This window comes from Echiichthys vipera, assembly GCF_963691815.1.
Source record: "Echiichthys vipera genome assembly, chromosome: 4".
Lineage (NCBI taxonomy): Eukaryota > Metazoa > Chordata > Actinopteri > Perciformes > Trachinidae > Echiichthys > Echiichthys vipera.
The window spans coordinates 19,834,775-19,895,722 of NC_139829.1; the positions used below are offsets into that span (position 1 = coordinate 19,834,775).

At 42.1% G+C, this 60,948-nt stretch overlaps 2 protein-coding genes across 5 annotated transcripts; both read left to right on the plus strand.

Annotated features, from left to right (window-relative positions):
• Positions 1-4,028: 4,028 nt before the first annotated feature.
• Positions 4,029-18,532, plus strand: LOC310946327 (uncharacterized protein; the record flags this gene model as incomplete). The annotated part of the gene is made up of 26 exons (XM_083912769.1): positions 4,029-4,095; positions 4,385-4,472; positions 4,625-4,800; positions 4,885-5,017; positions 5,344-5,473; positions 5,621-5,827; positions 5,923-6,283; positions 6,697-6,857; positions 6,947-7,205; positions 8,131-8,301; positions 8,402-8,639; positions 8,714-8,917; positions 9,721-9,724; positions 13,693-13,759; positions 14,063-14,150; positions 14,274-14,449; positions 14,546-14,678; positions 14,932-15,061; positions 15,175-15,381; positions 15,477-15,834; positions 15,939-16,099; positions 16,189-16,447; positions 16,539-16,709; positions 16,821-17,058; positions 17,167-17,366; positions 17,473-18,532. The coding sequence occupies 26 exons, from the start codon at positions 4,029-4,031 to the stop codon at positions 17,892-17,894; spliced, it is 4,809 nt and encodes a 1,602-aa protein (XP_083768895.1). The 3' UTR covers positions 17,895-18,532.
• Positions 18,533-23,266: 4,734 nt separating this feature from the next.
• On the plus strand, positions 23,267-53,903 carry ebf2 (EBF transcription factor 2). 4 transcript variants are annotated; one of them, XM_083911660.1, is made up of 16 exons: positions 23,267-23,633; positions 25,357-25,513; positions 27,287-27,350; positions 30,126-30,181; positions 30,274-30,347; positions 31,827-31,895; positions 47,442-47,523; positions 49,274-49,415; positions 51,249-51,379; positions 51,604-51,730; positions 51,865-51,953; positions 52,057-52,122; positions 52,675-52,849; positions 52,939-53,121; positions 53,209-53,379; positions 53,558-53,903. In XM_083911660.1, the coding sequence occupies exons 1-16, from the start codon at positions 23,500-23,502 to the stop codon at positions 53,587-53,589; spliced, it is 1,752 nt and encodes a 583-aa protein (XP_083767786.1). In that variant the 5' UTR covers positions 23,267-23,499; the 3' UTR covers positions 53,590-53,903. The 4 variants fall into 4 exon arrangements, with proteins under 4 accessions (XP_083767786.1, XP_083767787.1, XP_083767784.1 ...); XM_083911661.1 differs by having other exon boundaries at positions 27,293-27,350; XM_083911658.1 differs by lacking the exon at positions 53,558-53,903 and having other exon boundaries at positions 53,209-53,506.
• The last annotated feature ends 7,045 nt before the right edge of the window (positions 53,904-60,948 follow it).

A 60,948-nucleotide genomic window follows, 5' to 3' on the forward strand; every position in this document is an offset into this window, starting at 1 on the left:
TAGTGAGTCTACTTTGTCCTCGTTGACTGACTTGAATAATCAGAGGAGAATCCACTGATGAACTCAGCCAACACAATCACTCTGAGAGATGTTTTGTGTTTAAATCAGCTCAGGCAGCTTTTTCTACTCGCCTGTGCGTGTGTGTCATCTCGGCAAAATGTTTTTGTAGGATCTGCTACGAAACTGTTCATGAGAACATGTTAAACATGCCAAGTAGCAGCAGCTACCTCAGAGGCTGTTTAGAGTATGTTGCCAGATTATGCCGGCTTTGCTTTCTTACGCTGAAGTAAGCACCTGCCCAAGTGTGTGATTTACAACACATGCTGGTGTCTTGTTCTTTTTTTTAATGAAAGCCAAACTACTTCTTAAGGTATAAAGAAGTTTATTATAAAGACAGCAAAGAGCCCTTTTCTTCTTGGCCAAGGACTCCCCCTGGCTTCAGATAACAGCCTGGTCATCAGCCAAGCTATTTGCAAGCACTGATAACTAGGAAGAGCCCAGTGACCCTCCCACAGAAAGAATTTATACAGCAATAAAGTTCACTGGCTAGTTGTGATTGGTTAAGAAGATTGCTGAGGCGGTCTCTGGTCCAGACTTTGAACCGTCCATCACTCTCTCATTCATTCACTGCTGCTGCACGAGTTGAGTCCTCCGCCCCCTGGTCACACGGTTCCTCCTGATCAGCCAGTTCCTCATCTTAAGAGCCTGCTCACACTGTCCTTTTGTACCTGCCTTTAACCTGGGGATTATCTTCAACATGCTTTTAATTATGTGTGATCTGTGTTAAATTGATAATAATGTAGAAGCATGCTAAATCATTTTATTTCAATTCTGAATGTGCACAGTGAGTAATAATACAACTTTAATTATATTGTGACAAAAATAAACACTTCTTGTTTAAAAGTCTCCACACTTGCAATCTGGAAGCTAAAGAAGCATTATGTTTAAACACATCTAATAAGTGTGTGTGTGTGTGTATGTGTGTGTGTGCATGCATCTAGTCCCACCATGCCGGCTGACTCTTTTCCACAGCCACTTCCGCTGCCGGCTATAAGCTTTTATACAGAACGACAAGGCGGAATAACGTCTCAACCATCCCGCCGTGAAAAGGCTGTGTGAAAGTGGCTCGAGTTGGAAAGAGCCAGACTAGCGGCTTCTTCCGGTTTCCAGTCTTTGTGCTAAGCTGAGCTAACCAGCCGCTGGCAGAAGCCTCATAGAGGAAAACCGGGGAGTGGTATCGATTTAATCTCATCTAACACAGGAAAGAGAGCAAACAAGGTTAATTTCCAAAAATTGCTTCAATCAACATGATTCACATTTTATATGAGAAACAATCAACTTTCAGAAGTCAGTTTGTAGATTATTAAATGACTTGCAAACAGATGGTATAAGAGGAAATTCATTCTTGCTATAAACTCCCGTCCACCAGTGTCCGGAGGGACGAGTATTGAGAAAGCGCCCAGAGGGATCACTGCTTTAAGGACTTCCCATACATTGTCTTGATGGGATGCATTGAAAAAAGAAAACTCCAGGCAGCTGAAGTGTTCAAACATGCTGTAGTTCCTGTTACAGAAAAAGGTGTTTTTCCATGACAGCAGTGAACTGTGATACAGCTGAGAGACATGCACCTCCATATAACACACGGTGTATCACAGACCTATGACTTGAATTTGTGAAGTTTCCTAATTGTGATTGTTTACGTAAGACAGCAGGCACAGGCTATGATAGATAAAGCTAGATAGATAGATGTATAGATGGATAGATAGATAGAAAGACTTTATTCATTTTTAATTAATTAATGCATCAGCAATACAGCAATAGATGTATTCAGATCTTCTAGCAGACACTAATTTACTAAATTAAAGAGGTTTAGTGATCAGTTTAGTGTCTGTACTCCTGGCAGAGGTACATGAATAGATGATGGCACTGGCAGGAATGACTTCCTCGATCGCCCCTTTGTTGTCTGTTGCTGAAGGTGCTCTTTCGCTTAAGTAGTTATTTACTTTTGTTATGTAAGAGGATGGCAGGCATTGTCCATGATCACCAGCAGGTTTGCCAGCATTCTGCCCTCTCTCACCATCTCCTCTGTGTTTTCCTGCATTACAACAAGGTCACAAGGGTGCTGTACAAAAATGTGTCTGCTGTGCTATATAATATTTTTATTATCTATTTATTTATTTTATTCACTGATCTAACTGGTAATATGAAAGTAAATATTTGATTGTGTTTTGTTCTTTTAAATCTTTTTATACTGTGCTTTTGTTGTATAGCACTGAAGGAGATGCACTGAAATGTTGTTGCACAGTCTGTGCAATGATAATAAAGTGTATTTTATTCTATGAACAATGAAAATTGTAAGTGCAGTCTTTCACCATCACTTTGCTGACTCGAAATCGTAAATGAGCTCTTTAGCTGTGATTAGTGGCCTGAACATTCTTTCTAAACCTGTTGAAAGCAAAGCAAGGCAAGGTTATTTGTATTGGACCGTTCAACAACAATGCAATTCAAAGTGCTTTAGGCCCGCATGAAAGCAGAAGACACACAAATAGGATTCAAACAGAGGAAAATAAAATAGAAAAGAAAGAAAAAGCTAAAATAAGATAAAGATACAGCTATAGAATAAAGATTATATTGGAGTGCATGATAATAATAAATAAATAATATAAAAAAGGCTCGCTTTCCTGTCTGTAAAATGTATCCAGCTGTCACAAAAAAAATTGAAAAAAAGATTTGATCACTGAATGATAATGACTCATTTGAGCAATCTGAAAAAGCCTGTATGAATATGTCAAAGTGCCTCACAGGGTTTGGCACGCTGATACGGAAATACATTAAACAATAGGAGACTAATGCACGCACTCTTTGTGGTAAATCCTAAAAAATTACAAAGATAGAGGCTTATATTCAAATTTACATGCACAAAAAGAATACAATAAGTCAAAATGAAATATTGGGTACAAGAAACAGACAGGTTCTCAACATTTTCAGCCACCTAAACTTCCTTGAGCAGGCATGTCAAACAGCTTTGAGCTAAAAGAGTTAAATCCTCAATTTAGGTCATGCCCCGCAGAACGACTCAAGGCCTTCTTTCGTCGTCAATTAACATATTTTTGGTTAAGTAAAATTGTTCAAGACATAGGGCTTTAAAAAACAGAAAGATATTATAAAAAATAAATTCAAAGTTAGGCAGCTTTAATGTTGTGTGTTATCCTCTGTACTTTTCAACTGTAACTGGTTGATTGGTGACTTTTATGGATGGACCAGACAGAGGCGCACTACTGGTCCATATGTCATTCAGAAACTGTGGGAGACCTCTGTGTTTCAGTTTTAATTTTAGGAGCTTGTTTTGTCTCCATGGACAGACTACAAAACAAAAAAGTTTGTTTTGTAGCTGACACGTCTGAGTGATAATTAGACGTTTGTCCGGCATGAGTAACAAATATTTTTGAATGACAAATCTTTGACGCTGGGCTGTCTGATATGTGCAGACACCAACAGAACATTTTCCTATTTTACACTTTGTTTATTTGATAGATGCTCCAGTGTCCTTCACCAACTTTGAGCGTTTTGCTTGTCTAGGAGGAACATGTTTTAACCTAAAGGCGAAAAAGTGGAATGCTTGACTTCACAGATGTGGATAATTGGAATCATTTTGATTGACAGCTGGTCAAGTGCTGGGCAGTGCGGTTTCCTGTTAAACCACATGGTCATATCTTTTGGAATCTGCTCAACCAAAGATGCCCTAGGTGTCACAAAGTGTTGTGTCCTGCGAGACAAAATACTATATATAAACAGACAACAGATTTTTTTCTGAAAGGCACTGACTGCAGCTGGAGAAACCAACTGGGACTTTCAAGACATTGCAGGTACTGTGGACAAGCTTCTTGTCTAATATTTTAACTTTAGTGTTTCGTCACAGTTGCAACTTGCAAATAGTTCGAGTTTAAGCTACCACGCATTATTTGTTCATTATTTTATGAGTTGATCAGTGTTGTTATAACAGCCGTGAGTGTTTGTCTTTTTCAGAGATGAAGTGTTTTTTGTGCACAATCGCTGTGGGTCTTTACCTGATTTTGCAAAACCATGTGAATGCTGGTGAGTATGACCTCTATTAAACTAAACTGAATTGAATTAAATATAGTGATTATTGATATATATAAAACAGTCTCCTAACAGTTTATTTTGACATTTACATAAAATCTAAATGGAGCAGATCCCAGAGAGTATGAGTTTTTAAGTGTTGTGCTGTAATTACAGAACTGAAATTGCTCACCTAAAAGAAACCTGCATTATCCATATTATGAGAGAGTGAGGAAATAAAGAAACAGCATTGTGTTTAAGATTGCAGGGAGCAGATTAACTGAAAGATGTTTTGTGTCTTCAGAACCACGTTTGAGCAGAAGTGTCATTGTAAAAGCTGTGATTGAAGCCAAGACCGCAGTGGACTCGGTTTATGAATACTCCAGAAGAGAGTGAGTCTACAAACATGTTGAACTGCTGCACAAATTCTGCAGAGAAAGAAAAACAAATGGCACAGCATAAAATTATAAAATACATTCAAAGTGCAGGTTGTGCATCACCAGAAGCTCAGAGCTCATAAATCAGACCTCTCTATGCAATACAGGAGCATTGATCGTGTGAGGAGGAATTCAATGAATCCTTCAGATATCCTGCGACTGTTGAAGCAACCCGTTGGTCAAACGCGTAGTGCAGTACGAGCTGCTGACTATATGGATAATGCTGTTAAACTGATCAAGAGGTCTTTGGACAGACGTCATAAACGCTCCATCAATGCCACAGGTGTGCTTTCAAAATATTTTTTGTCTGAATCTTTCAACACTGGTGCCTTAAAGCCACAGCTAAAGTTTCCTATCTGTTAATTAGATCTGATCTCTGAGGAGGATCTGCAGGTCATTGCTGATCTGACCGGCTGCTCTCCCCAACATCGTGCCCCTTCCTGCCGGTCAACTCCCAATTTAGACAAGTACCGCACTGCAGACAGCGTCTGCAACAACAGGTAAGGCAAGAGCTAAGTAACACTTTTCAGACTGATGGGTGAACCAGAAAAAGATAAAGTGACAAATATGTCCATAGCTAATTTACTTTAAAATTGTTTTGCCCCTGGGGCCAAATGGAATCTTACCAAAACGTCTCTGCCTTTATCTCCCTTTAATTTTAAAAATTAATGTGTTAGGTATAGGAGTGGAGAATTGTATTGCTTACATTCCTTTTGAGAAATCTTGCCAGCATTCTCAATGAAATGACTGGCATGCTGTGCATGGTACAGCCAAGTGTGTGACAAAGAGGAAGAAAAATAAAGGATTAACTTGTTCTTGGCTATAGAGAAAACCCTCGCTTGGGATCCTCCAACACACCTCTCACCCGCTGGCTCCCTGCTGAGTACCAGGATGAAATCTCTCTGCCTAAAGGCTGGGACCCTGAGAAAAGAGTCAACAAACATCTTCTTCCTTTGGTACTATATTTATATACCCATATATCCTCCTACGGAGAGTAGTGCAGTAATAGTACTGGACAAAGTATAGAACAGAACATCTTTAGTGATGCTTAAGGTATTTTCTCACTTTCACCAGGGTGCTCATTGTCTACTTCCTGTCCTCAGGTAAGGGAGGTGTCCAACAATATTCTGCGCACAGCAAACGCTGATGCGCAGAGAGACCCACTCTACACTCACCTGGTGACAATCTTCGGGCAGTGGACTGACCACGACCTGACCTTCACTCCTCACTCTCCCTCCATCCAGTCATTCAGTGACGGTATTGACTGTGACAAGAGCTGTGATCGCACAGAACCCTGCTTCCCCATTGAGGTCAGTGTCGCCTAAATTCACAAGACAAGACATGAGTACATCTACAACACAAGCACACACATGCATTCTGGATGCTTACTGTTTCTTGTCATCAGATTCCCGTGGAAGACCCCCGCTTTGGGAGAAACTCAGAAGAGTGCATACCCTTCTTCCGGTCAGCAGCAGGTTGTGGATCTGGCAACACAGGTCACCTCTTTGGTGCAAGCACCGTCCGCCAGCAGATGAACGCTCTCACAGCTTTCATTGATGCAGGTCAGGTGTACGGTTCAGAGCATGTCAAAGCTCGCAACCTACGCGACCTCACTTCTGATAGGGGTCTGTTGAGGGTCAACAAAGAGTACACTGACGACGGCCGTGACCTCCTGCCCTTCTCTAATATGAATGCCAACATGTGTGCTACCCGAGTCAAAATTACCAATGACGTTAATGCGGAGGAGGTGCCCTGCTTTCTGGCTGGTAAGCGGCAGTACATTAGTTGGTAGTTTTTTTATAACTATATTCAAATAACTGGAACCTAAATAAGATCCAATCAGATTAGTCATTTTATGACACATTATGGTTGTCACAGTTAACTGGTGTTTCCTCACTTGGTCTATCAGTGATCAGCCATACTGCACATATCGGTGTAGCATGTGTGTGTGTGTGTGTTACATGAATAAGGGTGCGGGGAGTGGGGATGTTAAGGGGGTATGTTTTATTTTATTTTAGTGTAAAGCACTTTGGGCTGCATTTTTACATGTATGAAAGGTGCTATATAAATAAAGTTGATTGATTGATTGATTGATTGATTGATTGATTAATTAACACAGCTGAGGTAAGGCAGCCTTTAATTGCAGGTATTAAAAGCAGCCTTCTGTTTTGTCCCGCAGGTGATGAGCGCTCAAATGAAAACCTCGCTCTGACCACTTTACACACACTGTTCTTGCGCGAGCACAACCGCCTGGCACGTGCTCTGGCCGAACTCAATCCCCATTGGGACGGAGAGAGACTCTACCAAGAGGCGCGCAAGATCATGGGAGCAAATCTCCAGGTTAGAGAGGATCTCAGCTGCATGGATTACAGAAATGTTGGTATGTCCTTGCATGGTTCAGGTAACTCAATGTCTTCTTTGTCTTTCAGGTTATCACGTTCAGAGATTACTTACTGCACATTGTTGGTCCAGACGTACTTGCCTCACAGTTGTCCACCTACCCTGGTTATGATGAAAACGTGGACCCCAGCATCTCCAATGTGTTCGCCACAGCTGCCTACAGATTTGCTCACCTGATGGTTCGGCCTTTCATATTTCGTCTTAATGAGCAGTACCATGAGCACCATGATTACCCCAGCCCGTTGCTGCACAAAGCCTTCTTCACACCGTGGAGGATCATTTCGGAAGGTAATTACACCCAAGAAGATATTTTAAGTCTGTGTAAAGTCAATTCACAGATTTGTTTCAAAACACATACATGTTGGAAAATGAGTAAATTAATGTGAAAAGACTGTACGGGGCAGTTTTTAGGTTTAGGACGTTTTGGGCAGGCCTGAAATCATGGCTCGATGACACACTGGAGCCACAGAGACAGAAAGCCCACAATGCTCTCCATTGACTTGGGTGCTATACATATGTTAACACATAATGGGAATTAGCATTAATGCGCTAACTGAAATTAGCTTACTAACTCACAGCTAGCGTTACTACAACCATGAGGCAAATAATTAGAACTTAGTCCTTTGGATGTTAGGCTACTGTTGATTTGTTTCATTGCAATGTTTACCGAGTAAGGTAAATGATGTTTAATTATTTTGATGTTACTTTGATATTAACCTTACATAGCCAGACTAATCTACACAACGCTGTGTAGATTAAGCGGGGAAGACTTCAATCCAAAATGGCGGACACGCCATCTCTTTGTATAATTACCTCTTTGGTTGAAGTATTCATTTTTTCTGATCATAACTGACTGTTATAAGTTGAGATAGATGAGACCAGTGTTTTAGAAAAGAGAGCAAACGTATTAATTCAAATTTGGCTGGTTGGTTAAAAAACATATTTTTCTCTAGTGTGACAAACTCAGATTCCACTTTTGTGATTGCTTTAACTTAAAATCTATTAGCCGTATTAACCACTACACCACCACAATGGACAGTGGACCCCAGAACATCCCTTTTGTTTTAAATGAGCCCCGCCTTCGCAAAGGGTCTCTGACTCCACAACGGTGGTCCGTTGGGTCATCAACTTTTGGTGCCAAACTAGATGGGTTATCAAACCAAACACAATGAACACAAAGCTATTTAAAATGTCCCATTCCCGTGTTCTTAAGGTGGTGTGGACCCAGTCCTCAGAGGCCTGGTGGGTCGTATGGCCAAGCTGAACACGCAGGATCACATGATGATCGATGAGCTGCGGGAAAGGCTGTTTGAATTCTCCCAGGAGTTAGCGCTGGATCTGGCTGCCATCAACATGCAGAGAGGCAGAGACCATGGACTCCCTGGTATTACTGCATTATATCTCAAAAACTTAATCTGAATCTTTGCAGGTATAACTGAGCATTATCTTGAACATGGATACATTCTGTCTGTGTCCCATTTTAGGCTACAACAAATGGCGCAAGTTCTGTGGGCTGTCAGAGCCACGAAGTCTGAAACATCTGTCGAGAGTGCTGCAAAATACTAAACTGGCCAGGAACCTGCTGGATCTCTACAGAAGATCTGCCAACATCGATGTGTGGCTGGGAGGAGTGGCTGAGCCGTTTGTCAAAGGGGGACGAGTGGGACCCCTGTTTGCCTGCCTGATTGCCACTCAGTTCCAGAAGATCCGCCAGGGAGACCGGTAAGCACTGAAATGGCATTACTGACTGACATGTCAAGCCACATTTTTAAATATGAACAAACTGTTGATTTCAGACTTTGGTGGGAGAATAAAGGAGTCTTCACTGAGGACCAGAGGGAGTCCCTGAGGAAGACATCACTCTCCCGCATCATCTGTGACAACACTGGTATCACTGAAGTACCGGAAAACCCCTTCCTGTACCATTCTCGAGGGTCCGGTTACACTCAGTGTAGTAAAATCTCAGAATTTGACCTTAGTCCATGGAGGGAGGATATTAAGTAGAAATCTTCACTACAGCGGTCATTCAAAGCATCTGATTTTACTGTGTACGATGAGACCAGATATATAATTTCCTTTACGGGCATTTTTCATTTTGTTTGTCTTAAACCAATGCTTACCTTTCTGGCATTTTTACACTTTTTTAAATCTTAAAATGATCCTTATAAGCGTATGGCACACTTGTAAAAGAAATCCGCCAGGCGTTGAAACTCATCGATATTCAATCCTCATATATTTCTAATAAAAGTCTGACAAATCATTTTTTTCGGCCTGAATAAAATAATGAATAATGATTCCTGCCTTTCATCGTCGCAGCATCCCTTCCAGTTGCCTACCGCTGTTACCACTTGCGATTCGCGTGCCTCTGGTTTTTGAGAGATAGCAAGGAATGGCAAAGAACTGTTGCATCAAGAGGCAAGACGCGGGTCAACATCCACTCTGATTTCCAGCGATGGCGGAGACTAATGCAGTTTCATCCGGAGCTACAAAGAGAGGAAATGGTTGCAGAGTTTCTGCTGGACAGGTCCTTTTAGTGTGCCTGATCCTAGAACGCAGAATTACATGTGATAACGCAGCATCACATAGTTCAGTAATACTACATTATTTGTGCAATGAAGAGTCACGCTAACGTCACTGGTAGTGTACACAAACAAACCGTTTTACTTGCGCTGCTCATTTTCTCACCGTAGCCGTTGGGGGAGGAGGGACTGTCAGAGGTCAGGCAGGGGGAAGAGGATGGGACTTTGAAGGGAGGCGGAGTTGTTCATGTTCAAATTTTTATAAGTGCTGCGCGACATGCCAGAAAGGTAAGAGGAGCTTTTAAAGTTGGTGATATATGGGGTGGGGAGTGTTAAAGTAAACAAAAAATGTATCTTTAATGTGTACTGCTTCTGATTGTACCTTTGGTTTTGAATAAGCATACTTTACAAAAACAAATGGTTGGTGATTTACTGCTATATTGCCCTAAAGCTTTAGGATTTAGTAGCATCTAATGGTTTCAGACTTCAAACAACTGAAAGCTCTTCCATGAGCCAAGAAAATGTGTAAGAGAACTAGCGAGTCCTCCAGAGCCAGTGCGTTTTTTCTTCAGTCTGGGCTACTGTAGGTACATGACGGTGAAACATGGCGGACGGAAGAGGACCCACTCAATACTATAAACTGCTGGTAATAAAAAGATACTTATTTTTTCCCCTACTTTTCTTACATCTTCCAGATGATTGTACACTCAAGAAAACATACTCATTTATGCAAGTTCAGATTCCATCTCTGCCAATAGAGCCCCTTAATGCTACAATGGCCCTTTAAATGTAACATAATAAACGAGTGGTACTCAAATAACTTTGACTTATTACTTATTGTTTATAGCCTAACAATAATTTCAAGATCTCTGGTGACTTAGTATGTAATTTTTACTTGTGTGAACTCCAAATGTATTAGCAGTGTTAGCAGTTTGCTTAATTTCCACCATGTTTGAAAGAAATTATTTGATAATAAATGTAACCAATAAATAAGCCTACTAAGGATGCTGCATTTAAATAACATTTTATGTATAATAAGCAGGTCCTTCCCTCATTAAAGGTTTGGTAATATTTGAGCTTGTATCTTTCTTCTGTAACATTATGTCACTGGGTTTTCTTTAAAAAATCTATACACATACACAGGATTTCCAGCACTATGTTGGCCATAATAACCAATGCCCAACACGCTGTTATCTATAAGGCAGTGGTTCCAGAGGTTTTCACAGTCTGCGGGGGTCTCCCCGGGGGAGGTGCTTCAAAAATGTTTAGGTTAGGCTCAGTGAATGGAAGTGAAAATATCAGATAAATTATCAAAATAAGATTAAAGAGAATTGCCCAAATGTGTGTGATTTGGTTAAAGAGATAGTTCAGAGATACAGACGTTTTTTTATGTCAGAAACTAATAAAAGCATCACGACAGACTCTGTTTATATATATATATATATATATATATATATATATATATATATATATATATATATATATACTGTATATATATATATATATTGTATATCCACACTGCAAAAAATGTAATGTAAATGTAGCATAATTAAATCTGTGTTAGCAGCGATAAAAACACAAGTTTGTATATTTACATGATACATATAGTTTTGAGGACCATTTACATTTGTTCAAAACACAAGACATTGTACGTTTTTGCTTTGCATTGCTTGAATCCAGGTGTATTTTACTTTCCAGGCTTTGATTCATTGTCCTCTGTTGAATGACATAGAAGGGTCCTGTCTTTTTCATATTAGTAATGTAACGTTTAATTAAAATGGACATAATAAACTTAAGTGCTTAATTTAAGTTGAATTGCAAATGTATTGTCTACATGCTTGATCTACACAAGTATCTGATGCCATAATTGTTTTAAGTAGATCAAGCTGTATATATATATATATATATATATATAATTTTTATCAGTGTAGTGTTATCTGAAGTTTTGTCAAACAGCAACAGTAGGCTTTGGTTCAGTTGTTGAGTGTCTGGTGGATCAAACAATCATCATGATCCCATAGAGATCCAGAACTGAGTGAAACTAAGCGAGTAGACCCAGGGAATGAGGCCTTTTGATTCGCCTGACTTTGAAAAAATGTTTTTACTTTATGATAAAGTTGTTTCCCTTCCACATCCTGTAACCACAGAAAAAAACATGTACTGAAAAATGTCAAATTAATCTTGATTTTTAATGCTTTATTACTGTAGATTGGTACAGTATTTGCTTTTATCTCTACTTTTGGAAATGTGTTTCTTTAAATGTTGAATTGCTGTAAGTGACCAAAGGCATATATATATATAAAACAAAGGCAGAGGAATATTTACACAGAGACCATGAGATTAACGTCAAACAGTGTTTTGGAGCATATCAACTAAAAATCGAAACCATATAGACCAAAAGGCACAGGCTTATTGCACACTTGAAAACCTGAATTAAGAGTGAAAATCCCAGGTGTGTCAGAGTAGATTATAAATACACATCAGTTATTTATGGTTTCTGTTTGAGGCTAAGATCATGATCATGGCTTTCTGCCAACCACACCTTTGTCACGGTGCACGAAGGTAATAAATCACATAGTATTCTCTGAGATGTCACTTCTGACTGCAATATAATATGTGTTCAGCCTACGCCTTTAGAATAAAATGATGTCCAATCTAAACTTGGCTCCCGCACAAAAAAAGACTTGTGCATGCCGTCTAATAAATGAGCTGCGGCTGTTTCCATGTTTGATTTGCTGTAATGGGAATATACAACATATTCCATATTGGTTTTGAATAGGGTACAATAAAAGAAAGACACTTTAGTTTCCGTTGATCAAGACGATGACATCTTCTTAACTTTATCAGATACCCAACAGCCATCAGCATTTTTAAATGCTCCGATTACAAAGTGAGATCAAAGTCACCGGAGAGCCTATACTCAGGTATTACACGGTAGGTATTTAGGTAGCTACTGCATGTATTAATATATGTTTTGGCGGTGGTTCAGGACGTTGTTTTCGTTTCGCAGGTCACGCAATGCGCGGTTTCAAATCATTGTGAGGCTTCTCAGAAAAACAAAACCTGCTTGTTTCCATTCCAGGATGAAGTCTGCGCTGCTCATCATCGAGCAATGTATTGTTCTTTTAATCCTGAAAAAGCTCCCAGAGTTAGCCCGAATCACATAGGCTCAAATACAATGACTTAGCCTGTCATTTATATTTGTAGAAATTCAAAATAATAATAATAATAATATTAAAAATATTCATCATTTTCACATTGCCCTTTTTTTTAAAAAAAAGTGAAAAACAATTCTCAAAATTCTCATAAACGGGATGACGGACGAAAATGGACTGAATGAAAATAGCTGAAATTAAACTAACATATAATAGGAAGTCACTTTATTTTATTCAAAAGCTATATTTATAAAGTGTGAGTGTGAGAGAGAGCAGGATTCAATTCAATTCAATTCAATTCAATTCAAATTCAATTCAAAAAACTTTATTTGTCCCCGGGGGGCAATTCAGGGCACACAGAGCAGCAAATAACGACAGTGCAAAAAAAAAACATTTTAACCTAACAACAAGAATAAAGTGTAAGAGATTACAATCATCTCTTCGCTGCAACAGCTTAGTCCACGAATAGGTCTATATTATATCCTCCTACATTTATATATTTCTACTCAAATGCAGAACTGGGGGAAAAACAAAGACACGCAGGGAGGACAAAAAAGAAAGAAAGAAACAATAAATCATAACGCAAATTGTGTCAGTATGTCGGATTCACAAAACATGCAGACAGCAATAGAGTGCATAAAACGAGATAAGCATCGCATCACATAACACTTTGACATTTACCGACATTGATCTCCAGTGAGGGGATGGTTTTCCTCATTGCCCCGTTTCCGTAAATGGTACACTTGAAGTTGTTCAGCAGATCTGTGGAGTGGGAGGAGGAACGAGGAAGAAAAAAACACATATTATTGTCTGGGCGAAAATAAATTCCTGACAATGAAGTGGCGTCAATGAAGCGTCACCCAAACTATAAAAAGAGTGGATTATATCTGTGCAGCAGTGACTCCTGAGAGCAGGATAAACGAGAACACCAGCTTTTCTTTTACTTTATTTTTAACTATCATTACTCAAGATACAGTTAATACTCTATGGTAAATTATTATTCATTTCATTCGATTATTTGTTTTATATTTGCAAGTATTTTTTAGAAGAAAATTGGTGAATGTTATATTGGTATCGTAATTTGTCTTGTTTTCTTCAGAGATGAAGCTGTTCCTGTGCCTGGTGGCCGCTGGTCTTTACCTGGGCTTGCAATGCCAGGTGAATGCTGGTCAGTATATCATCTTGCTACAAATAGCTTTAAATGCATTGAATATTTGATTGGTTTGAAATAATACATCATTTCCTCTTGTTTTTTTTTATATTAAACTTATCAAATTTCAGTCAGAATGTTTGAATGTTTCTGTTTTATTCTTTGGTTATGCAACAAAAGACATTTTGTAAAATGCTCTAAATTCTGTGGCATGAATGAAACCTACAATGATCATGTCAGAAACGCTCTGACAAAAAACATTAGTATAAAGAATGAACCAGGACGTCAACTAAACACTATTTGTTTTATTTTTGCTCTTAGAATCACATTTGAGCAGGAGTGACATTGAAAGGGCTGTGATTGAAGCCAAGGCCAATGTGGACTCAGCGTATGAGTACTCCAGAAAAGTGTGAGTGTACAAACCTGTTCAACTACTGTGGCCACTCTTTAGTGATTGAAAAATAATGAGTACAACAAAGGTTTATAAAATTGCTATAGTAGAATTTGTAAATCTGACCTCTACACAATACAGGAGCATTGAACGTGTGAGGAGGAATTCAATGAATCCTTCAGATATCCTGCGACTGTTGAAGCAGCCCGTTGGTCAAACGCGTAGTGCAGTACGAGCTGCTGACTATATGGATAATGCTGTCAAACTGATCAAGAGGTCTTTGGACAGACGTCAAAAACGCTCCATCAATGCCACAGGTGTGTAGCCTTCACAGCTTCTCTGGACTTTGCTTATAAACACTTTCAATGTCAACATTTCAGCAGCGTTGCTCATTCCTTTCCTCTGTTAATTAGATCTGATCTCTGAGGAGGATCTGCAGGTCATTGCTAATCTGACCGGCTGCTCTCCCCGACATCGTGTCCCTTCCTGCCGGTCAACTCCCAATTTAGACAAGTACCGCACTGCAGACAGCGTCTGCAACAACAGGTGAGGAAACTATGGAATAGCAACTTTTCCTTCCAGTTCACAAATTATAATTGAAAAAAGGTGTGGCCAACTGCACAGCCATCTGTCCTTTAGTGTTAATAATGATGCCCCCCCCCTTCTTTTCCATGTATTTCCATTTTTAAAATAATATTTTATAGTAAAATACATTCAGTTAATGCAAACAGACATGCAATTAATCCTAAAAACAAATATTAACACAGAATAATGAGTATATATTTTGCCTTGCCTATAGAGAAAACACTCGCTGGGGATCCTCCAACACACCTCTCACCCGCTGGCTCCCTGCTGAGTACCAGGATGAAATCTCTCTGCCTAAAGGCTGGGACCCTGAGAAAAAAATCAACAGACATGTTCTTCCTTTGGTACTATACTTAATATCATCATTACTGGATACACCACAAATGGCCAGGGAGAAAATTGACACTTGTAGAAATCCTTTTCACCAGGGTGCTCATTGTCTTCTTCCTGTCCTCAGGTAAGGGAAGTGTCTAACAGTATCATGCGTGGAGCAAACTCTGATGTGGAGAGCGACCCACTCTACACTTACCTGGTGACAATCTTTGGACAGTGGACTGACCATGACCTGACCTTCACTCCTCACTCTCCCTCCATCCGTTCATACATTGGCGGTATTGACTGTGACAAGAGCTGTGATCGCACAGAACCCTGCTTCCCCATTGAGGTCAGTGTCGCCTAAATTCACAAGACAAGACATGACTACATCTACAACACAAGCACACACATGCATTCTGGATGCTTACTGTTTCTTGTCATCAGATTCCCAGGGAAGACCCCCGTTTTGGGAGAAACTCCGAAGAGTGCATGCCCTTCTTCCGGTCAGCGGCAGGTTGTGGATCGGGCAACACAGGTCAACTCTTTGGTGCAAGCACCGTCCGTCAGCAGATGAACGCTCTCACAGCTTTCATTGATGCAGGTCAGGTGTACGGTTCAGAGCATGTCAAAGCTCGCAACCTACGCGACCTCACCTCTGATAGGGGTCTGTTGAGGGTCAACAAAGAGTACAATGACGACGGCCGTGAACACCTGCCCTTCTCTAACATGAATGCCCCGTGTGTCACCCGAGGCAAAATTACCAATGATAGTTATGCGGAGGAGGTGCCCTGCTTTCTGGCTGGTGAGTGGCAGCAAAAACACTGAAGCACAAATGTTTAAAGTGTTAAATTCATTCCTCACACAAGGCTGACGTCTCTGTTTTCCTCATTTTATCTAACTTTTAAGGTGATGAGCGCTCAAATGAAAATATTGCTCTGACCGCTTTACACACACTGTTCTTGCGCGAGCACAACCGCCTGGCACGTGCTCTGGCCGAACTCAATCCTCATTGGGACGGAGAGAGACTCTACCAAGAGGCGCGCAAGATTATGGGAGCAAATCTCCAGGTTAGAGAGGATCTCAGCTGCATGGATTACAGAAATGTTGGTATGTCCTTGCATGGTTAAGGTAACTCTATGTCTTCTTTGTCTTTCAGGTTATCACTTACAGAGATTACTTACTGCACATTGTTGGTCCGGACACAATTACCTCACAGTTGTCCACCTACCCTGGTTATGATGAATACGTGGACCCCAGCATCTCCAATGTGTTCGCCACAGCTGCCTACAGATTTGCTCACCTGATGGTTCAGCCTTTCATATTTCGTCTTGATGAGCAGTATCGTGAGCACCCTGATTACCCCAGCCCGTTGCTGCACAAAGCCTTCTTCACACCGTGGAGGATCGTCTTTGAAGGTATATGGCCAAGGAGATCTTTAACCTGCTACTCGTTCCATAAACAGAGAATTAATACAGTTGATCAAAAATGATTTCCCGTGTTCTTCAGGTGGTGTGGACCCAGTCCTCAGAGGCCTGTTGGGTCGCAAAGCCAAGCTGAACACGCAGGATCACATGATGGTGGATGAGCTGCGGGAAAGGCTGTTTAAATTCTCCAAGGAGTTGGCGCTGGATCTGGCTGCCCTCAACATGCAGAGAGGCAGAGACCATGGACTCCCGGGTATTTATTTACTCATTGTACCTATGGATTCTGTACGTCTACAATGAATCAATGAATTTTGCCTAGATCACACTTTTTTAACATTGCAACACCCCCCCATCCTTCTATTAGGCTACAACAAATGGCGCAAGTTCTGTGGGCTCTCACAACCACGGAATCTGGAAGAACTGGCTCGAGTCATGAACAACTCTGATCTGGCCGCCAAACTTGTGGCTTTCTACGGAACACCTGACAACATCGACTTGTTTCTGGGAGGAGTGGCTGAGCCATTTGTCCCTGGAGGAAGAGTAGGACCCCTGTTTGCCTGCCTGATTGCCACCCAGTTCCAGAAGATCCGCCGGGGGGACCGGTATGTTACATAACTGACATTGCTAAAGTTGTTGAGACATTTGTGTTACCTGCACCTTTATATTCACTTTTACATTTAGAGACTTTAACCCATAACTGGGAATTTCAGACTTTGGTGGGAGAACAGAGGAGTCTTCACTGAGGCGCAGAGGGAGTCCCTGAGGAAGACATCACTAGCCCGCATCATCTGTGACAACACTGGTATCACTGAAGTACCGGAAAAACCCTTTGAGTACCGGGCTCGAGGATCCGGTTACACTCTGTGTGAGAACATCAATGCATTTGACCTCAATCCATGGAGGGAGGGCGGTGAGTTGATGTCTTGAAAATGTGACATAGTCGGCCAAAGACATTCAGTGACAACACAAGAAGGTTGCGCTGGTATATTTATACCAATGGTTTTTTTTCTATACAGATCTCAGAGGACCACGCAGCACTGATGATCTTACTGGCAACACGGAGAAAGTTGCCTTCTCTGTTAGACTGGGCAACAACTTCCCTACGCCCGGCCAGCCCATGACCTTCCGTGAGGTCATCTACAACGCACAGAACAGCTATGACATCAGGACAGGGCTTTTTACGTGTCAGTACGCAGGTGTTTATGAGTTTTCGTTCCACCTCACCGTGCAGGACAACGCTGCCAATGTGGATCTGGTGCATAACGGAAAGCCGATTCTGCACTCATACACCAGCAGGCATACTGGTAAGATCACAGCCAGTGGCAACGTGAACATTAACCTCAAGAAGGGAGACACGGTCTTTCTGGTGGCCAACCACGGTGGCAACAGTGTGACCAGTGAGAGTTACTTATCAGGGCATCTGCTGTTCAGTGAATAGGAGATCTTGATGCAGCTGTTGACCCAAGCCATCCTGAAAACACTGAAAACATCTGTTCTGACAAGTTATTTAGTCTAATATGCACCTCTTAAATGTTTCTATATGGTCAAATAATCCCAGTTTTCCACTTTCCAGTACAGTTTCCTGTGTTGTAAAGGCAGCACAGGTGATCTAAATTGTTATGATTTTACCTTTTCTCAGGTTGAAGTAATGCTGAAAGTTTGTTCAAGTCACCAGTCTTCACTAATAGGAATCAGAAATCAATTATAAGGCAAAAACTTGTGGCCTTATTTTATAGTTTGAAAGCTTTTTGCACTAATTGAAGGATTAATAATAATGTACTGATACCAACATTATTAATGTAATAGAAAGGGCAAAGTTTGTATGTACATATTCTTTTGTAAAATTTATACTGAAAAACAATGTGAAAACTATCGGACTTGACACGTGGTCTTTCCCTCCTTTGTCAAACGGGTACACTACGGTGTCTTTCACATAATTGTAAACTATCACGTAATTCTAAAATAAGCTACAAGTGCAAAAGCTGTAACTGTGACCTTTTTTTGGAACCCACTTGTTTTTCCAGAGTGAGTGTAAGTCATTTAAATGTTTATACATTAATAAACGATTGTTGTCCGAATTAACTGCTGCCTATTAATGATTTTTTTTATGATACAGAACAACTACAGAAGTTAATGAACATGTTTGTTTGCAAACCCAGAAAACTGCTTCTGATGATGTTCGTAACCATACCAGTAGATGGCACTGACATACAATCTTTTAGGAACCTGTGGTCTAGGATGAATTAAGTTACTGCTCTGTATACCGGACTTAATGGTTCTCAAGATGAACTCTTGATGTGTAGATGTAGCTCATACAGGTATCATGCAAAACATTTAAATAAATCATAAAGTTTAATTTGCTTTAAACACATGCAGTCTTTAACTTTGCAATACTTTCAGTTGAGGCAAAGAATCAAAATAAGTTGATTAATTGGAGCTAAATAAGAGAAAGATTGTTCAGAGGGGATATTTATTTACATTGTATCTACAAGATTTAATGTAACACCTTGTTTGAATGAATGAATGAAACCTTTAGGAATTGGCTTTGTACAAAGAGTCTAAAATAATATTAAAATACACTTCAACAACCATACATGACAGAACGTAACAAAGCATAAAAACATGAGCATCATAAGAACATAATTAAATACTTTGGGAAAATCAGTACTGGATATCAAGTGCAAGTTCAAGAGAGTGCCAATTCAGACCATGCCATCAGAGCTTGCAGCCGAATGCTGTGTTGGACAAAGACGCCTCTTTTAGTCCACATACTGGGCATCCTATACCTGTGACCCTGAGGGCAAAAGTGCATATTCATATTCCACGTAAGTCTGCTATCAATAATAATGCCCTGGTACTTCCTAGAGGAGGAGCTCCTTCAATGAGTTCTATGAGCACCAAAGTTGTCGAAGACTCTCAGCTCAGTTAACAATCCTATCAGAGCTGCATCATCTGCAAATTTAGTTTCCCCTTCTCTTACAGTAATAACAAATCATGCAGATCATAAAACTATTATTCAGGGGTGTTCAGGAACAAATGCTTTACTGCACAAGTGATTTACAGTGTGCCATAAAGATATCAGTCTGACAAACAGGTCAACAAACAGATGCAATGAGGAAGTGAGATTCAGGTTTTACCAGCAGCACTGCAAACCAGGATGCATAATGAGTTATTAGGGGGAGTGAGTTCATGCTAAGCTCTTCATCATGGAGTCGGGAGACATCCTCTTGTATTTGAAGAACTGATGGAACAGGACAAATGTTGTGTTCACCCTACTCGTCAAATTATATCACAAGGCTTCGTAATTCAGTGTAAACTATTGATTCATTGTGATGTCTAAAAAAACGTTATTTCAGCATGTCTTTTGATACGCACTGTATCACATGTACCAAATTGTTTTTTTTACTTTTTATAGTTTAAAGGAACTTGTAGCACTCTCACTTGGTATTGTGTGTGTTTGCGTAACTTTAACTTTAACTGGGAGAGAGGACAAGTTTTTTGTTATGTAATTTATTTTTGAAAGTCTATTTTTGTCTGACATTTGTTTCCTCTAAGCAGCAGTTTCTTTGAAGTCCATGATAGTTGGGCAAAATTAATTACTAAGCCCAACATAACCAAGGAACTGTGACACTTACAGTAAATGAAAGGGAGTTGAAATGTGTCCAGTGAACTGATGAATGTAGTTCAACTATATTGACACTATTCACCCAATTCACCAGAAAAAAAACAAATTGTTAAATTTTATAACACTAGGCACTACAGGCTGACAGTAATATTGTGATATTCAGAACTAACTTTTGAACTTCCTATTTGTATTTCTAATCATATATCTATCTGCTTTGTATCCTTCTTTAATAGATCACACTGTATTGTATTTTCTTTAAAGAAAGTCTAAATCACAAAAGGCATTATATAGAGAGGGATCCCAATGTTTGGAGCAGCAGATGATGGCTTTCGATATTTAAAGAAAATCAAGCTAAATGTGGTCACTTCCCTCTAATTGCGGATGCCGACACTCCCCGGGGGGATCTGAATCCTTGCCTTAATCCTTAATAAGTAAACAAAAAAAAGAAACGAGTGCAATATATGGCGATCGATGGAGAACGTGGTGGGTCGCATTAGCTCTGTTGTTTCCTACACAGTGGAGAGGAGGGACGGGAACCAGCTGCTGCGTCTCCACACACACACACACACACACACGCACACGCACACACACACACACACACACACACACACACACACACACACACACACACACACACACACACACACACACACACACCACGCCCCTCCTGACCTCCGTGGACACAGTGCCATCCACACAGAGTGGCTCCGGGTGTCCCATGGGAGCAGGGGAATGCTGGGGAGGACGAGCGGCACACGATACCCCATTGTTTGGTTTAAGCAGTCACTGATTCTCCCCCCTCACCTCCTCCCTAACACACGGGCTGACCGTCTCAGCGGGTTAAATTGATTAGAAAGACGTTTGTGGTTTGACTAATCCCCCATTTTCGCCCCGACTCTCCGCTTCACCAATTTAGAAAAGCCACACATTTAGACAGCAAAGTCCTGCGGGTGGTGATGATAATCACGGCCGAGCCTGTCGCACCTGTGGGGCTGAAGGGAACAGAGAGTCGGTCCGCAGCATTGAAGCAACTATCGACTTGATCTGTTTTGCAAAAGAGATGAAACTTTCTTCTGAAATAGGCTAAATTAACAAAAATAAATAAATAAATATGCTACTGCCCATTAAGAAACATTTTACTGTCAATCACGCAACATGGAGCCTCGGCTACATGTTGCGTGATTGAACAATGGTGCATGAGCGAATTTGAAACATTCTCCAGAAACCTGATCATAATGCAACTTAAGTGTGTTTGGTGACTCGGATGATTTCTGATGTGCCTTTACTTAACAAAGTTCCTGCAGCTCAGATGAAATACTTGACCATCCCATCCAATTGAAGTGCAGTAAAGTTCAGGTCCAAAGGTTTAAATGTATATTTTCTTTCTGGGCTAGGCTTTTGTTTCGCATCTGAAGCTTTTGATTTCCTGCACCTATTCAACCATTCTGGGTCGATTACCCGAGCCCCGCGTCTGCACTGTGATGGTGCTTCTCTTAAACGGGACAGTCCAAGAACCAGTAAATCCATAGAGGGTACCCATTTCAAAGAGCGCATCCCCCTGCGTTTCAGTGGAGGAATTTTTTTTTTTATTAAAGTGTGTCATCATATAAGCTGCAGAATTTTCATGGTTGCGCAGAGCTGTCAATCATGTCAGAGGACGTGTGTGAGGGACACGGCGACGGGGCGGAGACTCGGCAGCAGGATTCTCCGAGACTGCTCTCATAATTGGGGGAACATCTGACTTTGTCCCGCGCTGGCAGATGGTGGGCTGGGGCGGGATCCAAGGGGGGAGATTTACATGCATTGTCCAGGCGCACAAACTCCACACAGACAATAGTATCGGTAAGGGGGCAAAGAACCAGGGCTGGGGAAAAAAAAGAAAACTTTCCTTTTCAACGGCAGATGAACAGGAGCAGAAATGAATTCAAAGTCTGCAAAACCATATATATTTTCGTTTATTTGTGCCTAAACACAAACTGGAGAAATTATTTAAACAATAATATGATCAATGTTATATTCAGCCTATAGAGGATTAATGACAAAAAAAATGTGTTGGGCTTGCAGGGTCTCCGTTTTAAGGTTTATAATAGAGCCCTCTAAAGTGATGAAGTCAGCAGCTAAATAAACTTTGTCAGACCTATCAAATCCACCCTCTCTTATATCCAGATTTTATTCTAGATGGATAACTTGCCAAATAACACTGGATGTAGCCTCCGCGTTATTTCTAACTCCATGGCCACTGTAGGTTTGATAGGGCAGTCGTATTGATAAAGAACTCATTTCGGGCACTGTCAGGCATCGGTACAAACGCCAATCAGAGCGCAGCCCCGTCCGCTGCTGGCGGAGATTGATGGACCAACCAGACGGCCTTTGTTGAGGCTGACACTGATGCGATGCCTCCTCAGCGGAATCACTGCGTTCAAAGGAGCAGACGGTCGAGCTGCTGAATACGCGCCCGTCGAGAGCGCACTTGTGTTCAGTTTTGACTTGAATAAAAAGACCAAACAGGATTTGCTGTACAGACTATTCAGTGCATCATGGGCAGGAGAATTTAAACCTACATTTGAACAAGTGGCCTTCCTAAAAACACGCAGAGATGAACAGATATATGAGCTTTTGTTAACATTCGTCCACAATTTTGAGGTTGAATAATATGAATATTGATTACACCCCCCCCCCCCCCACGAGAACCTTCCACCACAAATAACATATACTTCAAATATTCTCACATACGAGTTTCTGCTATGAAATAGTTTGTTTTCACCTTTTAAAAAATCCCTAACTCTATTTGAGAAAAGTTTGCTGCAAGAGTCACTGGCTGGATGCTGAATCTGGCAGAAGTCCAAACAACGGATACACTTTACACCAATGAGAGCATCCATTTCAACAATCGGTCCCCCATATGGCACTAAGGCCCCTCCTCCACGCTCCCGGCAGAGGGTCTCATTCATGCTTCAAGACAGCGGTTCACTGCAAGCCTCCTGGCCCTCGGATCAACTGTTTTGATCCGATCAGGCCCTCCGACAAAGGAAGACTTTCTGCACACACATTTGACATATACATCTTGAGAAGGACTCGCTCTGAAGTGTGTGAGGAGTTGAGCCCCACCGAGCAGGTGACATTTTACGCTCGAACTCACGCTGGAGATTTGCGCTTTGGACAATGCTTGCAATTAGTGGGGGAATATATCTACTATCATCGTTTCAGCCTTAAAAAACACTGAGCGTGGATTTTTCATCTGAGGCGCCTTCTGAAACATCATCACACAGCGTCGTTCATCTATTTTCCAAAGCTGTGGAGGAGCGCAGCGCCTTGGGGTGGACCTTCTGTTGCTTGCCAAAGTGCTTTAGCTCTCCAGCTCCGGTTTTTTTTCTTAAGTTAAAAAAAAGTGCACCGAAACGCACAGGACAGGGCTTAAATGTTCGGGATCCAGGAGCATCTGATAAGAGAAGTGAGCGGATTAAAAGAGAGAAGTCTTGCAGAGGAGATGGATCCGGTCCGGTCGTGGGTGCGTAATGTCGGGGTTGTGGATGCGAACGTAGCGGCGCAAAGGTACAGTACAAACCCAGCTGATCTGTTGACTTTCACTTCTCATCAGTTATTTTCATCAGCTGAGCTCGTGCTTGTTGGCAACGTGACAGCGTTTATTTTCATAATCAGCATCACGAGCACAATATAGTTGACAATGTGGAAATATTTAACAGGCACCCTTTCGGAAAAGATCTGCAAACTACTTGTTGCGAAAGATGGCATGAGCACCATTTAAAATGCTCTTCCCCTAACTAAGAAAACGTCTTTAAATATGATGAAAAACACTTGATTTATTTTTTAAAGTGATGAAGGGTTATGTGCACAAAAAGAAAGTAGGCCCATATTACCTAAAGTTAATATACTTCAACATAAAGTCACACAAAAGGGATTTTGACCAGATGATTTACTCTCGTGCAGAACTTGCATATTTAATTCACTTGTTGGTTTAAAAATAAATTTGGGATCATTTCTGAGAATGTGACCATGACTGAAACCGTCTAAATTCCCCAGACCAGATGTTTTACTTGATGTAGCTGTAAAACACCTTTATTCTCGGCGGCCACACACTTTATAATTCAAAAAATAGCCGAACTTGAATTGTTCAATATGATCAATTAATTCAGCCAATTTTTCCTCACATTTTCTCATTTCTTTACTAACACACCTTAGTGCTCTCATGACTGACTGTTTCCAAAGTTTAGAAAACAGTTAACAGAGTCACACAAGAGCTGCAGCGTTTTCAGCTATAGTTAATTAGTATAATACATATTGGCATAACGCATATAGAATAAAACAAAGCAGTTAGTAAGTGATACATCAATGGCATAATTCGCACTGTTTTTAGGTTATTTAAAATCAAGAGTATTTTATTAAACGTTAAAATGTAATTTTAAATATCTCGATTGTAGACTAATTTATTTCCCCCCCTCCAAGCATTCAAGACTGTCGGGAAAAATCCGTAAACTCAAGTTTTCTAAAAAACGGCCCAGACTATGCAGACCCTCTGTTTTATAAACCTGCACACGGAATATGCCCAAATCTTTAAGTTATTTAAAGTGAACATTTATTAGCTCGTTTACACCAACAGAACATTTTAACTAAGATGCTCCACCGTCAGTCTTAAAGTCGCGTAAACTGTTGATTTTATTGTCGACTAAAACATTGTTTCAACAAGTTTTACTTTTCCTGTTCTTTCTTTTTGTCAGTATATATACATTTAATATATATATATATATATATATATATATATATATATATACAGTTTATATATTTCCAGGTCATTTTATTTTTTTCTAGACAAGTAAAAAGGCCTTCAAGTTATGGGGAGAACAAAAATATTTATAAATTATCTTTGTTTTTGTTATTTTAATTTCAAATCACTGATTTTCCTTTGCATGAATTGTAGGCCTTAACATTTGGAAAATTAAAAAAAACGTTGTATCCAATGGGAAATTAAGTGATGTTTAGAACAACATTATTATTTAAGTAACTACCTTTAAAGTGCAAAAAAAAAGAAAAAAATCAAACGTATTTGAGATGCATATTAACTGAGTTTTCAAATTTTACTGCAAGAAAAGGTTTTAGGTCAGTTTTTTATTCATTTGATTTTTTTTTTTTCAACCACCAATGTATTAATGTTAGATGGTAATTTAATTAGAAATAACCTTTATATGTATCAGTATGAATCACTTCATTAAAACACATTATGCATGTCTATGACTGTCTCTTCCTGTTGTGTCCTCAGTGGAGTTGCTTTGTCAAGAGCTCATTTTGAGAAGCAGCCGCCCTCGAATCTTCGCAAGTCCAACTTCTTCCACTTTGTCCTGGCGCTCTATGACAGACATGGCCAACCTGTGGAGGTGGAGAGGACTGCGTTTGTGGACTTTGTTGAGCATGACAAGGTGTGTTAGTGCCTCTGAGCGCCTGCCTCTCTTAATGATCATTTTGAGGATGTCATCAATTCATTATATCATCTTTGCTGTTATTTCAGGGATATTTTAACACCCCAAAGCATAAATCTGAAGCTGTATCATCTGAAAAACAGTGAATAACAACACACAGAATGCATTAGTAGTGTACCGTATTTCAGCTGTAACCAGGTGCTCAACTTGATCTTCCCCATCCCCAGTAAAGCCAAGCATATCGAACAGCTGACGGCTACATGTTTACACAAGCTCTACCCTCAATGAGCTGATGATGTGGGATTGAAAAAGAATATCTAATGACTAATTAGCAGCTTGCCTCATTAGGAGGACATCACTACTTTTTAAAATGCTAATTATGCTGGCTCCTGTTAAGTTATACAGTAAACTAATCATCAAAGTCCCTTTTCCTTCATTTCCCCCCTCCCATACTTTATATACTGCTGTGGGGGGGAGCTGGATTCCTCAGGTTGGACAAGACCAAAATAAGGAAGGGTGCAGCAGAGACCGAGTTAGCAGGAGACTGCCTGGAGTGGGGAGCCTTATGCCCAGTGTTGATGGATGTTTCTGCCTTGTGGTGAGGGGAGCGAGAGCCTCCTAAACTGGCAACAGATCTCCCCTGTGAGAAAGACAAGAGGACACCGTCCTGTCAGCTGAAGTTCAAACATAGTTTTACTATGAATTTCATGGGCAGAGAGGGAGAGGGAGGGCGGGCGGGCGTGCTAACGCCAGGGCTGAGAGCTGTCAGTGCGCTCCCCTTTGTGCCACACAGGCCAGCGTAGAGTAATATGACGGCAGTGGAGGAGTTCATTTTCTGCATGGTTACCCTGGCATCTGTTTTTGTTTTGTAATTATGCAGAGGTAGAGCGATGGCAAGGCGAAATAACTGTTCCTCTGTGTATATTCACAAAACTTATGAAGCTAGGCATCCATCTATCTCCTGATGTTAAGTCTCAATCCCACTTTTGATATTAACTCTGGAGCCCTGTTACCTTCCAACTTATCATCGTGCATCTTAATTTCCCACACACTTCTTCTTCCCTTCTCACAGCTGTCTCCCTTTCCTAGTTTCTCTACCTCCCCAACCTCCCCGTTCTCTCTCCTCGTCTCTCGCGCTAGACGAGGAGAGAGAACGGGGAGGTCTGGGGCCAGGTAGAGAAACTAGGAAAGGCCGAGACCAGCTTAGAGACAGAAGAAGAAGAAGAGAAAGAAAGAGGGGGAACAAGAGACGGGGAGAGAAGGAAGAAGTGAGAGGCTAGTAGAGAGCCTGGGGGAGGGAGGGATAGCAGAAAGGAAGTTTTTCTGTCAAGGTCGACTGCTGCTCACTCTCACATGCAGTACTTTCCACACTTTGCACCCACACACACACACACACACACACACACACACACACACACACACGCACGCAGGAACGTACAACCATGGCTGTGTTACCTTGATGCGAGGACCACTGTATTTGATCTTAAGGTTTTAGGAGTTTGCATCAGACATGATAGTTCAACCTCTACAAAGAACATCCGACTCAAGGTTAAGCGCTCAGCTCTTGAACGCAATGAAAGGTCCCACATGGGCTCTGAGCCTACAGCCCTCTGATCTCCCAGTGCTGCCCTATGGAAGGGGCGAGCTGCAGGATTATGAGAGACTCGCTGTGCTCAACACTGCGTGGGGATGCTCATATGTACTTATCTGTGCCTCAGATATGTTTATGTTTAACTGCATGCCGTGCGTTTGTCTGCCTTGTCTCATTCCAAGGAGCAGACGGGAGAAAAAACCAACAACGGCACTCACTACAAGCTACAGCTCCTCTACAGTAACGGTGAGTAGAGTCAGATATAAGATCTCTGCCCTTTGAGGTGTTTAGATTTGATCATTTGAGCCATACATGTAACAGAAGTTCAAAAATGTCAGCGGTGACAACAGAGGTGCTAATGTGACACACACAGCTTTCAATTTAAGTTATCTTCCTCCACATCCTTGCCTCTCCTCCCTGAACTCATCAATTACCTTCCCCTCATTGTCTAATCACTGGAAATGTACAATTCAACATTCAGCTCTGCGAAGAGCCATTTCTGGGAAATGAGGTACATGTTGCCACCCCACCACACCCCCCCTCCCTCCAACTCCTCCAACCCCCCATGGTGCTTCCAAATCAGATCGGGGGATACACAGAGAAAATTTGGTTCCCATGAGCCACTGCTGCCCCTACTCTGCCATCGCAGTGGCACCCATGGGAGAGAAGATAAAAGACATGTTCCAGAGCAACCCCCTTGTACACCCTCCATACACACACGCGCACACACATGTACATACAAGCACACCAAAAGCACTTCCTCTGCATCCCCTCCTCTCATCCCCTTCCCCCAAGCGTTATCAAAGGCATCTCAATCGAGACTTTGATGAGAGGAACACATTTTGAAAGCAACACACTCCAAAGTCTCTATAAAAAAACTAGAGTAATGCACTCTTTCCTCAAGAAGCAATTCATTAGATGTCGTTTCCATATCTTGTGTGATTTACAGCAGAGGTTTTGAAGCATCCAGAGGGTCAGGTGTTTCACTCAAAGACACACCTGTCCACACAGAAGTGAGAAACAATGTTAAGAAGCTCTTCAATTAAACCGCTTAACAAACTGATCAGGTGCTGTAATGCCTGTTGGTGTATAACTCTATGACATGTAAACTAAGGAATAAATCAAGAAGTTAACAGATAAATATCCCAAAAAGGTACGTTTGACAAATCCTGAGAATGGGGTCATAAATTTTGGCCTGGAAGCGGGACATGACCGATAATCATCAAACATCAAATAACTCTCAATCCCCTCAGAAACTATCAGAGAAAATACAGATTGCATGCCAATCTTGTTGGCTGGACAGAGTTCAATGCTTTTTCTGAGAGCTTGTCCAGAGCTTGAGATAAAAAAAGATTGATGTCATAAATCTTTCCATTTTATGTTGAGAATCCTCAGCATCATGCGCTTTTTTTTTATCAACTGGTTCGAGGGGGTTTAAGTGCAGTTTCAGTTGCTTCATTTGGGTTTATGTTGTATTTCGCAATTAGAGTTGAGCTTTTAGCTTGATCTCTGCTCTACTCCCAGTTTTTGAAACTAAAATGAAAGGATGGAGGGACAAGAGGAAATGTAGTGTCATGTGCAAGCTCTTGATAACTATGGGACAGTTATCAAGTACAGTACGTACCGTATTAGCAGTGTGTTATGTACTCACCATAGATATGATAGGGATAGAAACAATAGGGTTACACCTCTGACACAGCCATCAAATGAAAGAAAATGTACCTCAAAGCCTGTTGCATTCTGTTTAACGCTGATTCCATCATGAAACTGTATTGAAACTGTTCACACCATTTTCAGATTGAACATGCCAAAGGACGGTGTGTCGGCATTGTGACTTCTGAACTAGGGTATGATCCGGAATAGGATTTTAGTGTACCGTTACACTCATTGACTGTATAAAAGAAGGGGACCAAGCTACCGTGACATGACGTCATTCATTGGTTTGTTGACTACCGTTTTGAGGACTCGAGTTTATTATTTTCATCTTCTGTTTTTTTTACGAGCCAGAAGGGACCGTATTTGGAAGAGAGGGTGGAGCCGGGGAGTTACCAGCTAACGCTAGCACTAGTTAGCTAGCAATCTTGGTAACCAAGGTGCATCCATAAATTCACGTTAGCATAAGCTATTAAGTGGAATGGCAATTTTGGCTAGTGAAAAACAGGCTTAAAACAAAATAAAGGCTACTTACTGGAAAAAAATGAACAGCCGACTTAGTTTCTAAATCACTGAATTGAGAGCACTGTTGTTGAGAGCTTTCTTCTTCTACATGAATTAAGGAACAGTAAAGGTAAAACATTCACTGCGCCTGGTGCTCTGCTCTATTCCCTCAGGCAGAGGGCTGAGAGCACACTCTGCCACTCCTGGAGAGTGGTCCTCTGAATAACCGAACAGTAGATTACAATAGCAACGTCCTAAAGCACCTGATTTATCACCTATTTTACCCTAAACAGGACCATAATTTACATTGTTTACACATTGGGATGTATTGAAAACTAGCGATTAAGACCATAAACATTAGGAAAATGCTTACTGAGGTAATAAATCAAGTGATAAGTGGAGTCATTTTCTCATTTACTTCTTTACTGCCTGACTTATTTTTCAGCGAGTAGAGTCGCCCCTGCTGGCCATTAGAAAGAATGCATTTTAAGGCATTGGCTTCACTTTTTAGGCCTAGAAGTTGCCGCTTGGTTACAACTGGTTAAAGCCCTGCTCATTACAGAATTAACATTTGAGAACAGATAAAGAAGTAGAGACGACATGTTGAAATAGCCCGGTCCAACATAGCTAGCTGTTAGCAAATAGCACATACACTTGAGCATTATAGCATTGCGAGGGACTGCAACTATTTCATGGCAGGTGTGTTGCTCAGCACCCAATGAACGGGCACTGCACTTGAAGACAAAAGTGCTGAGGGCGAGAGATCAAACATGCGGTTTCTTTCTTTAGTAAAATCTCCCTCATGCCTAAAATGACTTGTTAAAGTCATTGATAACAACCCAATTCTGCGTTTTCTTTTTGCAGGGGTTCGCACAGAGCAGGATCTTTATGCACGACTTATTGACTCTGTCACTAAACAGGTTGGTAAACTTTGCTCAACTCTCAGCAATGTAAGTAAGATTTTATCTGATTCTACATGAAACTGAATCTGTTACTTGTTTCCTCCTCTCAGCCCATATCGTATGAGGGACAAAACAAAAATCCAGAAATGTGCAGAGTTCTGCTCACACACGAGGTTATGTGCAGGTGAGTCCTACACACACACACACACACACACACACACACACACACACACACACACACACACACACACACACACACACACACACACACACACACACACACACACACACACACACACACACACACACACACACAACACACACTCATTCAAACCTTCATCCACAGGGATGAAATCAAAATATCCATTACTCTCCTTCACACTGCTTTGTCTTAGTCAGCTTGAAATGTGGTTTTGGGACGACGCATGGAGCTCTACTTTTTTGAAAACTAGACTGTGTTGAACTATAAGTCTAGCCTGTCTGTCATCATCCTTGTTACAGTGGTAACCCCCTGCTGCTTTCTGATGTAATGCAGCATGTCCCCGGCCAGCTCCTGTTTCTTCCTGGAGCTCCTCACTCTCTGGCCTGGAGTTTTGTAGCCAAACAGCTGACAGCAGTAGACACACTTCTGGGGAACAAAACTTTTCCCCTCATAGAAATGTAACTCCAGCACTTTGCCAAGACATCATGTTTGAACTTTGTCAACATGTGATGACAAGCGTAGTGGTACATTTACAGTATCATAGTCAGTGTTACAAAGAGGTGTTATAAAAGCGAGTTTGAGGAGCCCAGTCGTGGCTCAGGGACCAGAGGGTTTAGGTTAGTGTTTGATGAATAAAGAAAATAGGTGAACACAGGGTTATGGATGGAGAAGAAGCCGAAGAGAGTGGTCTAGAAGTGGGGCAGTGACCCAGGGGTAAGGATAGGGGGCTGGGACATCGGGAGAGGGGCTAAGACGGAGTGGGCTTTACCATTGTGTAGCCAGCAGATGCCCGAATGTGACTCACAGCTGGCTAATAACAGAGCCGAAGAGGCAGAGGGCAAGCGTCACAGCTGGGGAGTGAGGCCGTCTGACAGGGGGGCGGAGGGGGGCAGGGCAGGGCCAAGCTGGGACACGAGAGGGGTGAGGCGAGGTGTAGGGGTGGCAGATGGTGAGGGGTGGGGGCACTTTTGTTATGCAGTGAAGGGGACTTTGTGGAGGGGGGGCTGGGTGGCCAGCAGGCTCCTCGGACAGGACTGCTGACGAATGGTAGGATGTTGTGGGACGATGTGTGTGTGAGTGCGTGTGTGTGTGTGTGTGTGTGTGTGTGTGTGTGTGCTTGTGTGTGCGTGTGTGTGCGTATGACTCTGCGTGGGGGTTGAGTTTGATTTCGAAATCAATGTGACAGATTGCCTGGCCGGCTTTTCACTTTTGAATGGTCTCTCACTGTTTGTAGGGTGTGTTGTTGTACCTTTTCTTCCTCTTTTATTCTTTTGTCCATTCTTCCCCTCCCCTCTCATGCCTCCTTTGTGTGCTCCTGGATCTTGGCCGACTGCGGGGCAGAGTAGTCTGGGCCTGTGGATGTGGACGGGCCAGACAAATGATGGCTCCTCCTGTTTAATTTGTTGTTTTTTCCTCCAATGACTTTTTCCTCTTTTCTGTCTCTTTTAACTGCCCATTCAGCCGCTGTTGTGAGAAGAAAAGTTGTGGCAACCGAAACGAGACGCCCTCTGACCCAGTCATCATTGACAGGTAATGAGATCAAACCACATCCCACAAAGTAACAAGCAGCTTTTCACACTAAATGTGCAGGTTGCCCTTTTTTTGCATAAATGCGCCTACACAATCACAAAGAAAGAGAGAAAAACATCAGAGGTTTGATGTGAAGGTTTGTTGTAATGAGATCTCACCAATCAGCTGCATCATTTACACAGAGCAAGTGAGAGGAGTGGCAATCAGTAGTAGAAGCCCCAGTGACAACACTTGTGGATGTGTGGGTTGGATGTATGGATACAATGGTTGTTAATGTTTGTGTGTGTATTTCACATGTAAATAAAGTGTGAATGCCTGCATCAGATCTAAATATTAATATCCACACTTCAAGGACGAGTGTTTCTGCCATGTCACTTTGCATCAATGCAAGGAGGCAACAATTCCCAGTACAAAGTTTCTGTGCCCATGTCTGTCTCCCATGTGTTTCTCTCTCTTCAGCTTTCTGTTGATCTGTTCAGTTCTGTATCTTCAGCCTGCTTGGATCTGTTTTAGTTTGGTCACTCATTACCTTTAAAAGCCGACATTGCACCTGAACCCTGACAAAAGCGTATATTTCTTTTTATCAGAAGCATGTGGATCATCCATAAACCTACCACCACATAGGCTCACATGTGTAGTAAATGTTCACCCTGACAGCCAGTTATCAGGCTTAAAAGCGGATGACCCCCGTGATAATCAGCGTGTGTGAGGGCCTTCACGTCCGAGGGATTTCGGAGGTCTCGCACTGTCTGCCTGGCATTAACCAGTGTGATGAATGCTCATAAGCGGACCGCATGTGAAATACTTTTTCTGTGATGTCATCAACGCAACCTTCATCTCCTTTCTCTTATTCCTTCTCTCCTTCCCTGTGATCGTCTGTCTAGAAAACACTCACTTCATATACGTCAAGGACCCTTTTCTTTCCCCTCCTCAGTTCAAGCTGGCTGGCTGTTGACAGGGTGTCTCAAAGGATCTCCGCTAAAGATAGTTTTCATATAACGGAAAAAAGAAATCGGGCTGTTGTCTTTTTGAATTTTCCCAGAATACCTTGGAGCAGCTGCTTTTCTCATTTACTGTAGCACATTACTCTCCCCATGCCCCCCTTTTATAGCTACTTCCTCCTAACATGGTTAAACCTCTTAGATATTTGTTTGTAAGTAGCTCGGCGGCACGCTGGTGAGAAAAGAGAGATCTATATCTGTGTGTGTGTGTGTGTATGTGTGTGCGTGCAGGCTGGTGTGTGCCTGTGAGGATTGATTTAAATGGAATCATTGACCTACTGTACTCTCTAATCACACTGGGCATATCCCGTCCTGATGGGGGCTTCTCTCTCTTGACTGGCCTGTGAAATCCTCTCCTCAGGGAGCAGCCTATTAGCAGCCAGTTAATTTCCGATAAGCCAATGGAATTTTTGTGTGGCACTGTGCCCTTTTATCCGACCTTATGTGCACTTTCTCATTTCACTTTACGCACGCTGAAAAAGTCCAAAGACTGACGTGTCTGTGTGTGAGTGCGTGTGTGTGTGTGTGTGTGTGTTTAGAGCATGTGTACACTGTTTAAATGCACAAAAACTGATGTATATTTTCATGTGTGTGTGTGGGGATCCTTGCACGTTTATTTATGTATGTATATGGATGTATGTGCGATTGTCTATGTGTCTTTGTGACCCCTACTTTGACCTTTTTCCCTAGTCACTGCTTGGGTCTTAAATTATTCATGTGTATGTGTGCAGCCTATATGTGCATGTGTGGTTGTGTGCGTTTATGTGTGTGTGTGTGGAGGAGACGGTCTGTTTCTGTGGCTCCAGTAATCAGCCTCCTGCTTCCAGCCCCAACACCTGTTCTCCAATTAACATGCAGCGTGCTGGGGCCCACTCGCTGCTATCGCCCAGCCACTGCTTTCTGCTTTCTACCCCTTTTTCTTCCTCCTTTTCTCTTTTTTCTCGCACTCTCAGCCCCACACTCCCTTCCTCCCCGCCTGGCCTTGTATCTGTACCTCTGCACACTCCTTTCGCTCTTTCCATTCGCTCTCACATGCTCCTACTGAGCACTTTACTTTTTCTCTCCCTATTGCTTAATTCCCCCGCTTCTCTTCTTTTCCCCTCATGCTACCATCTCCTCCACCGCCCCCCTTCCCTTTAGCCTGTCTAATTTTGCCATAATTAGGCAGTGTCATTAGGACACCTACCCAAGCACAAGGGAGTTTGCAATTCCCCAAACGGCCCAAACCCCCTCTTTTCTAATCTCCTTTCCATATTGTTTCAGTTTTCTCCCCCCTTCTCCTGCTGCTGCTGCACCCCCTTTCTGCCTCCTCTTCTCCCTAATCCTGTTTTGAGTGAAAGGAGAGAGAGGAGATCACAGCTGATCCATAGGGAGGGGTGATGGGATAGAGGGTTGAGGAACCGAGGGATGAAGAGGGCAAGGGCAGTCGTTGACAAAGAGATGACTCTTAAGTTGGCTATGGGAGAGAATTATCTAATGTCCCGCTGCCTGCTGTGTCTAATAGTTTTACAATTGTATCATCTTAACATTGGTGAACTGCTACACTCACAGGCCTGTTGTGACTCTGTCTGGAGGGGGTCTTATCTTTGACTGATGGACTGGCTTGTTCACTGATTGGATATTTGATCAATAGACAGATAGATAGATTGATTCCTGGGCTCATCACCATAAATCTTCACTAACTCCTCAAACTCGATAAAACTCTGTAAATGTATTTTACCTGCATTTTGAAGTATCACATTAGAAAATCTGTATGGAAATGGCAATATTCCTCAAAGTTGTTACGCTCACTTGAGATTTTTTTTCTTCCTTCGTCGAATAAGAGTTGATGCGGTAAATGCGATATGGAAACGCCTTTGCTGAATAAGTTCTGACATGTGAATATATAACTCACATGACTGATCAGCTGTTTCTCATATCACAGACAGAACTGAAAGAACAATTGAAACTCTTGTGCAGGATATTCATTGCATTGCAGAACTTTTCCTATACATTAGAGGGAACCAGATAAATATCTCAGGTTCTGATAAAAGCACACAATAAAAACACAATAAGTACATATAAATATGAAAGACAGTAAGGTCACAGATAAGTAATAGTGGGCTAAAATATGGCCAAGACGACTTGTTTTGTGTCTGGCTCACAACTTCTATTTCTTCTGCTCTGTTTATTTGCAGATTACAGCCGTGTTTAGCCTGTAGCGCAACTTCTGACAAAACTACACTCTAGTTTATTGTTGCTACAAACTAGTTGATGGAAGAGTTCTTTTTTGCGACATTTCAAATGTTTGTTTGACATTTGAATGGAAACACAACTAATGTTTTTACTACTTTTCATTTTTACATTTGGTCATAATATATAATATAAATATATATATATATATATTGTATTGCGTGGCAGTTTGTTTTACAATTATTGCTGAACCAACTGGTTCTGATGGCTAATTGTCAGAAAATGAATTGACAACCATTTTGATAATCGATTGATTCTGTAGGTAATTTATAAAGGAAAAAGACTGGTTCCTGCTCCTGAAAAGTGAACATTTGCTGCTTTTTCTCTTTAATCCATTTACCCTATCAGTAATCATTAAATTAATCAAATGAAAATTTAATCAGCCCTATGTATATTACTAATATTCTTTAATAGTCTTTAATAGTCTTTGTTGCTTTCACTCCGTAAAGCTCCTTGAATCTGAGAAGTATTAACCCAGGCAGATCTGTTAATGGCGGCATTATTGCCATGCTCACCTCTGACCTCTGAGAAACTATATTGGTTCAGGGCCAAAGCTGGCCTCTGTATTTATGAGTGAACCACGGGTTTACAATGGAGACAAGCAGATGTCAGTATTAGTATTAGACTGTGTGGTTTGGATGGGAGGGGTCAATGCCCAGTGTGAGTGTGAGCTTTTATATTTGGCTAAGACGCTGAGATCAATAGATGGTCATAAGGAGTGTGTGGAGGGATCCATAGTAAGGCAAGAGCCTTGTAAGGCAGGGCGGGGTGGTTGGAGAGGGGGTGATCAATGGCAAGCACTATCTCACTAATTGATCGTGTTTCCAAGAGGGGTCTTTTTTAACAAGCCGACGCTCAGAGAAAAGCAGAATAATCAATAAGAATTTTCCAATGTTGTCAATATGGCTCTTCCCTCCCCTTGACTCAAAATGAGCTCACAAAGACTCATACACACTTGTGCATATCATCCTTTGATTTCTGAATATTGAACTTAAAAACAAAACCTCTATCTGGAATTTTCTTTGAATTTTAGACGCTTCATTTTGCTTTCTGAGTTCATCATTTTACTGCTTGAACAGTAATTAGTTGTCCTGGGCTCGACTTCAGATTCTTGGCTCCGAGAGGAATCCATTACTCTTAATCTCAGGTTGTGGGTCGTATTGATCTGTTTGTAGTGTTGGTTCTAGTTATGTGCATGTACTACAGCTTTGTTTTCAACTAGTCAGTGCAGGGTTTCGTTTTTTTCCCAGCCCTAATCGATGTGTAGTAAATAGCTTTAGTTTCAGCTCAATTACTAAATTCCCCAGTTGAATGATTAATATTGCAGTTATTATTTTTTTAATTCCTTATGCTGATGTTAATTGTCTTACCTTGTTCTTCCAGTTTGGTAACTCCCAGACACAGTTCTGCAGTGCAGTAAAACTGTATGTCTTTCTTTTTTATTATAGTTCATTACGGATTAACACTGTCTGCAAAGTTTGACAATTCACCGTTCAAATATAATTTGTAAGTGTATGTGAAGGTCTGTGGTGTATCAGAGAGGCTACCTGACCATCTGTTTTTATGTTAGTCCATCCACCTGCTTGTGCCTGCCCCTCTTAAGCTAATTTAAAAAGAAAAGAACAGTATTTATGATGACTCGGGCCACTTCCCCGTGTGCCTCTGAATGGTCAGCAGCAGCAGGACAGATAGTTTCTCCTCGTACCGCTAATGGAGGGGAACACCGGCCTCCTCATTCTTCAGCTTCAACCAAAGAAAATAAAAACTTCAAGTCTTTGGGAAAAGAACATTAAACTATCAGCCAAAGAATAAATGCAGTAACATTTGTTGGACTGTGTCAGGGGTCGAATTCCTCCCCTTTCCCAGATGCATACTCACGCACTGCCGCCAAATCGCCCTGCAAGGTCATCATATATGCACTTGAGAGTTTTATGTGTGAGACAACAATGTCATTTTAGGAGATTGTTTCTCATACTCCCAGAGTATTGAGCTGTAAAGTGGAACTCATACTGTAGCTTCCTCTATTGATATTGGCATACTGTACCTGTACTCTGTACTGTATCACCTTTTCTATCACATTTTCTGATGACTTTTTCTACAAGTCTTTTAAGAGATGAAAATCCCGATGGAACAATTTCATCTTGTAGCCAAGAAATGACGAACATCAAGTAAAATGGATTTCAGTTAGTAATTCCCCACCCCCTGGTTTTTCATATACTTTACTCTGAAACAGGATGTTGGGGCAGGGCAATCTTTAGTAAGGAGGACGTTATGTGAGAACTAGCTGAGAAAAAGACTGTAAAATGGTCTCTGACAATAAGCGTTGTGGATCACTCTTCTCCTCTGACATCCCAGAGGATGTGGAGGAGGTGCTTTTTATCCTCTGGCTGCGAAAAGAGCTGCAGATGATGTTGGTAAAGTTGCTGAAAACTGACACACCCTTCAAGAAAACACTGTTTTCTGATTCCATGTATAGTATAAAAAAACATTCCACTTGTTTTATAAGATATAATAATGCATAACACCCTATCCTGATACATATTGAAGGATACATGTAATGTCTTTATTTACCCAGGGCAAGCTGGCAATCCATTCTTGACATTTGTAAGCATGCACTCACTGTATTTCATGGTGTATAAATGTTGCTTCAGCATGAAATGTGTTGCTATGGTAACCTTGAGTTTAATATACCTTGCACATTGTTATATGTATCATTTTAATGAAGATTTTCCAACGAATATCAAACAAGTATCTTATAGTGTACTATGTTACACTGGATATAATGATGTTGGAATTCACTCCACAGACTGTTCGGGTCGTGGTGTTGCTGGATTGCACTCACAATCTGAAACATCACACTGATGCAAATATGCATAAATTACCTGTGTACCACGCATAGATACATGCACAAAGACAAAGTCAGTCACACTGGTCCCTTCAGTCTGCTGTCACAGGTCTCTCCCTGGTGAGGTAGTACTGTCCAGTCCCTCCAGACCCCCTGTCAGCGAGCCCCTCAGGCAGGGGGCCAGCCAGCGTGGCGACAGGGCCCTGAGGCTCCAGTGCACACCGCCTCACACAGCGGCGCGGCACACAGGCTGGACCACTGAGCAGCTGGCACAGGACTGCGGGGATGGCTCCTCCCTTGGGGCAATGCAAGGGGGTGAGTGACACAAAGACAGACAGGGAGAGACGATGCAATGTCTAGAATATCAAATTCACTGACAGGTACTGCTTCAAACAGTGAGAGCTTCACTCAGAGTTAGACCGGTGAAAATTAGTTCAGGGACCTTTTTGCGGGGCTCGAGCTCTCCTCGACGTGGTTTCATGTGAACTGGGAAGATCCTGGACTGCACAGGAAGTGTATAATGAGTGGAAGGTTATGAGCTGAGTTTGTGTTTGGTCACCTTTGCTCCACTTCGGCCAGTGTTAGCTGTTGTGGCTTGAACCCTGACACGAGGAGTAGGCCTGGTTTGTTTTCTTTGAGAGAACCTACAGAGGGGGCAGTCGGAAACGGAGAGCAGTGGAGAGATGTTTTCACAGGAAATGGGAATGGACTACCAATGGGCTAATGTGAAGGAACAGCAGGGGGACTTTTAGAGTGGGTGGGATGCAGGGAGGGGGTCAAATTAGAAGTTTTAAGTTGCAGCTCAATGGCTCCCTGAAAAGCCTCACACTCTCAGAGTAGCAGGGGCAAACCCTCTCATTTGTCTGGCCACTAATAGGGTTCACCTTTGGTGGAGCAGTGTAGAGATTAAATAGGGGCACTCAGAGGATCAGAAGGGGGCAGATTAGTGTGATTTAGAGGTACTTCAGATTGCAGGCAAGTGAGCCGTGTCTGGTTATATGTGTGTGTTTGTATTTTTGTATTTGTGGGTTTATTTTCCATGAGAAATTCCTGCATTTGCCATTTATGTTGCAAGGGGATTTTGTTTAAGTATAATCATGATCTTGTATGTGTGTGTGTGTGTGTGTGTGTGTGTGTGTGTGTGTGGAGTCAGAGGCCAGTTAGCAGTGGTATTTAGGAACAAGGGCTGTTTTCTTTGGCTGGATGCTGCTGCCGTGGATGGAGCTGTTGTGTGTGTGTGTGATGGGGATTGGTCTGTTAAGGTCTTAAATTTCACTAATGACTTAACAATGCCCCCTGGTGCTGGGCCGGCCCCGCTAGCCACCTTGTTTGTTTGTTTGTCTATTTATCTGGAATCTGGACAGGCCCTATTTCTCCCAGGAGTTAGATTTCTCTGTAAATTCCAAACCCTTTCACTTTTTGAAAACATTTTCCAACACCAATATTTACACATCTGCTGTATTCCTTAAATAAAATCTGATTAAGTATCCTTATTGGCTTATGCTTGAGGCAAAAGTTATCCCTCCTCTGGGACGGGAGGAAAAATTGCAAGAATATTGTGTAGATCCAGATTTCATACAATAGATCTGCATTTCCAAGGTGCACTTTAAAAGCACCATGCTAACGAAGAATATGATACGGAGTGCAGACTTATGCACTGAACTGCAGTATATAAAGTTAAAGCAAAGCAGGAAGCTCTTAATGCAACAGATGTTGTGTTTTCCCCCATCGTGGAGGAAAAGTTAAAGGAAAACAGGATCGGCAATTGCAATGTCACTATAATCTTTGGATGCATGTATAAATGTGTGTGTGTGTGTGTGTGTGTGTGTGTGTGTGTGTGTGTAATGGTCCTGATGAATCTGTCAGGACTGAGGGCAGGGGGTGATGTGACTGCTGACAGGCTCCCAGCAGGCATGCTGAGAGCCCCAACAGTCAGCGTGCCCTCCCTTCAGCCCCCCCACCGCCAGGCTCCCCTTCTCCTCTCCCAGCCCTCCACACATTTGCTGTGTATTAGCCACGGACAGTAAATTACTGCGCCCTGGACTTCTGAGTGATTCCATTCCCGTCTCTTCACACGTTCTTCCTCTCTCTCCTCCTGCAGCACCATTATCCAGCTCACCTTCTCTCGCGTCTGTCTATCTCTCTCCTTTTCTCTCATGTCTGTCATACTCGTCCTGGCTCCTCGGCTCCATCAACCCTGTCAGATTTCTCTCCCCTTTCTGTCTTTCTCTCACTTCTGTTATACTTCTCATCCTCCGTTCTTCTATTGTGTCACGCTACACAGCGTTCCCTCCTCTACACATTCCCTCCGCTCCCCTTTTACTTTCTTACAAGCAGGTCCCTGTTGTCTAGGCTTCACAGGTTTCTCGGCTGCTTCTCGCTCTCTCTTTCTTTCTCTCTATTTCGTCCTCCTCCCTATCGCTCTCTCCTTCCCTCTCCTTCCCTCTCCTTCCCTCCCCCTCTTTGCCCCCTCCCTTCTCTCTCTTTCTGGAAACAGATGTTGTTTGTCAGATCTTATCATTACTGGCTAATTAAGAAGACATCTCTTCTCCTTCTGTTGTTGCTTGTCTTTCCTCTCCTCTCCCTCTCGGTGGCATCCATCCCAGATTCATTGTTGTTCTCTGAGAGAGGTTTGGGTCGAGCTTTGATATAAACATGTTATTGGTAAATCTGATTAGTGGCCGATTGATTGAAAGGGTATTGAGAAAGATAGATTACTGTTGGTGTATTGCAGATGACCTTCTGGTATGTCTGTTCAGTTGTAGAGGGTGCTCCATGTCTCCATTTGACAGTTGAGAGTATATTTTGAATCCTTGTCCCCCAGGACACACCCAGCATGCTGGGAGAGGTGAGGCCACTGATGGGACTTCTATTCCCTGTCCTGGTTGTGAATTCATGTTCTCCAGACTCTGGATATCTATTCATATCCATCTATTTGGCAGGCTGACCGCAGTCCCATGCGGCCGAGCTTTGTATGCAATCTATGCTTTTGGCTTGGGAGACTGAAACATTAATTCATTTTAGTTGAGATGCGCATTTAGAAACTAGCGGGAGGTTATGCAGTAAAACACTTTAGCACCCAGGAGAAACCTTGTTGAAACACTCGAGTGCCTCTTGTGTACCCATCCCATCATTCCTCCCCTCAGCTCTCTTTTCCTTGCAGCCTCAGTCACTTTTGTGGTGGCAAGCCTGAAGGTTTTACAGCACTATCAAGCTCTATAAATCAGCACTAGTGGTTTAAATGTTTGGCTTTGTCACAGTTCTCAAGTTTAGAGGCGGGGTGGGCTGTGGCTGAGAGGTTGCAGGGGTGAAACCAGCCTGGGAGGCAACAGAGAGGAGGCCAGGAGGGGCACAGCCAAACCACCAAGTAAATTTATAAAGAGCTGAGTTTCACCCATGTGCTCGCTGTCGATTTACCCACTGATGCTTACCACTGATCAATAAGACAGGTTTTTTTTTATAGTGCAGCTTTAGCTGAGTTTACTGATATCAAAACAATACTTTTTTCCAATTCATTACTTTTTTGCAAATTATTTTTCCCATTATTTCCTCTTCTTTATTATTATTATTTTTATTTAGTATACTTCTCCTAATGTTACATTTTGTCTACACACAAGCAGTCAGGCAAAATTATTATTTAAATCAGTTATTATCTGAATGAGCAAACAAGACAATGCATCAGATTTGGTTAGTTAACATTTTTCAATACTAAGTGCTGCAGTTGGTACCAAAAAAGTCTTGCGATTTGATACTCGGCCCTTCTGATCAATGAACTGCTATTTCACCAGTAGTAAAAGTACATGAACTACTATGCTTAAGTGCAATTCTGAGGTAGTTGAGTATTTCCATTTTCTTCGACTGTATACTGCTACATTTCAAAGTCAAATATTTTCCATTTCACTCCTAAGCTACATTTATTTGACTTTGAAGATACAGACACACAATCATTCAGCCACTCAGCTGAATCATGATTACTTTTGCCTTAGATATTTTCAGTACACTCGATGATAATACTTTTTACACTCGACGAATTTTACTCGAGTGACATTTTGAATGCAGGACTTTCCCTTAACCGAGTATTGCTTTCAACGTCCTATTGGAACTCTAACTTGAGTGAAACATCTGAATACTTTCTCCACCACTGTATTGTACTTGGCTGGTTTGAGGGTGCATGTCAGCATGTGGGTGCGGATGGTGTTTAAAGCCATACATAAGTACTGATGTCACCTAGAGGCTATATTAGACATCAGGGTAAAGTGGGGACATGTCGTTAGTGGAAAGAAGTTTCAAAAGTGACAATCTTGTAAAAGTCAGGCAAGTTACAGCTGCTTCATTGATGTCTGGATATTCGTTGTACAAGCTGTTACAAAAAAAAGGGAGAAAGGACGGAGTCAGTTTGGCTGTGAGATGTTGGTGAAAGGCAAGTAAAGCTGATGCCACAGATATCCCTGTATGTTTTTAGGAGGAGGAGGAGAGGAGGGGGGGGGGGTGGTTGGACTGGGAGGTTGGTGTGAAAGGTCCTGTGGTGGTATGCGACAGAGGGGGTATCAGTTCGTGGAGGGTTTTCTGTGCCCCATTAGCAGTGTCAAAGGTCATGTGCCCCGGGTGTTAACCCTGGTGACCAGTCTAGCTTCCAGTCTGCCAGGGGACCCGGGTCCAGGGGTATTTATTACTAGCCCCCCTTCACCTCCCCCGCTCCATCCCCCAAACACAGCTCTCCCCATGGAGGAAAACAAAACACCTCCATCCCTCCCCCCCAGCCGTTCCTCGGTACATGTACTAATTGGATGCATATCCATACACTGATGCGTGATGACCCATCTGTGGATTTGTGAAACATTCTTAGGTCAACACTGGTTTATCCAAAACCCTCGCACATAGCCATGAGCTGCTGCATGTTTTGGGCCAATTACTTACATGTTTTATTAAACATCAGCTTCAGGTAACATATGACTTTTTGACATTTGTTTTTGAGGCATCCTTTTTGCTAATGTGTATAATTTTTCATGATTGATTGTGCACACATGGTTGCTTGCAATTCAGTATTTGTCTTTGTATATTTTCCTGTGAAATCACGCATGAATGTGTGTACGGTTTGCACAGCCAGCGTGTGACATATGCATGCATACGTGCACGTATCTGGGCCTGCTGTATGAATTAGTGCTCTCAGTGTGCAAGTGTGGCAGAGGAAGGCCCTCAGCATGTCAGTATGTTTTAATGCTTCACATCTGGTTTCCTAATTTTCCTCCCACCCTCCCTGCCCTCCCCTCAACTCCCCTTCACCACGATGTCAGGACACTGTTTTGTTTTTTCAGTGTGGAGGGAGGGGGGGAGTTATGGAGGAGATGTCTGATGAGTGATGGCCCTGAATACAGGACATCAACATTCTCCCTCTCTTCCTCCATCTTTGCTTCTCACCTCCTCCATCTTTCTGTTCCTCTATCGCTCTGCCCTCTCTTCTAATTTCTTACAATCAATAGCTATCGAGCATTGTGGAGGGGTTTAGGTCATGTTTGTAGAGGAGCAGCTGTTATTTCAGTCTCTCTTTCTCTTTTTTAGCCTGTGTCTAAGAAGCAGGGCATCCACATCTGCTTAACAAAAATCATGACATATCTTCCTCTGTCTCTTCCTTGGAAATCCCCCTCCAATATTTTGTATTAAAGCAGAAATTGGCCGTGCAGTAACCCAAATTTCAGAATGGCAAGGCCAAATCCCAGAGTAGGAGACGAGCTGTGCAGCTAACTAACTTGAACTCTGCGTTAAAGCCTTTTGTATCACATGTTTCAAGAGCCGCTGCTACCAGTAAACCTTCCTTTACAATGAGCGCAGAGGGCGATGTGTTTTATGTCTATGTGAAAAGGCAGTTTATGTCAACAGTGATTAGTGCTGATGAATGCCTATGAAAATTTTTGTTAGGGGTCCTGTGCTGCTTAGGTACTCGTTGCATGATTGAGGCCATATGTAAAGCGCAGTGTGTAACACTTATGTGTAACAGATGCCCCGACGGACAGAGAAACGTAAAACTAAGGGTCCACACAGAGGCGTGAAATATTTATTTTAAAAAAATGCATTTCTGCTATTGTTTTTAGTGTCGTGACTTGCTGGTTGGTCGTTGAACTAGTTTTAGTTAAGCATGTTGTCACCATTGGGATGGCCGACCCACGCTGTGAGGCCTGTGTTTAGTCTTGGGAACTGAAGCAGATGCAGACAAAAGGGATTGGAGGCCTTGACAGAGATGCAGAAGTGAAGACAGAAAGGCAAAAACAGACTCCCTGTGGTGCCACCGTGGAAAATGATCCCAAGGTTTAAGACTTGGGTCTATGTTTTGTTTGTTTTTCCTCTCATAAGTGTGTCTGTGGAGGATAGATGTCGTGGAAGATAAAACTTGGTTTCCATTGCTGGTTACAGTAAAGTCTGTGAAATATAACTTCTTTTTAAATTTGTCATCGATAAAGAGCAACAAAAATCCCAAGGAGTTTGGTCTTTAAAGTTTTGGTGTCTCATATTTAAGTAGGCCGAATCTGATGCTCCTTTCTGAATAATGCTTCTTCTTATTAATCTGTTCAGCTTAATAAAAACGGAGTTATTCATCATCAATACCTACAGTCTCAACAAATTGAAACGTGTTTCCCATTAGCTTTATTTGCACTATTACTCTTTTTTAAAACAAACATAATCATCATCCTACACCTGCTTTATGGACGAGGATATTCAGTGAATGTAAAGAACAAGGCGCACATTAAATATATATATGCTTAAGCTAGTGGTGTTTTTTGAAAACAGCCTTTCTCCGCAATATCCCTGTGACATGAAGATCACCTCTGATTCTTTGCATGTTCTCCTCATCTCTTCCCTCTGGATGGGTAGGTGTGTGGGTGTATTACATTACCAAAACAAAAACAAACAACAGCAATATTAAACTTTTGCAACCACAATAGAGGAGGGGATAAAAAACAGAGGGTTCTCGACTTCTTATTAATTATGCAAGATTAGTCTAATTATAATTCAGCAAATGAATGTGTGGCAGAAGGTGCGAGGCGACGGGGCTGGGAGATTTGCATGTTAAGTGGGCAGGGGGAAGCGGCTAATGCATGCTAATATATGCGTCAATGTCTCGCTTTAATTTCAGCATTTGCAGCTGTGTGCGTCCGAACTGAGGGGGGTGAAAAGTTGACTCAATGGGTTTTTGGGAGGGGGGGGGGTAAAGGTGGGGGTGCCGGTGTATTAGGGTGTGCATGCATGCATGTGAATGTGTGTTTCTGTGTGTGCGAGGCATATGGTTTCATACAAGCAGGAGATGATGTGAAGAAGTCAACAAACAAGTCAAGAAGCCTCAGAAAGAGCACAACGCCTGAGATGGATGTTGACAACCTCTCAATTAGGGTATCGCTATCAATGCAGGTTTTATCATGTCAGTCAGTCAAATGAATGATGACTGTTGGTAAGATGAACATTAAGTGGCTGACAAGCAAGTGGCAAGGAAGCGATTGGGGCTAAACCACAGCCAGGCCATGGACATGTCCTAGTGCTGATTTACCTCCTTATAAATGACAGCTAAAGCTTTTCAAAAATGAACCATCATGTAAGAATCATTGCCCAGGATAAAACCTACATACAACATAACCCCCGAAGGAGGTAGTAAAATACTTCACTTTTGATTATGGTTCAGAAGCAGGAAACAAACTGTATTACTTGCCTCAGTAATATAGCACACTATATATTTAAATCATGTTAAATCGATACTGTCATGGCGTCCAATATAACACATATAAGGATGTATGAAAAAGTCAGCCTGATGAGGGAAGGCATGTAAAGGGAGAGGCACAAGTGTACACTTTTACATGCTTCAAGCTGAAACTGAGTTCTAGCGCAGCTTTGAGGTTGGAGGTCCAAGTTCTCACTGATAAATTATAACCGTCCTCTGCCAACAACAATATTGATTGTCCTCCAATGAAATAGCTCAAATCACGAAATATTGGACACACTGTTGGAACTGAGAGCTAGTTTCAGGCCAGGTCGTGTTCGCATGGGAGGAAGCTGGAGCGAGTGATGGAAGAATAGCGAGTAAAAGCTGACAGAGTGAGAGCGAGATTAGTATTCGATGGGAGGGTTCAGGGCTGTGGGGCCAATATGAAGTTCCTCTCCAAACAACCGCTCTCCATTACGATGACTTATATTTGCAGATAGCACAGTGTGGGTGGCATCAGAGCTAACTGTGTAGCCCAAAACCGCTGCAACCTCTCTCTGCAGCATATTTCTTCAGCGCTGTTGTTGTTGTTGGTTTAATTGGAACATTAATGAATGAGTTTTTCATTGGCAAGACAGAGTTGTGTGTTCTCTGCAAAGCGAAGTGGACATCTGGTTTGAGGGCTTTACATTCGCCAGTTGCCAAAATTCTTTCACAACACTGCATCGCTCTCAGGCTCATTTTTATTCTCTTTTGATTTAACACACATCTAATTACTCTTCACCGTGAGATTTGTGTGCACCTGCCCTCCTTATATACTTTCCTGCGTCTCACCCTGCCAAATCTCCCTCCTCGCTGTATTTCAGTGAAGGAATGTGTTCTTGTTGTTGCCATCTCTTTCCCATTGCTGTCTTTGCCTCTCAGCATGGGGACTTTGGGATTGCGGCAGAGCTGCGTTGCCATGGCAGCGGGCTGTGTTGCCGAACTGTGTACACCTGGGATTTGGAGTCTCTCTCCGTAGTCTCCCTCTCTCCTATTTATTCCACCTTTCTCTCAGGTTTGCTTTGGTGTAGCAGAGGCTATCAGCACCCCGCTCTCTCCCTCAGCTTCTCTCGGTCTCCACAGCCCTCAAAAGTGCACTCACATACGTAATGAGACACATACGTATACTTGAAAACAAAATTCATGTCCATACCAGTGCCTGTGCCTCTACTGTATCACCGTCTTCCTCTTTCCACTTCCTCATTTCACTTTCTCCATTGTTGTCTCTACTTCATTCCCTCTCCATTCCCATGTGGGGGTTCAAATACAGCATTGCGGGATACTGCGGTCCCCTGAGTCCCCTGGCATACATCACTGTCTCCAGTTTACTTTGAAACACAGCAGCGCTTTTCACCGGACTGTGCTTCAAATTCTCATCACTTGATTTAAAGTGTAATAACATTGACTTTAATACTAAGCTAAACAGCTGGGATTGATGTCAGAGCTGTAATCATATAGATACACGCATGCACACACACACACACACACACACACACACACACACACACACACACACACACACACACACACACACACACACACACACACACACACACACACACACACACACACACACACACACACACACACACTATCCACAAGACCTGTCTCTGAAAAATAATGAATGTCTACTTTGACTGCCACTGCCTGTGTGTCGCAGGGTGCAAATAATCATATATTCTTTCATGTGAGTTCTTAGTTGCTGATGTACAAACGTGTCCTCTTATTTACCTTTGCAGGTTTTTCTTGAAGTTTTTCCTGAAATGTAACCAGAATTGTCTGAAGACTGCGGGAAACCCGAGGGATATGAGGAGATTTCAGGTACGAAAAGATGCAAAAGATGCGTGTGTTTGAGTCGGGAGAGGGAAGGTGACTGACTATAGGGATGAAATGTGAAATTTTATAGTCATGTAAAACACCCTCTTCATGCCTCTCCGTTCCTAAAAGAGAATTACGGCCATTGTCAAATGTCAAACATGTTATTCCTATGGTCTAAGGCAGTCCAAAATCCCAAATTCGAAAACTAGAGTGCTTAAACTCAAAGCAGTCTGTGAACAATGAACTAACAAAGATGTTATACATGACATCTGGGCACCCAGGGAAATGTTCTGACTATATGGGGAAATTTCCTTTTACACAACTGACAGAACTACAACAAGATAAAGCTCATTCAGGGATCAAGAAAGCTCATGTGCACTAATATTGGCTGAACTTTCCTAGGCCATGGAAATAAAATATTGTAATTCTTACTTTAGGTGGTGTTCTCCTTTAATAGAATAAGTTCTAACTAGAGTTTGGAAAAAAGTTTTCAATGGAAGATATACAGTAGAGGAGTGAGTTGGAGGCGAAAGTTAAAAATCAATAAGGTGCCAGAGAGACGGAAAGACAAACGAAAAAAGGAGTTAGATATGTGGGAGACTGTCGTCGGGGTACTGGGGTGCAGGAAATAGGTTGAGGTGTTTCAGGAAGTTGTCAAGAATTGAGTGATTGGCTCCAGATGGAGGGGGTCATGTTCCGTGACCCAGGAAGTGGTCACAGGGGACACTCCCGCCCTACTTCCTCTGCCGTCTTTCAGCACCAGCGGCCCCTGTCTGGCATTCTCCTTCTCCCAGCAAAGCCTCTGTTCCTTCCCCTTCTCCGTGCTCCCTCTGTCTTCCACAGTGTTTGCTTTAACTCCTGCGATGTGACACATGCTGTGAAGTTATGAGCATACGGGCGCTCACATCTCTGGGTTAAAAGGTGATCAGAGCTGGACAGGAGTCTGCTGCTTGATCGATAATTTACAGTTATTTTCCTTTAGGTTCCTCTCCCTTCCCACCGTCTATAGCACATGTGCTTTTTCTCCTTTTCTTTCTTACGTTCCTTCACCTGCAAAATTACTGCCACGTGTTTATTTCGAAGGGAGTAAAAAGTTTTATCTTTGCTGTCGGATTTTTGTAAAAAACTTCATTATGAATAGTTGACTTTTTAATTAAAAGTGACTATTTCTCACTGACTCATACCCTCAAAACATGCTCTTAAACACACACTCACAAACTCATTATCCCTTTCAGAAATAGTATCAACACTCATAAATATCCAAAGGGAAAAACCTACAAGTATCCTCTCATTAATTATATGTGTGTCATCCATGCAAGGCAGATGTGGGAAGGGACACACACATGCTGCGTCCAGAAAATCAAATTAGGGCCACTATATATCATCCACTGCTTTAACGGCCGGCAAAAATGGGAGATCTGGTCCATATGTTAGGTGTCATTGAAGAATCAGGAGGAGATAGCGTTGAGCCTGCTGCATGCTGTATGAATAAAAAAGTTAGGCAAGAGGCAGTGGAGAGGCCATATGGAGACCTGATGGAGGAGTGGAGGGGTGTATGAGCAGTGTCTTCACCAGAATGCAGACATATTATGAATATCCCAGGGATGCCACATTATCTATTGAGAAATATTACTATCACCTGTAACAAATTGATGCTCTGGGATTTTGCTGTTGTAACCGGAGACTGTGATTCGCAGCGTGCTGTCCAAGTTGTGCACACACACTCATGTATCATCCCCCCCTTTTCTTTCAGGTGGTCTTGTCCAGCACTGTGTGTGTAGACGGCCACGTCCTAGCCGTGTCCGACAACATGTTCGTCCACAACAACTCAAAACACGGTCGCAGGGCCCGCAGACTGGAGCCAGGCGAGTCTGTCGAGAACAGTATGGAATATGGTGAGACACTAGAACACGACAATATCACACCCCATTTATCTTTTTTTGTTTGCTTTACTACACGTCTACTTCATCATTCACACTCAGAAACATAGTGTGTATTGTCACAGCAGGTACTTGAGTTGCTTAATGTCCATTTATAATCGCCATGATATATCAAATGCAACCAGTGGTGCTACAGAGGTCATTAACTGAGCTAATTAATGCATTAATTAAATACTTGTCGTCACTTAAAGCTGCGATGATAATAAAATCTTATCTTAAATCACTATCTTTAAGCATTACAAACAAAACAGTTGTTCAAGTTTATCTTCAAACCCAGAAACACACATTGTATTTGCTTGTGTCCTGAAACTGAGAGAATTTACTGAGAGAATTTAATTACGCTATTTTATAATTAATTTTATAGTGAGATATACTATTTTTACTACAGGTGTAGTAACAAGTTACTTTGTTCATTACTACTTTACTTATAAAACATATGTTGGACTTCAGAACAACTACCCAGTGTATAAATCAGTTGAAAATATCTGCACAGCTTCAACATTAAAATACTACTTACACATGTATTTATCAATAATCATAACCTAATAATAACACAACTTTCACTCCCATTTCATGCATGTAGTGCCTTTACTTTTAGTACATCTTGCTCATAATACATCCGTGATTGTACTTAAAGGCACGGTATGTAATTTTTGCTGTTAGGGGTCTTTCAGTCAAAGCAACAACAAAAGACAGACATTGGCGATGACATGAGTAGCGTGGGATCATGGGAGTTGGAGTCTTCATTGTTAAATAACCGTCTTTGCCAGTGTATGTGACGTTTGTGAAGTTTTATTCATGTTATGATTATTCATGTTTATTCATGTTAAGCCATTTCGATCAAATGAATAACTTTCTGACCTACCATAAGATACGTTGACTGCCCATAAACAAACTGTAGCCAACGTGATGTGGCAAATTCAGTCATGGGGTAACCCTGTGCTGTTATAAGTGGTCAATATCATATCAATAAATGAGGTCAGTACTGGATCACGGTGTTGCAAATTGGCATGTAAAAAAAAAGGTAATGTTTGGCAGTAAAAATGCTGTATTATTAGTAGTATTAGTATACAGCATACTATAATTCTATACTTTTGTGACACTGTATGATATAGAATGGCGTTTTTTTTCCTGCATTTCCTCGGATGTTAAAGGGGATATGGCGCCAAATGAAATGAAATGTTATCTGGAATAAAATTACAGATTTCTCTGGCTTTGACCATTGTTGGATACATTTAGGATAATCTAAGAACTATTCAGCAAAACACATCTAACGTAGGTTTAGTCGTTTTTAGACATTTTAATGCAAAAATGTTACACATCATACCAGTCAGATTTCAATGCAAGACTCACTATTTTTACACTGTTGTAATGCTACTTTTACTAAAGTAAATGTTCTGAATAGTTTTCAATGCAAGACTCACTATTTTTACACTGTTGTAATGCTACTTTTACTAAAGTAAATGTTCTGAATAGTTTTACACCACTGTGCCTGTCTGTGTTTTATGAATACTGTACTGAATGTATGATTGCAGGTCATGTGATTTTTGACCTGAACACCCTGTTCTTCGTGCAGTCTGCGGTGTTTTACATGGGGGGAAAAAAGCAACATTGATAATTAAATAGCCTTGAAATAATGTTAGCTCTTAACTTCCCTTTTTAGCTTTGGCCAGAAGTCTGAACAAAAGAGTACTTTCAACACTTGAAACAGAAGCATGCTCTATCCACTCTTCTTTCAATTGGTGTACATCCCACATCGAGTAACTCTTGCTTTGCTCTTCTGTCCAGCCACCCCGTGTATCAAAGCCATCAGCCCCAGTGAGGGCTGGACCACCGGCGGGGCGATGGTCATCGTCATCGGGGAGAACTTCTTTGACGGGCTGCAGGTGGTGTTTGGTAGCATGCTCGTGTGGAGTGAGGTAGGAATTGTCTCCAAAACATCTCACTAATGATGATACAGTCTGAAGCGTATTTTGAAATGATATATATAGCATGTGGCTTGTCTCATTATTTAGATGAGTAATGGGCAGTATACACAAATTAGTCTTTCCACAGTACTGTTAGCCTAAATATTTACAAGGCACGGAGAGGGGGGGGGGCATTTGTTGCTCTTTTGTGACACGATTTCCATCCTGTTCCTCAGCTGATCACGCCGCACGCCATCCGTGTCCAGACACCTCCTCGACACATCCCCGGGGTCGTGGAGGTCACACTGTCGTATAAATCCAAACAGTTCTGTAAGGGAGCACCTGGACGCTTCATCTACACAGGTATTAAGACAACACATTGTGTGTTTTGTTCAGACTTCACAATGGCACACAGGTTTTCAACAGCTCCAGGTCATTTAACATGAGATTTTAGTTAAACATTACTCAATTTGATTTGCAATATATGTTTCTTTCAGCCCTAAATGAGCCAACTATAGACTACGGTTTCCAGCGCCTCCAGAAGGTCGTCCCTCGACATCCCGGTGACCCAGAGAAACTAGCCAAGGTCAGAGACTCCTAAATGAATTCTGAAATATAATCATGCTCAAGGAAGTGTGCATGCCACACTGGTATCAATATATTAATGCAATAAATTCTGTTATTTGCAGGAGATCCTTCTGAAGAGAGCAGCAGATCTTGTCGAGGCCCTGTATGGAAATCCACACAGTAATCAGGTAAACAACAGCATCTTTGATACAATATCCCAAATACTATGAAATTACATTTTAGTGTAAAACATACAGATATTTAAAAGACTACACCAGGGATTTTGCATGTTTTAGCACATTAAATATTAACTGTGTGCACTCTATATTATTGGTGACCATCTTCCAAAGCATACCATTAATTAATAAACTGGCTTCCTAGTGGTTTTCCATTAATTTCAGTAATTGCCTTGCAGTGATTTGAAACCTGCTTGAGATAGGTAATTCTTCTCAGCATGATACAGTTCCGAGCAGATGTTTCTGCTTCAGTTTCAGTGTTTGTGCGTCAGGAAGCTTCAACATTTAAGATGTTACTCAGCTGCCAAAAAGCAGGCGTGGACTAATTGGACACATACTCAGACATACTCAGCTTTAGGGATTTTTAAAGCTCACCTGTTTCCTGTCAGGTTGGGTCTACACAGGAAATTACTTGACAGCCTAAAATGTCCATCACCTGGCCTCTTTCTGTATGCGTGACACTGCAAGCCATTGCTAATTCCAGTGTCATTGTATCTCCTCTAGGACATGCTGCTGAAACGTGCGGCCGACATCGCCGAGGCGCTCTACAGTGTTCCCCGTCCTCACAGTCAGCTGCAGGCGCTGCCCAGCTCACCAGCCCATGGCAGTGTCATGGGCCTGGGCTCCTATCCTTCTCAGTTAGGCGTCAGCATCGGGGAGCATGGACAAAGCAGCCAAGGTGAGCAGACAGAAATCATTTACCACTTGTGTTTTTTCCCTGCTAATGAAGCTCAGAGCTGACCCAACCTTTTTTTATTTTCCTTCCAGGTTACATTCGAAATTCCAGCAGTTTGTCCCCAAGGGGTTACCCATCAGCCTCCACCCCTCAGCAGTCTAGCTACGGGGGCAGCGGAGGGATGACCGGAGGCTATGGGACAGTTCCCATGACCAGTCTAGGAGTACCTGGCTCTCCTGGTTTCAGCAGTGCCTCCCCCACAGGCTCTCCCTACAGTAAGACCTTGTAATGATCTATACATTTCTGAGGTAGTCCACTGTGATATTCTGACCTGAGACTGATTGTTGCTCTCTTTTCCACAGTAATGCCCTCCAGCCCCACTATACCAGGAAGCTCCAGCTCCTCATCATCTCTCTTGCCTTTCTCCTCCTTCCCGTCTGCTGCTAAACAGAAGAGTGCTTTTGCTCCCGTCCTCAGGCCCCAGGGCTCTCCCTCTCCTGCCTGCCCCGCATCAGGGGGGAACAGCTTCAGAGGTAGCCATCCGACTCACTATCTGACCCCCCTGTCTGAACTCACGAATGCAGTCTAACCCCTTTACTAACCACTCGAAAGCTTTGACTGAACAAGACAGAAAAAAAAGTTGCTGGATGTACAATAATGCAAGGCCTGGTTGATTAGAATCATAGATTTTGTATATTTTTTTCTCTCCAGCGATGACGGGCCTGGTTGTTCCCCCGATGTAGCAAAGCACCCGCCCCAATCTACCCCAGACCACTGCTTCACTTAGCCCCTCTTTTGGCATTAAGAGGGAATGGAGAATGGAAAGTTGATTACTAGCGACCATGTATAACTCTCCCTCCTCCTCCCGCCATTCTTAGTCCGTTTTTCATCCAGGTGGATGAACATGACGGGATACAAAAATGTCCAAAGACCAGCCATCTACTCCAGAGGCAGAGCACATTATTTCAACCACAATAACAGACAGACAAAGCCCATTTAACAGCACCGGACTGGACCATGTATCGCTCTATGTGTGTGTGTGTGTGTGTCACGAAGCGTCTGCATTTTGAAAGGAAACAAAATGAAAACTCAAGCTTCAAAAGCAACGGTATTTACCTCTGGCCTGCTGTCACATGCAGCATCGGATTCTTCCAGTCACCAGGGCCAGACACGTATACGGGCCACGCTGCGAGAACACTGACGGACATCTTTGATATAATGTTGCAAGGTGCTATATGTCTGTGTGGACACCCTTAATGGCATGTGTGTACACTGTCTGTGAGTTAGAGAGAAGTTTTTTTGTAGTAGACTTTTTGAAGACGATTTACATTCCAGAAAAATAGACCCTTTATTTTTTGTTCTGATCGCTACGGTTTTACAAGGGAGAACTCTTTGTCTCAAGGGTTATTACTAAAGGAATTCATATATTGATTTATTTAAGAACAAGCAATTTAACTTATTATAGGTAGTTTAGGGAATAATATAAACGTGTTTTTATAAAGTGGTCCTTTTCCAACTGTTACTGAAATGACGTTAACTCAACAATTGCTAATTAATTTGCTAAATGATCATAAGGAATGGGTTTTGTTGTGGAGAGAAAAAAAACAACCAACACTTTTTTGGAATAAAACATCCCCAGTTTTCAGGTTCTTTCAAAACAAAATCTTAATGGAAAAAGGTTATTGTCCTTGTGTAAGAGGAATAATGTTAGCTAGCCTCATCCTTTTTCATTTCACTTATAATGCATGTTTTTTCACGCCAATGCCCGGATATTATTTCATTCCACATTGCAAATTTGAATTTATATTACTATAACTTACACATTTTACAGTTTTATTTTAAACGTCTCAACCCTGTGAAGGTCTCCAGTCACTATGCAGTACAGTAAATAAAAGCACAAACTGCTCAATTGAAAAACATGGGGTGTATTAGGTGTTCATGAACCCATATCATGCTGTTCTTGCTCATTTATTTCTGTCATCACAACACAAACTTCATTCTCAGGACGTGAAAACACAGAACACAAGGAGTAGATGACATTTGCAAATTTGTTTTTAGAGTTTGGTTAAGTTTATTTATTTAAAAAAAATATTAGCAATTTAATATTATGTTTTTTGAAGCCATCCTTCTTTGAAACGGTACAAAAAATGGTGCAAATGTGATTTGTATATCTCAAGTTGTAATTATATTTTGTGCTCCAAATAAAATAAATAAGAAAAAAGTCACTGATTGATATTTTTTTCAGTTCTTACATGGCAAATTGTGTTTACATGTGTGCAGAATCAGAATTACACAGGAAATGTTTTCACAAACACACACACACACACACACACACACACACACACACACACACACACACACACACACACACACACACACACACACACACACACACACACACACACACACACACACACTGTATTATCTGACAGTTTGCTGGACATTAAGATTTTCCTATGAGGCTCCACATCTCAGCGTTGGGCTGGATCTATTTTTGACTGTGCCCATCACCTGTGTGCTCGTGCTGCTTGCTACAGTGTTTTGTATACATAGCTGATGAGCCGCAGCATCTTAATTGTGATGCGAGCGTTAAAGACTGAGTAGAGCATGTCAAGATAAACAACAACACCCCCTCCATCTCTCTCCTCTTCAATAAGCCTGCTTTTCTCTGAGGACCAAGCCTCTGGGGGCCCGAGAGAAAGAACCACATGAGCCTGCCTCCAACGCGGCCTCCTCCTCTCTCTCTCTTTCTCTCTCTTAAACACATATACACACACACACACACACACACACACACACACACACACACACACACACACACACACACACACACACACACGCCTAGACATGTGCCTCACCACTGACTTGTTTTTCAGTCCTTTGTTTGATACCGCTTCATCTCCGTCTTTCTTTCTCCTCTCTCTTGCTCCCCTGAAATGACCCTTCCCTGCTAATGTAATTAGCACTGGTAAAGAAGGGCAGTTAATTACCCACTCTATTTTGATCGGGTAATTACTGTTATGCCAGGAAACAGCAACTGTTTCATTAACATAGCGCTCAAAGCTGTGAGGGGGCAGGGAAGCATCCAGTGGTGTGTGTGCGTGTTTGTGTGTGTGCGTGTGTGTGTGTGTGTGTGTGTGTGTGTGTGTGTGTCTGTTTGTAAGATACATATATGGACAAACTGCGTATCAACAACTCAGCTCAGAGACGGTGAGAGACACTTCAAACAGCTGCTGACCCCGTCTGTGATCAAGTCACTGTTTCTCTCTGTGCTGTTTTTGTCACCATCAAGTGGCACGTGTAAAAAGAAAAGCTCAAGCTGCTGCCTCTTTCCTCCTCCTTCTCCTCATCTCTCCCTCTCCCCCTCTCTCTCTCTCTCTCTCTCTCTCTCTCTCTTGATATGCTGTTCATTTGACAAGTTAAAGTCAGCATTGTTCCCAGCACCTAGGCATTCATCTAGACGCACTCCTTCTGCTCAGCGGTGCAAGAGTCACACACTTCTCCAAGTGACTGTTGTTGTTGTCGTTGAGGCCGTGGCAGGAGCGGCGCCATTTACTGTTTTCTGATCACAGTTTGGATGAAGACATGACGAGATGCCACCTGCCACAGAGTCGTTCCACATCACACTGTGTGCACAGCTTCAAAGGAGCATCTAGCTGCCGGGCATATGAGAGCAAACACCATGTCATCTTTCATTATCGATACTGCTTAAGTACTGATGAGCTTCCATGTTTAAGTTTCAGTATTGTCTTCCCAACAGTACAGGGAGCATATAGCACAAAATACACCCTTCCCCTTTAACCTCTCATGGGATGTGTTTGTGTTTATATACCCAATTAGCCCTCCGGCCAGAGCATGGCCATGCATTAGGCTGACATTAGCCCCGGGTGTATGTACCGTGTGTGCGTATGTAAAATACAGTGCACCCCTTTCTTATTTGAGGTATAAATTCAGGGGTGTGCGTGCCTTATTAGGCAGACTGAGGCAAAGCTTGACAGGGTGGCCCACTGTTTTGTCAAATAGATTGGTAGATTGGCTTCCACACCCAGCCGGTGTCCTTTGCCTTCGGCCCGTCAGTAAAACTTGTATTGTTGCCTATTAGACCATTGGACCCTGATTCCTTTTTCCAAAATGAAACCCCCACCCTTTCTGCCATTCCCTTGGGTATCAGTAGAGTGGGGTGGCAGATGGGACAGACACAGAGCTGCCCCATGAGACCCCCCCCCACCCCAACCCCATAACAAAATACACACACATATACACACACGTGTAAACACACACACAGAAGCTCGTACATGTATACTTGCATACGCGCACACACACACGCACACACACACACACACACACATACACACAAACACACACACACACACACACACACACACACACACACACACACACACACACACACACACACACACACACACACACACTCGAACACACACACACACAGCAGCACAGCAGCACATTGCCCCCACCCCAAACACAAACCTCATCTGTCAGCCTGCTGCTTTTGTCCAGACCACAGGAGTATGTTCTGTGAACACAGAGTGACGTCTCTGTCCCTGCCTCTCAATCTGTGCTCTGTGTACCTGTGTGTTTGTGTGTGTGTGTGTGTGTGTGTGTGCTTCTGTTTTTGTGTGTGAAGGAGAGAGAGTAACCGTAGGGGTGAGATGTGTAACTAGAATGATGCTTCAGAGATAAAGTAATTAATAATAAGTAATCTTGAAGATATATCCACCTCAGGGGTTCTTATCGGTTTTCGGACATCATTTTTGTACATACGATTACGGTCAGCACTTATGGGGTCCATGGGATACAAACTTGCAAATACATCCAGTCGTAAGCTGGAGAGTCACACCGCCCACAAGATGATTGTGTCAACCATGTACTCACAAATAGGACCTACCTTTGATCACGGGCTCAGCTGAGGACTTAGGAAATGTTTGGGGGAACATATTCTGTGCATCCAAGAACCAAGAAGAGGAAAAGGGATGTTCTTCAGATGTAGCCTCAAGAACAGTACAGCTCAGACAAAGACACAAAAACTGCGCCTAGTGTGGACACTGGAGTAAGCTCTTGATAAACTTCCATCCTGCCTCTGTGTTTGTGTTTCATCTCACTGTAGCCCTGTTTATTTAAATGAATCATTTGAAGCTGTGCCAGTGGACCTACCATACACCCCTTCTAAAATTCCATATGAAACAGACTGCTAGCCCTAACTGTGACCTGTGCTCCCTAAACTTTTCTGGAACATAAATACATGTTATGGGACTGCCCAGAGGTCTAAGACTATTGGGGCAAAGTTGAATCAACTCTGTCTGATATAACTGGCAAGCTGGTAGGAACCAATTCCTTTTTTACTCAATGATAACTCGAGCATGGAATAAGAAACAGCGCAAGTTGTGGCTCACTGGCCTAACCACAGCCAAACTAATAGTACAGCACTACACATACAGTATATAGCAGACTATGTAGTAAAGATAGTTGAAGACAGATAGAAATTCTGTATACAGTTGCATATCATAATTAGACATATACCTAGACTGGTTTTACTCCAGTATGCATGTAGGCCTATCCATAAACAGCAGTAGTTGTCGTAGTTTGTTGTACATTAACCTAAAACCACTCTGTTGCACCAAGTATACTTAAATATTTATATGTTGCCTTGTTAGTAAATTTGCCAAACATCAAGAATCTCGTCATGGAATATGCAGTATACTTACTATAGTGTAGGATAGATGATTTGACTGCAGGGAAGACTTTTTATGTCACAATCTTTCTCCTCCTATGGTTATAATATTGACAATTAGCTGGATTAGAGGAGTGGGGATGTAATTTGGGCCAAACGCACGTATTGGCTGTTTGTGCGCGCGCCGGTGTGAGGTGAGAAGGCCCCACGCTGGTGATTAATTACAGCCAGGCCTCGTGACAGAGGTGGGAGCTCTCCTGGTGCTGTCTGCAGCCAACGTGGAGGGAACCCCAGCTCGGCTAATTGACCCGGCTTCTGTAAGGCCATCCATCAATCGTGGCCCGAGTGGCCCCGTAAGAAACACATTATTCAGAGCTAAGTTAGTTAACCAACTAGTGCTCCACCACCATTCATTAATGGTATTAGCTCCTCTCCTGTCTGTCTGACTCCGCGAGCCAGAGCTTCGTGAAATGTGCGGTTCACCAAAATGAAATTAGCACACAGCAAATCCAAAACAATGCCTACAGAAAGTTTTTGTTTCGTGCTTCATAGTCGTTTTGATTGATGTTTTCATAATCCGTTCCCACTTTTGGCCATAAAGTAACCTACAACTAAGACAGCCCGGCCCAGAGATTAGGAACAGGAAACACGGCATTTTGAGTCTCTTGTTTTTTGGACCATCAACTCATTTATAGGTTGAAAATGAAAAAAAAGGAAAATAAATTTTACACACTCCTTTTAAACATGTGACATTAGCCTTGATTCCAGTGAGCGGTTTATTGATTTTAAATGGAAATCCCTGAGGCAGTCATTTAAGTCTAAAAAATAACTTCTGTGGCCTATTCTTTTTTAAATGACTCCGCAATTATTTAACTTTCTTTTTGTAGAATATTCTTTTCAGCAGGGGCGTCCTTATAACCCTGATGTCTCTTAATAAACATCCCCTTAAGTGAGAAGGTACTGCAACCTTGTCATGAGATGTAGGTGAAGTGCTATTGACCTTTTTAGTCAAAACCCCATCAAAAACAGCCTTACGGTAAAACAATATATCCAGATCTTACCAATGTTGCAAAGAAACACTTTTTTCTGACGGACAGCTATTAATTCTGTTGACGTAACCATAAAAGTCTCAAGAAACCCTCACAGCACTTCAGCCTGTGTGGTAACTGTCAGTCTTGTCTGTGATTGGATTTCCTTTCTCTCTCTCTCTCTCTTTTTTTTTTTTTTTTTTTTACAAACCTATAGTTTGAACATGAGAGACAGGTACAGCAGTGTCCAGATCAGCTGTCAGAGCAATGTCTGGGTGGTTATGGCTAGGTGAAAGATGGAGAAGGCCTCTGCTGCGAGGTCTCTGCTGCTCTGTACCCCTGGCCCGGGGCCAACATGTGCTTTCACTTGACTTCCACACGAAACATCCCTCTAAATACCTCACAAGAGAAGGCATATGGAGACGCACATTAGAGGACGTTTTGGCGCAACCAGGGAGAAATGATTTCTCATCCCCAGAAAGGTGACTTATCACACTGGAGTCTCTCCACAAATATCCACCCTCCTCCCTCCCCTGCGAGGTTGCAGTGAGTAATTGCAGCTGGGTCACATCTAGTAGTCACAGTTGACCCTTTGCCAATGAAGTTATAGCTTGTGTGTGTGTATGTGTGTGTGTGTGTGTGTGTGTGTGAAGAGGGTTTCCATGTTTAAAATGTTGCTGCAAACAGATATGAGTTGTCTTCAAAACAAAATATACCTTCAGACCTATAATGTCCATATAATGTATTTGAGTGATTTTATAATGATGATCTTCATTCATGCAAACTGTCTCCTGTGTGTCTGGGGCAGCCCCATAGCGCCACCTACTTGTGAAAGTAGTTATCTGTGCAGTGTTCTTCACTTCATTTTCCCTGTAAGAGGCAGCAAACCAACAGCATCTCTTTATATACACAGTATTTTTCTCAGCATGATTTGTTCCAAGCAGCTTCATTTGTGTTCACATGTGTGTCCGTGTGTCAGATTCTGTCACATCCAGTATGCCGGCGGTAGCAACGCTGACAACAACCACAAACAACCGTTTTATATGTCTCACTGTCCTCTGTATACCAACATGCATAAATATGCAGGAGGATATCTAATCAAATAAATCCATTCATTAGTGGAGCTGCTGGTATTTCTGCTTTTGCATTAATTACATAGTCATTACCATATCAATTAGAGAAATCAGAGATCATGTAATTAAGGTTTAACCAAAAGCACCTGCTGCCTCTGAGCTGTGTTGTGGTTTTTTGTTTGTGTTTGTGTGTGTGTGTGTGTGCGCGTCATTCCTAATCTAATCTCTGGCCTTTGACAGGGCTCCCCCTCATCAATCCTGAGCTGTCGGAATTCAGCTTCTTTCTTTTTTTCTTTCTGGTTTGGTTTT

Bases quoted from the DNA above. Each gene is read 5' to 3' on its own strand.
- ebf2 (XM_083911658.1), top strand. From the start codon at position 23,500: ATGTTCGGGATCCAGGAGCATCTGATAAGAGAAGTGAGCGGATTAAAA. The intron at 30,182-30,273 runs GTTGGTAAACTT...TCCTCCTCTCAG, and splicing joins TTGACTCTGTCACTAAACAG to CCCATATCGTATGAGGGACA. The intron at 30,348-31,826 runs GTGAGTCCTACA...CTGCCCATTCAG, and splicing joins ACACACGAGGTTATGTGCAG to CCGCTGTTGTGAGAAGAAAA.